The sequence below is a fragment of the Salmo salar genome, chromosome 07 (genome assembly GCF_965601325.2).
Source record: "Salmo salar chromosome 07, fSalSal1, whole genome shotgun sequence".
Taxonomy (NCBI): domain Eukaryota; kingdom Metazoa; phylum Chordata; class Actinopteri; order Salmoniformes; family Salmonidae; genus Salmo; species Salmo salar.
In genome coordinates, this window is record NC_138297.1 from 51,719,186 (window position 1) to 51,779,215 (window position 60,030).

Below are 60,030 nucleotides of genomic sequence, written 5' to 3' on the forward strand. Positions count from 1 at the left end.
CAGAGGATGCGTAAAGGAAGGAAAGTAGGGTCGAGGGAAGCAGAATGAGGAGACAGGAGGGAGAAGGATTTAGCAGAAGGGAGAGATGATAGAATAGAAGAGGAGAGAGTAGTGGGAGAGAGAGAGCGAAGATTGTGATGACACATGACCATCTGGGCAGGGGCTGAGTGGGTGGGGTTGGAGGAGAGAGAGACAGAAAAGTAGTGATCATTAATAGTGAACTGGAGGGGGGTTGCGACGAGATTAGTAGGTGAACAGCCTCTAGTAAAGATGAGGTCAAGCATATTGCCTGCCTTGTGAGTGGGAGAGGTCTGGGGAAGGGTGAGGTCAAAAGAGGCAAGGAGGAGAAAGTAAGACGTTGAAAGAAATGAATCGAAGGCAGATGTTGGGAGATTGAAGTGGTCCAGTGCGATGAGCGGTGAGCCATCGTCAGGAAATGAGTTTATCAAGGTGTCAATCTCATTGAGGAACTCTCCAAGGGCACCTGGTGGGCGATAGATGACATGAAAAATTACACTTGAGTGGACAAGTGATAGTGACAGCATGGAATTCAAATGAGGAGATGGACAGATGGGTGAGGGAGAGAAGAGGAAATCTCCACCTAGGACAACTGAGTAGCCCTGTGCCACCACCGCGATGACCAGTTGCTCTCGGACTAGGAGAGAACACGGAGTCAAATGAAAAGAGAGCAGCTGTGTGATCCATGTCTCCGTCCAGGGGCAAAAAGTCTAGAGACTGAAGGGCAGCATAGGCTGAGATGAACTCGGCGTTTTTGACCGCAGATCGGCAGTTCCAAACATTGCAAGAGACCAGGAATTCCACATAGGGTACACTAAATTAGAAGGGTTGTAGCCAAGGGGTGGGGAGCGTGTGTAAAGCCTACAGGAAGAGGAGTGGACAGGTAATGAAAACACACACATAGTTGACAAAGCTACAAAAGAGCAAAATTAGATCATCTGTAAATAGCTAGGTAAACTATTAACCATGTATTACAGATAAGTCGCTTGAAAGGAAGAAAAGCTGCAGTAATTTAACTTCCCACTAGTGCCTAAAATGCACTAGCGGGAAGTCTAAAGTAAAATAAAGTTTTGTATGGGTCTTTATATTTTGTATGCCTCAGTGTAATGTGAATGGCATAAACAAACATAAAAAATGTAGGTTATGCCAATGTGTAAATCACGACAAACTACGGCCTCCCTTGGTCAGTCTGACCAGACACAGGAGAAGGTGAAGCTTCTCATCTCTTTCTGATGAGGATAATATGTACACTGGACAGAGATGTTTTGATCTCTCAGTAAGGGTACCAGATAGCTTAACTTCCTTTTGATCCACAACATGGATAAAAACAGGCTAAAGAGGGGTGGTTTCATTAGTCTCCTTGTTAATGAAAGCTACCAAGTAGCAGTGTTTTCTGCGGTGATGTCCTTTACTAAACCCCCCTTTTGGCATTTTGATGCATCTATAGTCAGCGTTGGCTAACAGCTCCACATTGGCCTATTGATGCAACATGTCATTAAAGCTTTGTCATTTCCTGTGCGTCTGACAGTTCCTGGCATTCACTCAGCAGAGCTGCTGTTAGAAGAGGACTTGGAGGAGAGACGACTGGCCTAACGACAACAAACCATCTGCTACATCAGCTACAATTTAGGGGAAATTGCCAAGAATAAACTCATTGTGCCCTCAGATTGTTAATATTAACGAGGTAGACGCTGGGGGATTTGGAGCATTTATCTAAACGATAAAGATACAATAGGGACGTGGCATGCTATGACACCTGATGCTGTTCTCTCTAATAGGATGAGAAACAATCCAACAAGCAGCCGTCTGTTTCCGATCTGGTGATTTCAATAAATTATCTCATAAAATATCATTCCAAATGCATCCATATATAAACATTGCTGCTTTCAATACAGTAAATCTGTGTTATGCCAAAACAGAGATTAAAATGCAATGCACACTGATTAAGTAAAGTCCAGGACCTATTACTGATTACCTGTCTCATTCTTACTGACAGTTGTGGCTGCTTTGTGTGATGTATTGTTGTCTCTACCTTCTTGCCCTTTGTGCTATTGTCTGTGCCCAATAATGTTTGTACCATGTTTTGTGCTGCTGCCATGTTGTGTTGCTACCATGCTGTGTTGTCATGTGTTGCTGCCATGCTATATTGTTGTCTTAGGTCTCTCTTTATGTAGTGTTGTCTCTCTTGTCGTGATGTGTGTTTTGTACTATATCTTTATTGAATTTCTTTTTAATCCCAGCCCCCGTCCCCGCAGGAGGCCTTTTGCCTTTTGGTAGGCAGTCATTGTAAATAATAATTTGTTCTTAACTGACTTGCCTAGTTAAATAAAGGTTAAATAAAAAAATAATATAAAAGTAAAAATAAAAGTGATATACATTTCCTTGGTGGCAGCACTATTATATATTACTGTATATAAGAGGCAAAAGCTAGTAATGACACTTCAACACAAAGCTCTCTATATTGTGTTAAAAAAAGTATTATTCTGGATGTACTCTGTGGTGGACGGCTGTTTGATTGACCAGTGAAACGGGTACAGAGGGTGAAAGGTGAACTGATAAATGACATTGGATCAGTGACAGACACCTGGCAGCCTGCCCTATTTTCTCAATTAGAAGAACCATTGTCAAAAAAGGACTCTACAGTGACATCATTATAAATGTGTATATTCTAACTTGTTTTATTATTGGAAGACATGGGCATCACTTTATTTTTGTCCCCCACGATGAGGAGGGGAGGGGACTGTGTGTCTGTCTACGTCTTTTTTTTTTTTTTATGTGTACGTATATGATGATTGCGCTGTGTCATTGTTGGTTTGGTCTGTATGGAAAATGTCAAATAAAATGTTTGAAAGAAAGAACCATTACAGGTAAAAAGGTTGATGAAGGTTGATTCCAGACTGTTATATAAAGCCATCCCACTAAAACCCAACCGGCGTTTTATAGATGGCACTTGGGATTGGCAATGCTCAATGATCAGAGTTACGACCATCTGTCACGGTTGTCGTAAGAACGGGACCAAGGTGCAGCGTACGTAGAGTTCCACATCTTTAATATCAAGTGAAACTTCAGAAAAACAAAACAATAAACGAACAACAAAACGTCACTATGTGGTGCACATGCACAAACACAAAATAATATCCCACAAAGCAGGTGGGAAAAGGGAACCCTTAAGTATGATCCCCAATTAGAGACAACGAACATCAGCTGCCTCTAATTGGGAACCATACCAAGAGCACCAAGATAGAAATATATAACCTAGAGCACCCCCTAGTCACGCCCTGACCTACAACACCATAGAGAACCAAGGGCTCTCCATGGTCAAGGCGTGACACCATCTTATATAACATGGTGTTTTGCACGGTGGTCATGACAACACAAAAGTAACAGAAGCAGGTATTTCGTTTCATTGCTGTTATTGCATTAATTATTAATATTGCAATAATGTGATATAATTCTGTATCTTGACATGTACCTTGAAGGCGGCTTAGTATTTTTCCTGACTGTTTCCCTACTTTATTATTATCCCAGGTTTCAGTGCAATATGAATGATCTAATCCACAAGGGTAGATATACAGTGCCTTCAGAAAGTATTCACACCCCTCAACTTTTTCAACACATTTTAATGTTACAGCCTGAATTTAAAATTGATCAAATTTAGATTTTTTTGGGGTCATTGGCCTACACACAATACCCATAATGTCAAAGTGTTTTAAGACATTTTTACAAATTAATAAAAAATGAAAAGCTGAAATGTATTGAGTCAATAATTATTCAACTCCTTTGTTATGGCAAGCCTAATTAGGTTTGGGAGTAAAAATGTACTTAACAAGTCACATAATAAGTTGTATGGTCCCTCAGTCGAGCAGTGAATTTCAAACAAAGTTTCAACCACAAAGACCAGGGAGGTTTTCCAATGCCTCGCAAAGAAGGGCACCTATTCGTAGATAGATCAACATAAGAAAAGCAGATATTGGATATCCTTTTGAGCATGGTGAAGTTATTCAATACACTTTGGATGATGTATCAATATACCCAGTCACTACAAAGATACAGGCGTCCTACCTAACTCAGTTGCCGGAGAGGAATGAAACCACTCAGGGATTTCACCATGAGGCCAATGGTAACTTTGAAACAGTTACAGAGTTTAATGGCTGTGATTGGAGAAAACTGAAGATGTATCAACAACATTGTAGTTACTCCACAATACTAACCTAATTAACAGAGTGAAAAGAAGGAAGCCTGTACAGAATAAAAATATTCCAAAACATGCATCCTGTATGCAACAAGGCACTAAAGTAATACTGCAATTTACTTTTTTGTCCTGAATACAAAGTGTATAAAACATTTATGGAATTGACCACAGGCAAAATCCTAGAGAAAAACCTGGTTCAGTCTGCTTTCCACCAGACACTGGGAGATGAATTCCCCTTTCAGCAGGACAATAACCTAAAACACAAGGCCAAATCTACACTGGAGTTGATTACCAAGAAGACAGGGAATGTTCCCAAGTGGTGGAGTTACAGTTTTGACTTAAATCTACTCGAAAATCTATGGCAAGACCTGAAAATGGTTGTCTAGCAATGATCAACAACCAATTTGACAGATCTTGAAGAATTTTTAAAAGAATAATGGACAAATGTTGTGCAATCCAGGTGTGGAAACCTCTTAGAGACTTACCCAGGAAGACACACAGCTGTAATCGCTGCCAAAGGTGATTCTACAAAGTTTTGACTCAGGGGTGTGAATACTTATGTAAATGAGCTATTTCTGCATTTAATTTTCCCCAAAAATGTTTTCACTTTGTAATTATGGGGTATTATGTGTAGATGGGTGAGAACAAACATAGATAATTAATCCATTTTAAAAACAACAAAATGTGGCCCTAGCCATCACCCTCCGATCCAACAGGTCCCAGATGTGCTCAATGGGATTGAGATCCGGGCTCTTCGCTGGCCATGGCAAAACACTGACATTCCTGTCTTGCAGGAAATCATGCACAGAAGGAGCAGTATGGCTGGTGGCATCGTTATGCTGGAGGGTCATGTCAGGATGAGTCTGCAGGAAGGGTACCACATGAGGGAGGAGGATGTCTTCCCTGTAACGCACAACATTGAGATTGCCTGCAATGACAACAAGCTCAGTCCGATGATGCTGTGACACACCGCCCCAGACCATGACGGACCCTCCACCTCCAAATCGATCCCGCTCTAGAGTACAGGCCTTGGTGTAACGCTCATTCCTTCAACGATAAATGCGAATCCAACCATCCCCCCTGGTGAGACAAAACCGCGACTCGTCAGTGAAGATCACTTTTGCCAGTCCTGTCTGGTCCAGCGACAGTGGGTTTGTACCGTTGTTGCTGGTGATGTCTGGTGAGGACCTGCCTTACAACAGGCCTTACAACAAGCCCTCAGTCCAGCCTCTCTCAGCCTATTGCGGACAGTCTAAGCACTGATGGAGGGATTGTGCGTTCCTGGTGTAACTCGGGCAGTTGTTGTTGCCATCCTGTACCTGTCCCGCAGGTGTGATGTTTGGATGTACCGATTCTGTGCAGGTGTTACACGTGGTCTGCCACTGCGAGGACGATCAGCTGTCCGTCCTGTCTCCCTGTAGCTCTGTCTTAGGCGTCTCACAGTACGGTCATTGCAATGTATTGTCGTGGCCACATCTGCAGTCCTCATGCCTCCTTGCAGCATGCCTAAGGCACGTTCACACAGATGAGCAGGGACCCTGGGTATCTTTCTCTTGGTGTTTTTCAGAGTCAGTAGAAAGGCCTCTTTAGTTTCTTAAGTTTTCATAACTGTGACCTTAATTGCCAACCGTCTGTAAGCTGTTAGTGTCTTAACGACCGTTCCACAGGTGCATGTTCATGAAATGTTTATGGTTCATTGAACAAGAATGGGAAACAGTGTTTAAACCCTTTACAATGAAGGTCTGTGAAGTTATTTGGATTTTTACGAATTATCTTTGAAAGACAGGGTCCTGAAAAAAGGAAATTTATTTTTTTGCTGAGTTTATAATATTCAGACTGGCTGATACAGGCTCATCAGTAGGAGAGACAGACACACTGCTGTTATCTGCTAAGAGATTTCCCCTGATTGCAGCTCATCTAGAACACACAGTATTGATTTCCTATTAACTCTATTCTCATATCCGTGGAAAGAGACTGCTAGGCCTGATGATAAGGTGGTGAAAGGTAGGGGTTAAGGAGGCGGACCGAAGTTATTAACTTCTTATTTTACCTGTATTCATTACATTATCTTGTTTTTGGACAGGAATTGCTTCAATCTTGTATTTGTAATAAGCTTTGACAAAGATTTTATTGTACATTTTGTATTTCTGAATTTCCATTTGAAATCCAGTGGATGAAAAACCAGAAACAAACTGAACAGAGGGGGCCTATGGAGCTGTCAGTGTCAACCATGGCTGTTGAAACCCTTTTCTTCCACCAGCTACTGCAATCACAGGGAGGAAAGAAGAAAGGTTGTGACGAAAACGTATTGATATAAGTGGCCCAAAATAGACATTTTACCCCGCGGACAACAGCACACTGAAATCAACTTTCATTACACTTCCCACCGCACTGATTTGCTTTGACACGAGCATCCAGTCCCATGAATAACCACGACATGTTAATTCATGTTTACTCCGGCGATGGGGATTCTGAACTACACGTCTTCAGAATGAGAGCTGCTCAAGTTTCAGCAGGGTGCCACGTATGGGCATTTGGAGACAGCAAAGGAAACTGGCAGAACATTTTATAGTTGATTATGCGCGGTTGTTATTATCATATTCTCCTGAGTTGTGTACATGGGGATATGGTCTGGGATCAAATGGTATCCTGTGGTTAACAGGGCCTCCATCAGAGAACCCAAACTAATTACCAGAAATAATTAAGAACATTTTATATAGAAAAAAAAACAAATCTCTTCCTACAATTGATCAAGCTAGCTGCAGTATAGGTCATAACGTGCTACTGTCATAACTCCAAAGACATGAATCAACTCTTGTTCTCTCTAGACAGTGTTTGGCCGTGACGCACACAGGCTTCTCTCTAGAGACCTCATCAGCCAAGGGAAAGACACAACGCCACCTGGCTGGTGTTCTGTGTACCCGTGTGCCTGAGCTATCCTGTTCCCCTGTCTCACAGTCACTGCTTCACTAAAGCCTGTCTGAGAATGTGTCTGAGAATAGTAATTAAAGGTTGTGGGAGGGCTTCTCTCTTTCTGTCGTTTAAATTGGAAACCTGAGCCGTCACGGCCATCACTGCGTTATAACCGGCACAACAGGTGCAGTTTGGTGGTACACTCCTGTCACCGGCTCTGAGTCCCAGCAAGTGATAATAACAGGATGGAGCTGGGATCAGAGCCCTCCACTTGTTGGGTTGATTTACATGCTGTGCAGAGATGGCGAGGCGGCGTGAATCACCGGGAGAGACAGTGAGAGGACACGGTGGGAGGACATGAGCGTGACTCTTAATGCAGCTGTTCATCAAGCCCATCGACTCACAGAGAGTTACAGCTTACCTCCCGGCAGCTCACTTATCCACAAATGTCCGTAGCAACAGCTGTGCCGGGAAAATGTCTCAGCATCCCGAAAACACCACAAGCACGCAGAAGAACTCACGCTGGCACTACTAGGACACGAAAGATACCAATGTATCCACACACTACTTACTGGGCTTAGCTAACAATGAATAGTAGATGGATAGCAATTATTCACTAAAGGAAAACTATTTCTCTTTACCATGACGCATAACACCAACAATCCATTAATTGACGAGGCAGCCAGGTCAGTGGGCTGTGTTAGCCCTGACTTGTTCGGCTAACCCCTGCGCTAGCCTAGCAGACAGCTGAATACAGACAGCCGGTATTGTAGAGGAGCTGTGTTTTCTATGAATGAGCTGCCAGACTCCCACTCCTCTAAAGCGATGAGTCATCCATTGGCCCTTTGTCTTACAGTATGTCAGTGGGCTCAGCTGACGGTCCGCTCTTAGGTATAACGGAATGGGTTTATATTTAGCGTACCCACACATGCCAGGGCGCGCGTGCACGCGACACACACACACACACACACACACACACGTTTGACTCCGTTCCATCGATTCCATTCCAGCCATTATAATGAGCCCGTCCTCCTATAGCCCCTCCCATCAGCCTTTCCTGCTACAAACAAATACATGTCTACGAAAGTAGAAACAACAATACAATAATGCAACAAGACAAAGTGCACTACATCCTCTGAGGTTTTAGGGCTCTGCCTTAATGAATGAGCTTAACTAAAAAAACGCTCTACTCAGAATCTCTGGAACAGAATCTACTGCGCATCTGTTTATTTTGCCACTCAAGTACCCCTCATTTGTGCACTTAAACTGAGACTCACAGGGCGCTAAGTACTGTGTTAAAGCAGTTAGAGATGTCGCATAAAGTTCACAGGGAATACCCATCATAGACTGGGTACACACACGAGATCACCCCTATCATCATGCACATTATAAAGCCTCACTGTCTGCTTGATTGAATGATAGCAGTACATTATTTCCCCCACCTGCAATACAAAGCCAGCTAACTCGCCACTTGAATGTCCTCTGAAAGGCCTATGATGAGTTGGGGAAGTGGTCCTAATGGTATGCATGCTGGAGGAGTGACACAGGCTCTTTAAATGGCCAGAGGGATCAGGGCCTGTAAACTCAGTAGAGACTGGGGAGGAGTGGAGATGAATGTCCCTGTCAGAGGGGATAAATCTTCTTCATACCGCTGGCTGGTAGCAGGTCCCACCTCAATTTGGAGCTGGGTAGAGATAAGCCCTAATGACACTGTCTCCCGGGCAGACTAATTTATCCACAGGCTGGAGAAAAGCAGCTCTGATATCTTCCCTCTGGCGGACGCTGTTTGTGTCACTGCAGTATCTCTGTCTGTGTGTGTATAATGTACAATAAACCTAACATCCAGATAACAAACCAACCCCATATATCTACCTCACAAGTCTCCTGATTAGTCACAATAATCTAGCAAATACAATTAGCCAGATGAGATTGTTACTTCAGTGCCTCGCTGTGGTTCTCCTAATAGCAACTAGTGGGCTCAAATCAAGCCTGTATTGAGGATTCCATACACAGAGGAATTCAAATCAAGCCTATATTGAGGATTCCATACACAGAGGAATTCAAATCAAGCCTATATTGAGGATTCCATACACAGAGGAATTCAAATCAAGCCTATATTGAGGATTCCATACACAGAGGAATTCAAATCAAGCCTATATTGAGGATTCCATACACAGAGGAATTCAAATCAAGCCTATATTGAGGATTCCATACACAGAGGAATTCAAATCAAGCCTGTATTGAGGATTTCATACACAGAGGAATTCAAATCAACCTAATGATTACTTCAAATACAGGTTATTTGATTTGGGTTCAACTCGAGGAAATGTCTCTCCAAATCCACTGTAAAGAGTGGCTACATAATGGATTCAGCCCACTGTTCAGTGGTTGTTGGGTCTCCATAGAGATGAAAAGACAGACTTATAAATGCCAATTGATAGAGGGCATAGCCCAGACACCTGCTGTGATCACAAGATGTTTGAAGTTTCTGTCCTTTACCTGCGTTTCAATCTCTGTCCATTCTAAATCGAAGAGGCTCCTTACTCTTATAATTACTATAGGCCCACTGATGTGTCCTTTAGTATACCAGGGACAGTATGTACCACATTCCCCTTGAAATAACGGTTGAGTCACAGATGCAATAACACCTCGGCTGTGTGAGTGACACAGCACATTATACTTTGGGACTGAAATGCGGTGGGTAGCCCTGACTTTCTCAGACACCTTTCCTCACACAAACAGACAATAGTCTCTTCTACTGCGCTTAGTGGTTGTTATTCACACTTAGCTTGACAGAAACATCGGCACAGATTGCAAAGTTCTATGTTATTATAAGTTGTTTAACCAACTAAAAGTTGCGCTTTTGTAAACAAAAGGCTTCATCAGATATTTAGCGCTCGCTCCCGAACCCCAGCAGATTGGAAGTGTTATTTCTCTATCAGTAATTACTCACAGGCTATCTAATCATGACTCCATTCAACCAATTAAAGGCCACTTTCCACTACTGAAAATGGTCATCATTTAAAGGCAGCATGCAAAACCTGCAACACATAGGCCCCTAATGAACCTACAGGTGGAGGCCTACAGTACAGTGGCATATGGCATCAGCACAGCATGCTGTCCTTCCAACCACCCACCAACCTTCTCTTTCTAAGTCTAATCATGGATCCACATCTACGTCTAACAAACAGATTTCCTGTTCATAACTAGTATCAACTAAGTGATTCTCTGTGCGATTCTCTGTGCACCTTATGACAAGGGCAGTGTGTGTGTTGTATATGAGTGTGTTGTGTGGTGTTGTGTGTGTATGTGAGAGAGTGACAGCTGTCAGTCACTGTGTGCCCAGAGTGTCCTTTGGCCTCCACTGGGCCATAATGAGCAGGTGACCCTGCAGCTGCTGTCACTCCTCACACTCACACACACACACACACACACACACACACACACACACACACACACACACACACACACACACACACACACACACACACACACACACACACACACACACACACACACACACACACACACACACACACGCGCGCAGGGATGCATGCTCGCACACACGCACATACAGATCTAGCCTCTAATCACACAAACAGGGTCACGTTTCAACAGTGCATGTGCCTCCCAACACACTAACAGGAACATTTTAGGGTTTGAAATGCTAATTGATGCAGATTAGCTCTGGTTAGAGCTATATTGTTTTCAAGATGCTCTTGAACAAGCATGCAAACTTTTGATTGGGAACCATGTGTCATTCTGTCAGTTGATGTGAGATTGTTGAGCTAGGGTATAAGACAGTACATTTCCTTTCACATTATCCGTAGTGGGCGAAGATAAATGACTATAGTGTACACATAACTAGCAGTTACAGCTTGTCAGTTGAACCCAATAACTATATGCATAATCCTTTAACCTAAACAAAGCACCTATAAATTATCATAAAACATGACAAAATTCAGCGACAATGGATTTTCATTCCATGAATTCAATGCTCACACACATCCCCACATGGACTTGCTTGCTGACGCAGTGACTAACTCAAACTGAATCTAGTAAGTAGATCAACTGCCTCAGAACTGATCCTGTCTGAGATGTAGTCAATCCAGACGTTTCTACACTTCCATCAATATCAACTTCCAGCCCTTTCAGCCGAGTGGGGAGGGAGTTGGCCTACTAAACAGTCTCCATGGACACCTGTTGGCATATAGCAACGCCTGGAAGGCTTTCATTTGTTCTTATGGTTACAAGCAGCTCTCGGCAATAGTGAGGCCAGCCTAAACGACAATCAAAACTGGATGGCATAAATATATTGTCCCCAATTGCATTCCCTATTATGACACAGCTTTCATTTCAGTTCATTGATTTGTTGTTGCCAAGTGACAATTTGATTGTTTTTCAGAACAGTTCAGAAGTTGAGGGGAGAATTTCCAGTACAACAGGTAATTGTGAAGCACAGAGATAAGGGTTCACAAGTGTAGAGGAAAATGGGAGGGGAGGAAACCTCTTATGGATGAGGTATGCACAGTACTCATTTTGTCAATGAGTGCCAAGTTATGCATGCTATAGATGGTGTAAAGAAAAGGTACAGTCACACGTTCAACTGTAACCTGGTCACTTAGTGCCCTCTAGTGATTGTCCAGACTACTGTCTCCAGTAAGTACAAAACAGCCCCCATACCACCCAACTCCAGCTAAATAACTTCTCAGTAGTGCAAGTACATCTCATAATGTTTGTTGATACTCTTTAGCACTAAAATTGGTTGAGTAAATTATACCGCCTCATATAATGGATTGATATGTATTATCTCCAGGCTGCATCACATCCGGGTGTGATTGGGAGTCCCATTGGGTGGCACACAATTGTCCCAGCGTCGTCCGGGTTTGGACGGGGTAGGCCATCATTGTAAATAAGAATTTGTTCTTAACTGACTTGCCTAGTTAAATAAAAGGTTAAATACAAAAATACAGTACATCATTGCCATTGACTACCATAGATGCATCCATTATGTCTCCTGTTGATTGAAGGTGGATGGCCCGAGATGCCTGACTGTAAACAGCCATCAATAGAATGACATCTATCACTCAGAGGGGCAGTTAAGATAGTGGGCTCCACAGAAATAGAATTCTGGATTATGGGTACACTCAATATGGCCACCAGTCCACCCAACAGCCACCCATTGACTTGGATGGGGATTCCCCTTATCGGAATTTGAACCCATAGTTAACTCCTTCTGGCCAAGTCAATACAACTGCATTCCCCACCCTGAGCATGGCAGAGACTAAATTAGCTCTTTACAGTTCCATCTGAGCCACGTTTCAACCCTCAGAAACGGACCAAGACAAACAAATAAACATTCATGAGGTGTATGTTAATGTGTAAAAAAAACATTTTGCAATGTAGTACATTATCCTTTGGCGAGATGGCTTGCATATGACTGTTTCAGTAACCCTCACAGTAGAAAGAGAGGAATTTAACTGACCAGCTACAAAGACTGCTTAGGTATAATAACAACCTAAACAGCACCCAACATTCACACATTTTATTAGAATGATCACTCAAAACTGTATTAACAGCATTCAAACAATTAGCTTGATCTGTGAATACGATATCAGTAATCATATACCTCGTGAACCATATGAAAATGTTTACATCAGACAACTACAGTCACCAAAGAAAATGACAGCCTGTGCAAAATCTCTAAATACATTATGTAGGCTGATCAGTTATAGACCTGCTAAGCTAACGTTATACTGTAGAAACCCCCAAACAAACAAACAAGCAGGCCTATACCCAATCCTCAGGAAATATGATAAAGCAGAAGCAGTTGGTTGTACCTAAAACGGTCCAAAGACAGCTAGGCTAATCTGATCATGTTGGGGTCGTTGCTGTGTGACTAACGTAACTTCTTCGCCCCGCGGGTCGCCTTGGCCACCTTGGAGCCCCTCTGGTGGTCGCTGACGCGGTTCCGCAGCACGTTCACGTCGTACTTCTGCCTCTTCAGCTTCTCGGCCAGGTCAAACTGCTCAGCGTGCAGCTGGCGCAGCCACTGCCAGAGCTCGCGGGACTTCTCCACCAGCCTCTCCTGGTTGAGGTGGTCGATGTTGAGGGGCTTGCGGCGTTCCAATAGAGCCTTGGTCTTCTTCTCGCGCCCCGTCAGCTTCCTGCCCTTCTTCACGTCCCCCTTCTGTATGTAGCCGCCGAACGCCTTGTTGGAGAAGACGTTCTTCTTCCTGGCATCCTCCTCGGCGCGGAGTTTGGCCTCCTCTTCCCGGCGGGTCCGCTCCTCAGCAAGACGGGCCTGGCGCTCAATGTTCTGCTCGGCCCGCACACGCTGCTGCTCAGCACGGTCGGCACGGCGGCGCTCGATGCGGCTGCGGAGGGCCACCAACTCTTCCTCCTCTTTCTGGCGGCTGGAGAAGTGCATCTCGATCAGGCTCTGCAGGTCATTGAAGTCCTTCTCCAGCCTCTTGCGGTGGAGGTCATCAAAGTCTAACTTCTCGCCGTCGGGTAGCTTGGGAGGAGCGATGTTGGTAATGTACTTGGTCCGTGGCTTGGTCTCCCCCTCGCTCCCCTCAACGTGTTCCCTCTCCTCATCTTCCTCATCCTCCTTCTGCTCTTCTTCAGCCTCCTCTTCCACCTCAGGTGCCTCCTCTACTTCTTCCTCCTCATCATCCTCGTATTCCTCCACAATATCCTCTGTGTCAGACATGATGTTAAGCCTGCCTCTGAGACAGTCAAGAAGTCAAGGAAGAAAGACCAGCGGAGACACACACAATACACACACAGAGACCAACTTGTGTCCTAACAGTCAAGAGGAGAAGTGAAGTGAACTTTCGGGCGTGGCTGCTTGGGCTCTTTTAAGCTTTACCCTGATCATGTGTCCAAACCCCACTGTCTAGCAGAGATGTTCAGACAGATGGAATGGAGTCTATTTTCTCCTTCAACAAGTCTGCCCCCTCCCCTGAACCCCGACCTCAGACTCTCCCCATCATTCCTTTCTAAGGACAATCGGAGTGCCCTATTTCAGACGCACAACAGATGCACTCAGGTGCCACTCAAACCTGTGCTCTCCTTCAAGCCCACAATTGAATGTATGCATCACAGTCACAGCATGATTTTTGTCGGCATCAAGTGAAGTTCTTACTCATATACTATGGGGTTATTTATGCACTTGGTCATCAAGAGGAAGAAAAAGAGAGACAGAGTATATGGTAAGTACACCTGTAAAAAAAAGTCATAGTGATCAAATAATCAAAGGGATGAAGTTTCCTAATTTCAGTTTAGAAGAATGAAGAGTAATAGTTTAATAGTGGAATGGTCACTATATCAATAAATATACAATGAATGGTCACTATATCTATAAATACATAATGAATGGTCACTATATCTATAAATACATAATGAATGGTCACTATATCTATAAATACATAATGAATGGTCACTATATCTATAAATACATAATGAATGGTCACTATATCAATAAATATATAAATGAATGGTCTCTTATATTCCACATGCAGAGTGATATATCAAGCACATATATGGGTCATGCACCAAAGATAGACCATTGAAAAGGCTTGTTGCCAGTTAAAGTAGCACTTCATTGTTAGAATGTGAACATCAGACAACGGAATTGCGGTCACCTCACTTATGCCATTACGTCATAACCACCTCATCTTGACTGAAGTACATTCATCTAGAGCCTTGTTTTTCCACTGTGACTTACAGAGCTTACCAGTGAGCACATCCAAGAGCAAAGCATGTCATTACAATATATAAAACACCCTTTGCAAGTGTAACAGTGTAGTGTAACCTACACTGTTACACAAGAACACCAAAGCTGTGTATAATCTTTTCAATAGTTGTCCTTCCTACAACTACTTTAAATATGTTCACTTTGCTAATTGACACCTCAAATTAGTATCTCCGTCTTTGTACATCAATTTTCCCTAAATAACAAAGAAACTATGAAGAAAAGCTTGACCACTGTTCCATTTTCATGTTGCACTTTGTGGGAAAAACAATACAAAAAATAAAACCTCTTCCTGTTTACTAGCCAAAGACTACCCTACCATAGTAAATACTATTTGAGCACAAGCTTTCAACTGATCATCCTTGAGTGCTGACAAAAAACACCTGTCAAGAAAAGAAGGGCCCTAAAAATACAACTTCCAACAAGAACAATTTCTGAACACTGCCTCGTCTCCACTTCGGAATCTAATTAAAACATTCTTGCAATGGAAGACGCCAGCTTTCAGGGTCAAGCGGATTGCTTTTTTAATGTTTACCTCTTGGGTACTGATGGCAACAATAGAATACATAGTGTTCAGCACTTAAATATCCAGCCCTTGAATTAGGAGTGCAAAAGCACAAATGTGGTTTTAGTATGGGATAATTGACAGGGATAGACAGGTGCTGTGCGTTGTCCACGGGTGTCCCCTATGAACAGAGAATTCCAATAAACCACTGTGCCGTGGAAGATTGATCCTCTTAGTGAATATGTAGCCTTTTCCTCAAAAGGCAACAGCAAAATGGCAGAGTACAGGCCTTGGACTAAGGGCTAGATTTGGGGACAGAGAATAGAAGGATTTTGAAAGTGTCCCTGCACTCCACAGCCTAAGACTCACCCCTGAAGATTGCAAGCCAGTACCCACAACTAAGAGTCACAGTACTGTTAAGGCCAGTGCAGAGCCTCATATTAAAATAGTAATTGCATCAGAACACGCATTCTGTGCAACACAGATGTCAGTTTAAATGGGTTGAGAGAACATTTCAAACGTTTGTGGACTAAAGCTCTTCAATTTCTAGGGGAATGCCCGCAGTCCTCCATACCTAACTATTTTCCAATTGACAAATTTCAGTGAACAAAAGAGGACCCCTCCATCCCAAAGAAAAGAAATTACCAAACTTCAACCCTGCTGATTGGTCAATTATAAGTAGCAGGTGGTGGTCTGGTTTAAAATGAAGCCTTTTGGTCACTGATGGCAATGGACAACTGTGTCTATCAATAGGAGCAAGGAGAAGCACAATTGACCAGGACTAGACTATAAATAGCCACACTACTGCCTCCCCTCTCTTTAGTACTAAGACTAGTGAAATGTGTCTTTTAATTTACAGTATTGTTGTGTTACAATATTATTTCTATTAAAATTAGGAGCTTACCTGTCTTTAAAACAGATTATTGTCCTCTCTTTTGTAAGGCATTCCAGAGTAGTTTTTTGTTAGCCTCTAATTAAATCATATTTTGAGATAAAAAAATAAGTGTTTTTTGAGCTTGTGTTTTTAATAGATCCCATTTAAGATAGTTGTATTGATCTGTCAGACCTAAGCCTGTAATGTTGCCACAGGCACATACAGTATATAGTATACTATACACACTTCCAACAGGTCAACCCAAAAAATCCTTTGCACTAGAAATGAAGGAAACGGTGCCCTCAAATGGTCAAACCATGTAGCTATTTTATACAAAAGTAATTGCTACATTCCAACACAATACTGTATGACATAATAGGGCTACACAAATACAGTGATATTTAAACTTGCTTGAGGAATTTTTATCATTCAAATGATTAATGCTGTATACTCTTATGCCTAATACAATCTCGTATGTCGAGGTACAGTTTTACCATTACAAACTCTTTAACAAAACTGTGTGTCTGAACACTTTTACATAAACAGTCAAGACCATAACAAAAATGTATAAATCCCCATAGAAATCATCTTCACACTTGTGTACAGTAGTGTGCTGTGGAATTCTAAACAGTTTAGATGCTAGTTAGAACATGTAAACATAAAAAAGGCAAGAGCACAAAAACAAAACATGCTCCTGTTTCTAACATCAAGAAACCCCTCGTGTTATCCAATCAACACAATCCTTATCAAACTGCACCTTTCTGTTTCTCGACCTCAACGGACTCACAAGCTGGAGAATCCTGCAGTTCTTTACGGCTTACCCTTCCTGGGTTTTGGATTGCCTCTCCACTACAACAAAACTGGGCCATGGCTCTGCAAAGAACACATAGTGCCTTCAGAAAGTATTCATACCCCTTGACTTAGTCACATTTTATTTGTGTCACAGCCTGAATTCAAAATTGATTAAATATACACTACCGTTCAAAAGTTTTTGGTCCATTAAAATAACATAAAATTGATCAGAAATACAGTGTAGACATTGTTAATGTTGTGAATGACTATTGTAGCTGGAAACGGCTGATTTTTAATGGAAGATCTACATAGGCGTACAGAGGCCCACTTTCAGCAACCATCACTCCTGTGTTCCAATGGCACGATGTGTTAGCTAATCCAAGTTTATTAGAAAACCCTTTTGCAGTTATGTTAGCACAGCTGAAAACGGTTGTTCTGATTAAGGAAGCAATAAAACTGGTCTTCTTTAGACTAGTTGAGTATCTGGAGCATCAGCATTTGTGAGTTCGACTACAGGCTCAAAATGGCCAGAAACAAATAACTTTGTTCTGAAACTCGTCAGTCGATTCTTGTTCTGAGAAACGAAGGCTATTCCATGTGAGAAATTGCCAAGAAACTGAAGATCTCGTACAACGCTGTGTACTACTCCCTTTACAGAACAGCGCAAACTGACTCTAACCAGAATAGAAAGAGGAGTGGGAGGCCCCGGTGCGCAACTGAGCAAGAGGACAAGTACATTAGAGTGTCTAGTTAGAAAAACAGACACCTCACAAGTCCTCAACTGGCAGCTTCATTAAATAGTACCCGCAAAACACCAGTGAAGAGGTGACTCCGGGATGCTGGCCTTCTGGGCAGAGTTCCTCTGTCCAGTGTCTGTGTTTTTTTTGTCCATCTTAATCTTTTATTTTTATTGGCCAGTCTGAGATATGGCTTTTTCTTTGCAACTCTGCCTAGAAGGCCAGCATCTTCGCCTCTTCACTGGTGTTTTGCGGGTACTATTTAATGAAGCTGCCAGTTGAGGACTTGTGAGGCGTTGCTTTTCTTGACCCCAAACTTTTGAACGGTAGTGTATATCCTTTTTTCACCCATCTACACACCCCATTATGACAAAGTGAAAAAATATTTTTTGACGTTTTTGCAACTGTAATTAAAATTAAATACAGAAATAAGGCATTGATGTAAGTATTCACACCACTGAGTCTTTCTGGGTTCATTTGCCCATAATTATTTAAGCTCTGTCAAATTGGCTGTTGATGACTGCTAGACAACCATTTTCAGGTCTTGCTATAGATTTTCAAATATATTTAAGTCAAAACTAACTCGGCCATTCGGGAACATTCACCGTCTTCCTGATAATCAACTCCAGTGTAGATTTGTGTTTTAGGTTATTGTCCTGCTGAAAGGTGAATTCATCTCCCAGTGTCTGGTGGAAAGCAGACTGAACCAGGTTTTCCTTTAGGATTGTGCCTGTGCTTAGCTCTATTCTGTTTCTTTTTTATCCTGAAAAACTCTCCAGTCCTTTACATCTACAAGCATACCCATAACATGATGCAGCCACCACTATGCTTGAAAATATGGAAAGTGACACTCAGTAATGTGTTGTATTGGATTTACCCCAAACACAACACTTTGCATTCAGGACAAAAATGTAATTGCTTTGCACATTTTTTTACAGTACTACTTTAGTGCCTTGTTGCAAACAGGATGAATGTTTTGGAATATTTGTATTATGTACAGGCTTTCTTCTTTTCACTCTGTGAATTAGGTTAGTATTGTGGATTAACTACAATGTTGTTAACCATCCTCAATTTTGTCCTATCACAGCCATTTAACTCTGTAACTATTTTAAAGTCACCACTGGCCTCACTGTGAAATCCCTGAGCAGTGTCCTTCCTCTACAACGACTGAGTTAGGAAGCACGCTTGTACCTTTGTAGCGACTGGGTGTATTGATACACCATCCAAAGTGTAATTAATAACCAGCTCAAAGGGATATTCAATTTCTGCTTTTTTATCTAAATTGAATCCAGTTTGAATTCAGGCTGTAACAACAAAATGTGGAACAAGTCAAGAGGTGTGAATACTTTCTGAAGGCACTGTAAATATCATTTTAGACAAAGCAGCAGCATATAATGATACTTGTCAATAAAGGTGTGTACACTGTTTGTCCTAAAGCTGTACAATGATACCTCTCTCTCAGGGGTCCTCTGGAAAATAACAGCCAGAGAGATACAGTTACAACACAGAGGAAGAGGAGGAGGATGGGGAAGAAAACCCACAAGGTTACTGGTACAATGGAGCGCTGATCAACTGCAAATAGGAAAAACAGAACCTTTACTTTCCAACAATCTACCCTTTCTTAAATATTATAAGTAACAATAGTGGAACATAACTCTGTGTTGAAAACAGAGCTGAAAATATATACTGAGTGTACAAAACATTAGGAACACCTACTCATTCCATGTCAGACTAACCAGGTGAAAGCTATGATCCCTTATTGATGTCACTTGTTAAATCCACTTAAATCAGTGTAGATGAAGGAAAGGAGACAGGTTAAAGACGTATTTTTAAGCCTTGAGACAATTGGGACATGGATTGTGTATGTCTGCCATTCAGAGGGTGAATGGGCAACACAAAATATGTAAGTGCCTTTAAAACGGAATACGGTGGTAGGTGCCAGGCGCACCGGATTGAGTGTGTCAAGAACTGCAACGTTGCTGGGTTTTTCACACTCAACAGTTTCCCATGTGCACTAAGAATGGTCCACCACCCAAAGGACATCCAGCCAACTTGACACAACTGTGGGAAGCATTGGACTCAACATGGGCCAGCATCCGTGTGGAACGCTTTCGACACCTTGTAGAGTCCATGCCCCGACGAACTGAGGCTGTTCTGAGGGCAAAAGGGGGTGCAACTCAATATTAGGGAGGTGTTCCTAATGTTTTGTACAGTCAGTGTACGTTCAAGTTCTGCCGAATGTGTGCTTCAAATAAATGAATTAAATGTCAAAACGGCTAAGTTACATACGTCATTACCTTCATGCACATACAGGAAACCAGATGCTGCTCCGTATGGGTTGGACACCTCACAGCTGTACAGACCACTGAAGTCAGGGCCCACCCTCACTAACTCCAACAAGCCCACACGAACACTTAGATTTGATCTATTCAGTCTAAGACAAATGTAGACACATAGCAAAACATAGATGTTGACACTGATGCTTAGAAAATGGGTTGAGGGGAAACAAAATACTGTGACCAACTGACCTCTTCCATGTGAACTCTGTTGGAGGGGGGTTGGCGTCTACTAAACACTGAAACGCCGGTGCCTGGGGTGGCCTCTCATGAATGATGATTTTGACCGAATTTGGAGGATCTATAGAATAGTCAAAAAGTTGTACCACATTATGTATGTGCTGTTACTGTTGTGTCTAATATGGAGTAGAAACACTGTGGCTGTTGTCATTGAGAATACTCACAGTGTATATCTATCTCGTAGGGAACGACCTTCTGCTGGCTCAGAGTGGTGTGGTTCACCAGGCACTGAACCTCCTGTTGGTGCATGACTCTGGAGGGCTCTCCCTTCAGGTGGCCCCTCACCGTGGCGGTGCCGTCTGGGTTCAGTGTAGTGTTGGTTGAGGTTGTCAGACTCAGTGGTTGTCTTGCACTGGCCGTGCTCCACCGTATATCAGCAGGGGGCTTGGCGTTAGCCGCTGTGCACGTGGCCAAGATGCTCTCCTGCCCCTCAGCAACCACAGGTGGAGTCTCCACAGCAACCGAAATCACCGGAGGAACTATTGGGAAAAAACACAAACACATTGACTTAATATGAATGTATGTCTTTATATACATTAAAACCTAACCCTTGGAAAGCAGGTAAAGGAACACCCTTAACATAATTGTATCAAACGATTCATTCCATTGGGGAAATACATCATAAATAACCTCTTACTTTGGACATTGAGGTGGATCTCTGCCTTGTATGGCCCACTGGGGAACACAGTGAAGATACAGGTGTAGACACCCTCATCAGTCAGGGACACATCCCACAGTCGGATAGAGCCCACCAGCGCAGTGGTGTTCCCAATGAAGCCCACCCTGTCCCCCCGCTCCTTGACATGTGATGGACCATAGCTAGGGGTGATGAGGAAGAAGTTGTGGTTGGCACGGTAACCCCTGGTACTCTTCTGCCATGAGATCTGGATGAGCTCCTCGTCTGTCTCTATGAGCTCACAGGTCAAGTCTGCGTGTTGTCCCTGAGTCACTGTTGGGCGGCCATTGTAAGAGATGACTCTGATACCTAAAGGAATATTAGCAGGATGCATAAGACAGCAAATTCTCAGACTCTTCTTGATATTGTGGAGAACAAATGTTATGGGTTTGCTTTGCATCGCTCCTACACTCACCAACTCCAGTCTGAGTCAGCATGAGAAAGAGGTCCACCAGAACCCAGAAATATGTTTGATTCTTCATTGGTATGCGATCTCGTGTATGACAACTTCAAGTAAACTTTCTAATCTGGGGGGAAACACAGTTTAGACCTATGCATAAGCAAAATTAGAATGAAACGAGCCTGAAATGTAGACCAAGAGGCAAGATTACAACACCAGTAACCTAAACATGGGCACAGGGACGGAATGGGACAAGAAACCACACCTACACATTTTTTTCCCTTGAAGCCCCGTTATTATCTAGATACTGAGAATGATAACATGCTGACTAACACTTCAATGTTAAACTGATTATGGCAATAGGCCGAGTTTATCATTAGTCATGTAAACACATTACTCTGATTATCTTAAATCAGCATTGGGTCATAATCGAAGTAAGCACACGTCTAGATTTCTGAGCAATCTTTCTAATTACTCGAACATGTAAACACCTTAAAAAACTGAGTTCCAGCAGTGTATTGGATCTGCACATGTGCTAGCACCAGCAGCACCAGCTAACCTCTGTTACACGAGTCAAGTCAGTTCTGAAAAACTTAAAGTATGCATCGTACAAATTGTTTCACATTCAAACTTTATGTCCAAACTCAGAATGAAATAACCTTCCCAAAAAGAACATGGTCGCTGTGATAGAATCTTTATTTTGATTGCAGATGATTTTCAGCATTTATCAAAGCCCCATCAGGCAGCCTGATTTCAGATGTGTCCATGTAAACAGGATTATTCGGGAAATCGTTCTTCTTGCAAAGCATGTAAACATTTTAATCGAACTAATATATTAATCTGCACACAAAAGCAAGTTCGCCAGGCCTACTGGGCTAAAAATGGGGTGGGTAGGTTGACCTCAGGTCTCCCCACAGGAAGCCCGAGGTAGGGGGAGCGGGGGAGTCAAATAGCGCACCTTTAACTTTGTACAGTACTAATACAATTAGTAAAATCAGTCACACTACGAAATGCTACCAAATAAACCATAATTCATTCATAATAATGTGAATATATAGTTTCACAGACATATTGTTGCATTTTTTTCTGGTTTGTGTGAAATCGTTAAGAATAATATAAAACCAGTCTGCACACCACCAAGGTGAACTGGTTTAGTCTTGACTCTTGGTTGACAGTGTTGGGGGATGGGTAATGTATTGATTCTGGAGTGCCAAATCAACACAAATGGATAAGAAAAGGTCTTAGCCATTAGGTGCCCAGTTTAGGAAAAAGAGGAAAGAAGAGGAGAAACACGCAAAAGATAAAAGGTATGCAGCTATGTCATCTCTTTCTGAGTATAATATTATGCATGTAATGAAATAGGCTAGTATAATACTTGTTTGTTAGCCTATGTTGCTTGCTATGCTATTACACATAGGGCGACAATATTCTGTTTTCTGTCCAACTAGCTTACATAACATTGGATATAATTTCACACAGTTTCATTATGATAATGTGTGTAGCCTGCAGCAAAACGATTACAACCTAACTAGCACATTATTGATTTGGTTAACTTTCATTGGGGTGACAAAGGTTTTCTGTGATTGTATTATTAACTAGGTCCTGAGCTCAGTAAGGGGAATTTCCAATGCTGTAGGCTAACTTAAACGACATCTATATTGTGCTGATATTTTGTATCTTTTGTGATATATTGAGTCTTTTGGGGTGTCTTATGCCTAGTATTAGCCAAGGAGGTCATATGATTAATTTGGTTCTTATTTTGAAAGTTTTATAAATTGTGCATAATGACATGTATATTTAATTGTGCAACAAATGTATTCAGAGTGTCTGACCCATATACTGTATTTCAATGCAAATTCGGGGGCACTTCTGAAATATTTTGGAGCACCCTCTGGCACTGGCCAGGATGAGGAGCCATTACCTCCTCAGCCACACAGGTGTCGTCACAAATGTTGTCTGAGCCTGAGGATGAGGATGAAGACCCATTTGCTTCCACTTCTCCCCAGCAGGTTTCTTCAGGTGTGTTTGTGCGCACATGTGTGTGTGGGTACACGCACGTGTTTATGTGTGCATCCCTGCATAACAAACAACATAAAACTTTGCAAAAGGGAAATGATTTAAGTTTCCATATTGTAGGTAACAATGACGATTTTATTATTACTGGGTATGTATGTGGGATGTTCCACCACTATAAATGCTGTGAATAATAACGTGTGTAAACGAATGCCCATGTGCTCTCCATCAGAAATGCCTGTAGAAGCATCCCCACAAAATCCTGCTACTGAGGATGAACCACTGTCTACAGACCCTGCTGACTGGCCTTCAGTTCTGACTGACAGAATTCTAACAACTAGTTTGCAGAGGACCAAGTGAGGTACCATCTAACTTTGTTTTCCCAAGGAATGAGAGTGATGGAAGAAGTTGCCACCATCAGTATTTCAGGAAGACCTTGGTGAGTGGTGAAAATAAATCCCTAGAAGTTGGTTGGTGTATTCTGAAAGAAACAACAGCCTCTTCTGCTGCAATCTCTTTTCTAAGAAGAAAATGTATTTAGCAAACTCAAGACTGACAGACTGATAACATGCAAGTTATTTGCTGACTTCACACGACAGCAGTCCAGAAGACCAAAACTGCATGAAAACATGGAAAGAACTGGCAATAAGGATCAAAAAAGGGGAAACAATTGATAAGCATGAGATGGCACTTATGGAGGCTGAGAGGATAAGATGGAGAGAGGTGTTGATACTGTACGTCTGGCTGCTATTTCCATCAAATGGAAATGTCCTCAGAGGTTGAACTGATGGCACAATTTGATCCAGTCATGAAAGAGCACCTTAACCGTGTCCAAAAAGGGACCCCGAGTCACACCACCAGCTACCTTGGCCACCAAATACAGAATGAACTCATTGATTTGTTGAGCAGCAAGGTCATTTCAATAATGGTGAGTGGCATCAAGCTGGCAAAATTATTCTCTATCATTCTAGATTGCACCTCAGATGTCAGCCACACTGAACAGTTGTCAGTTGTGATTAGAATTGTGTCACTGAAGGAGGAGCCCCACATAAAGGAACATTCTATGAGGTTTTGAGGCAGAGGAGTCCAGGGCCAACATTTGCCATCCCTGATTCTCAAAAGATTAGAGGAGCTAAAAATTCCTTTTGAGGACTGCAGAGGACAGTCTTATGATAACGGGGCCAACATGAGAGGCAAAAACAAAGTTGTCCATGCCAGACTCCTGGAAATGAATCCAAGAACTCTATTTGTGCCATGTGGGGCTCACATTGAACCTGGTTGTGGCTGATGCTGCTAAAAGTTCTGTCGATGCCACAGGTTACTTTGACATCTTACACAAACTGTACACCTTGTTCTCAGCCTCCACACAGCGATGGGCCATCCTGAAAAAAACATGTGGACATCACTTTGAAGATGTGGACTGAGACAAAGTGGGAGAGGAAAGTTAAGTGTCGAGCCACTGAGGTATCAGGCAGCAGTGGTGAGAGAGGCACTGATTGAGGTGAGGGATCAAACCAAAGACCCTGTGATGAAGATTGATGCCCAGTCCTTGTCAGAGGAGGTGGGATCATACCACTTCAGCATCTGTACAGTGGTATGACATCTTGAGCCAGATCCAACACGTGAGAAAGCTGATGTAGTCACTGACTGCATGTGGATGTTGCAGTCAGTCTTCTCAGAAAGACAGAGAGCAACTACAGGGCAACAGGCTTTATGACTGCACAAACATCAGCCAATGATATTTGCGAGGGTATGAATGTTCTACAATAAAAAAGGCTGAGGTCCACAAAGGAGCACTTTTCATACGAATCATTTGATGAGCCTTTGAGTGATGCCCTGAAGAAGCTGGAGGTGACATTTTTCAATGTCGTTGCTGATGCTGCAACCTCAGCCCTTCAGGAAAGGTTTTCCACATTGGAAAATGTGGGAGAGAAGTTTGGAGTGCTGTCAACATCCAAAGTCTCTCCAATGAGGAGCTGACAGAACAATGTGAGGCCCTTAGTATGACACTGCACTATAAAGAACACTTAGACTTTGATGGCAGAGAGCTTGCACAGGAACTGAAAACTTGCCCGACTTGCCATCGAAGACCATGACCCTGCTTGAGCTGCTGATATTTATACACGAAAGGGAGCTCTCAGAAATGTATCAGAATTTGTCTTACTCTTCCAGTGACCGTAGCTGAAGCAGAGAGGAACTTTTCAAAGCTGAAGCTCATCAAATCCTACCTGAGGTCCATCATGTCACAGGAACACCTTAGTGGCCTTGCTGTTATCAGTACCAACCATGCAATTGCTGTGCAGATTTCTTATGATGATGTAATTGACGACTTTGCATCAAGGAAGGCAAGAAAGGTCAGGGTTTATGGCAGTAAATGGCAGTTATGCTATTTAGTTTGTGTGTTTCTTGTTTGAAGTGCAATAGTGTAATAATCAGGTTCTCTTCTTTATAAGTGTGTTATTCTATATGTGTATTTGTGTGATATAGGATTTGTGCAATTTAGTTGTGTGTTTTTTGTTAGCAATAGGGTAAGAGTGAAATAATTTGATTCTCTTTTTATTTGTATTTATATACTACAATTTGGATCTATTTTTCTTTGTTACTTTTTCAGTGTTATTTTTGTATATATACACTTTAATATTTATATAGTTTTAAATGTTATGATTATTTGTGTTGTTCCAAATGTCTAAATAAAAATGACAGTTAGTGCCGAATGGTTCATTTCTGGGGACGACGACGACGACCTGGGGGTGCGACGCATCTCCTTCGCATAGAGCTGATCAAGCTGTTGATTGTGGCCTGTGGAATGTGTTCCTGATCCTCTTCAATGGTTGATATTGCCGGGAACTGGAAACCGCTGTTGTATGCGTCAATCCAGCGCATCCCAAACATTCTCAATGAGTGACATGTCTAGTTAGTATGCGGGCCATGGAAGAACTGGGAAATGTTCTGCTTCCAGGAATCGTGTACAGATCCTTGCGACATGGGGCCGTGCATTATTATGCTAAAACATGAAGTGATGGAGGCGGATGAATGGCACAAACATGGGATTGAGGATCTCGTCACGGTATCTCTGTGCATTCAAATTGCCATAGATAAAATACAATTGTGTTCGTTGTCCGAAGTTTATGCCTGCCCATACCATAACCCCACCGCCACCATTGGGCACGCTGTTCGCAACGTTGACACCAGCAAACCGCTCGCCCACACGACGAGATTCATCCATGAAGAGCACACTTCCCCAGCGTGTCAGTCACCATTGAAGGGGAGCATTTGCCCACTGATGTCGGTTATGACGCCGAACTGCAGTCAGGTCAAGATCCTGGTGGAAATTCCTGCAGTCAGCATTCCAATTTCACGCTCCCTTAAAACTTGAGACATCTTTGGCATTGCGTTGTGTGACAAAACTGCGCATTTTAGAGTGGCCTTTTATTGTCCCCAGCACAAGGCGTACCTGTGTAATGATCATGCTGTTTAATCAGATTCTTGATATGCCACACCTGTCAGGTGGATGGATTATCTTGGAAAATTTGAAATGCTCACCAACCAGGACGTAAACGAATTTGTGCACACCTTTTGAGAGAAATGTTCTTTTTGTGCGTATGAACAATTTCTGGGATCTTTTATTTCAGCTCATGAAACATGGGACCAACACTTTACATGTTGCATTTATATTTTTGTTCAGTATAGTTGATGATCCCTGTGCTAAAGTGTTCGGCACAACACCGGCGGCCAAACTTTTGAACTCGACAACATGGCCATCTAAAAATCCCCACCCCCACCTGAAATCCCCGATCAAGTTGTAGGCGATGTAATGGCAATGTTAGCTAGCTAACCTGATGCTACAAATTAAGATATTCTACATGTATGTTCCACGTTCTATACATTTCGAGTAAGTATCTCGAAATGTTTAAGTTAGTATTGAAGTTTATTTGGGGGGGCTTGGAGATCAGCAAGGCCATCTCCCCACTAGCCAATAACCTACTGTTCATTTGAATCATATCTTTATACATAACGTTGCCCGTTTGTATCAGTTGCAAAAATATTGGCAACTTTGTATTTGTAGTCAACTTTGTTTTGAAGTTATCGGCGGTCACGGAGAGAGAGAAATCCTGTCATTCTATTTTTAGGCCAAAAAAAGCGTCTAAGGATGCACTTACCGTTACCCTTTCTACATGTGGTCTGTGCCAGGCGTTAGAATGAGCGTTTTCAAGTGCAATTGGTTTTGGGAAACAGCTCGGAGATTTAACGATGCTCCTACAAAGGTTCTAAGGATAAACTTGATCCTTTTGGGAAACCCTTCTACGTTCCAAACACATAAAAGACCCCTCAAATTAACTTCTTATGATGAGTTGACACTTGCAGAGCGAGGGAAGAATGAATGGACCGCCCTTGCACGGAAATGTGCCACAAGTTCGTCCCACGGTTGTTTTCAGTCATCATGGAACTACTTGGAGCTGTGGTGTGTGCTTTATATGCGCTACAGTCATTTATGATTGCATTTCATATCTTGGCTAGAAGACAACGCATGCTAGCCATCCGACAATATCTGGTAAATCGAACATTACTATGTATAAGTGTGATGTCGGGGAAAGTTGTATGCGCTAGATAAAGTTTCCAAAAGCTAACCAAACACAACTACTTTTGTGATACGTGTTTGTGCCATCATGTGCATTACTAGCACAATTTCTAACTTATTTACATTCGTTTTTACTTACACTTGTACGTTGACTTCTCCATATTGATGTGGGTTTTATGTTTTGGATGATTTAGCAGGTGTACAATCATCGCGAATTGAATGATGGGGCGTTTCAGCCCCCAGAGTGGACAGGATGCAGTCCAAACACTTAAGACACACCCTTTCCCCTCAGCCCTCAAATTAAGTGGACACTTCGCAAGGATTCTGTTTTCAGTCTCCCGTAGCTTGTTAGCGGACGTACAATCGTCGCGAATATAATTATGGGGAGTTCTAGAATCCAGTGCTCGCAAAGACTACTAAAAACGAGGGTTGCGGGGCTTAACGTTGCAAACTTCCAATGCTTGGCTAATCATTTGGACAACTCGCGATGGGGATTCCCCCAAGGGCATAAGGCGAGGTTAAATTGGAAACCGAAGAATTCATCCACAGTTGCTTTGTTTCGTCCACTAAAAAACGTGTTCATACAGTGACCTCTTCTGGACAGAAATATATTTTAGTCCTAGACCATATCTATATTGTTGTTTTTTTTTAATGTTTTATTTCACAGACCATGTTTAATTAATTCAGTCATAATGTAAACTATTTGCGCCATGAATTACATTTTGCTAACATTTAAATTCATGGGCCAAATAATTAACAATATGACTGAATTTATTAAACATGTCAAATTCAAATAATTTGCATAAGTTTCCGAGATACGTGATACATTTTGTTGCTACAAAATAAAAATGAATTGTGCAGAAGTTTAAAAACAGATTATCGTCTCTTCCTCTCTCCCTGCAATTGTCGTAAATGCATTGCAAAGCCATAAACTGTCGTGCTACTGCCCCTGATTTTCGGTGTTTGAAACCCCCGTTCGGTCTTTTCGTACGGCACTAAAGCTGAAGACGGTATGTTCCCCCTTGAGCTCAGTTACAAATGCAAAAATATGATCTATTAATTATTTTTTTGAAGGTAATCATTGTGATTTAATTGTTTCAGAAACATGCCGGCCAAAGGTCCTCTGCAATCGGTCCAGGTTTTCGGACGCAAAGTGAGTAAACTATCTGAATTTATTCCACGTGTGTTGTTGAGCCAAGGAACTAACGCTATCCGGTTAGGTGACGTTAGCTAGCTCAACCATGTTAGCCAGACAGGCCAGAAATGTGTATTTGTCCCCCCCAAAAACTATCCATTACATTTGGAAATGTAAGTGACCGTCGATTTGACAACTTTATTGTTAAACGTCCACATGTGCCTTGATTGCAGCCAGTGGCATATTGATATGAATGGCTACAAATGTTGCGGCCTGCTAGCGACGTTAATCAATTAGCTAATGTTATGCCGGAAAGCATGTTGTCCAGCTACATCAACGCCAATTGATTGGTGTAGTGAGGTAACAAACGTTAGTTCGCTGATTTATTATTCCACAATACTGCATTTGTTAACTAGATGCGTGCTTTTTTTGTTGACTACATCGTTTTTAACTAATCGTTGTACTGTAACTAGCTAGTTGCCATGACTTGGTCCACTCATCCCTAATGATGTACCTTAGTGTTTGGTTAAGACATTGGCTGGCTAACTAGTGTTGATTATAATAGTACTGTTGATCAGCAATCACCTGAATGGCAATTTTTTTTTGTGTGTGGTGGTGGGGGGGAAATATAGCAAAGAAATGTTTAACGTTATGGACCGTCTGTTTAGCCACCCCTGCTTCCTAGAAAAGTGCACATGTAAGTAGCTAAAACCTAGCAAATGGAAGTGAACATTACAGTATCTCTTTGCAGAAAACAGCCACCGCTGTTGCTCACTGCAAGAGGGGAAATGGCCTCATCAAGGTGAACGGCAGACCCCTCGAGATGATTGAGCCAGCCACTCTCCAGTACAAGGTGAGTCCTTAAAGACACTGAAATGTACTGTTGTCCAAAATAAGGGATTTATTTTTTTGCTTTGGGAACAGGGGAGGGTAGTGCGTTACATTTGCTCTCTCTTCTGCTAGTATCTTCCTTATAAACAATGGCTTGACTTTTGATGTTACCCTAACGTTTAGAAACATTTGTAAAGGTATGGTGTGGCTGTTATTACGCTTTAGCTACTGTGGGCTTATGATATGAAGGTGTGCCAACTGACTCGGACAGGTGAATTTGAGGTGAGGAACACTGTCGGGCCTACCAGAGTTACCCCTATAATTTAATAATGAATTATATATATTTTTTAATCTAATTTGAAAATGAAGGAATAAGCCTTTGCGTCTATCTGTAGATGGTCTTCTTTCATAAAGAAATACGTGTTGGTGTCAGATATGCTGGTGGCATGCTATCTCTGGGATTAGTCCTATATGACACCTGTGCTCAAATCTGACAACTGAACTATGAAAGTAACCTTAAAACACTACACATTTATTTTTATTTTTAAGTTTTGCATACGCTACACATTGAAGCACAAGGAATGGTGTTTTTGTAATTTGTACGCAGTTTTCTCATTTGGCCAATATCCCTCGTTTATTGAAGGCGCTGGCCGTGCCAGGTCAAATGTGACTGCATTTGGATGTCCGGTAAATTAACATCTTCCCTGGTATGTTGTCCGGCTACACATTTTCTCAAAGGAAACTCTGAAATGCCCTATTGGTTTTAAGATTTTAGAATATTCACATAAGTCTGTACCCTATTGGATGGAAACGTAGCTAGTGCGCTAGTCCAGTATCACTGTGATTACACCTGCACATCATGGTTCACCAGCAGCCCCAAAATCTAAAGAAAATCTAAAGAAGCAAGCTACTCTTCTGGGAGTTGAGCATTTTGTCCTCTGTAATTTTACATTGGCTACGCCTACAAGGTAGGGAGGGATGTTTTTTCTATTTGTTGAGATTGGCAATCTTTATTGAGGTGTTGAAAGTTACCCATGATATTGAAGTGCCCAAAGTCGGTATGCTTTGTATATTGGTTGTGTGGCGCATTGGCACAGAAACCTGTTAGTAGAAAATGTGTAGCATATACAGTGCCTTCGGAAGGTATCCAGACCCCTTTGTTACGTTACAGCCTTATTCTAAAATTGGTTGAATTGTTTTTTTGCCCGCATCAATCTACACACTACGCTATAATGACAAAGCAAAAACAGTTTGCTTTTAGAAACGTTTGCTAATTTATAAAATAAAAACAGTAAATTACCCTTAAGTATTCAGACCCTTTACTCTGTCATTTGTTGAAGCACCTTTGGCAGCATTTACAGCATTGTCTTGGGTTTGACGCTACAGGCTTGGCACACCTGTATTTGGGAAGTTTCTTCCATTCTCTGCAGATCCTCTCAAGCTCTGTCAGGTTAGATGGGGAGCGTTGCTGCACAGCTATATTCGGGTCTCTCCAGAGATGATCAATCGGGTTCAAGTCCGGGCTCTATCTGGGCCACTCAAGGACATTCAGAGACTTGTCCCGAAGCCACTCCTGCATTGTCTTGGCTGTGTGCTTAGGGTCGTTGTCTTGTTGGAAGGTGAACCCTCGCCCCAGTCTGAGGTCCTGAGCCGTCTTTGCCTCTGACTAGTCTCTCAGTCCCTGCCGCTGGAAAACATCCCCACGGCATGATGCTGCCACCATGCTTCACCGTAGGGATGGTGCCAGGTTTCCTCCAGATGTGATGCTTGGCATTCAGGCCAAAGAGTTCAATCATGGTTTCATCAGACCAGAGGATCTTTCTCGTGGTCTGAGTCTTCAGATGCCCTTTTTGCAAACTCCAAGCGCGCTGTCATGTGCCTTTTTCTGAAGTGGCTTCCGTCTTGCCACTCTACCATAAAGGCCTGATTGGTGGAGCGCTGCAGAGATGGTTGTCCTTCTGGAAGGTTCTCCTATCTCCACAGAGGAACTTTGGATCTCTCAGTGACTTGGGTTCTTGGTCACCTCCCTGATCAAGGCCCTTTCCCCCAATTGCTCCGTTTGGCTGGGCAGCCAGCTCTAGAAAGTCTTGGTGGTTCCAAACTTCTTCCATTTAATGATGGAGGCCACTGTGTTCTTTGCTATCTTCAATGCTGAAGAAATTTGCTTTGTCATGATGGGATCGTGTCTAGATTGCTGAGAATTTTAATCAGTTTTAGAATAAGGCTGTAACAACAATGTGGAAAAGGTCAAGGGGTCTGAATACTTTCCGAAGGCAATGTATTTTATATAATTATAAATATGGCTTCAAAATGTTACATCTGATTACCCCTAGCTGATTGTCTCTGATCGTTGTGTAATGAAACAGGCAGGGAGAGTGAGCTTGTCTGTGGTAGTCGGTGAACCCCTGACCTTCTGGCATCGACTGTGCCACAAAAGCATGGTGAAGTGGCAGTGTGATATCCACGCTTATAAACAGGGTTGCTTTTGTTATTTGTTGTGAGCATTTGAGTTCATTCTGATGGGGTTCCATTTATTTCACTGTACAAGTGGGGGGGGGAAACATTTGTTGAGGAGGGTTGTGCATTTTGGCACCTTGAGTTGGAGCAGCCCCACTCTGGTTAATTTCAATCTGTCTCTTGGGAAACAGTTGCTAACTATTTCATGTATGTGTAACGTGGCTTGTTACAGAGCTGCTGTTCGTTTACTAAGCCCAAAATCAACATAGGTCTTCATTCAGCTAAATGTCTGGTTGTGTCTGCAGGATATATAGACCTTGTGTGCGTCCTTGACAACGTTTCTCTGTTGTAGCTGCTGGAGCCAGTGCTGCTGCTGGGCAAGGAGCGTTTTGCTGGAGTTGACATCCGAGTCCGAGTGAAGGGTGGTGGACATGTCGCACAGATCTACGGTGACTTGTTTTTACAACTGGAAGCTGCTCTACTTCCGTTTAACCATATCATCTCAGTAGAAACTGATGTCTTGATTTGAAATAACTGTACTTGACAGAACATGGCTGTTTGTCTTACCCTGTGCCATCTTCTCCTTGCAGCTATCCGTCAGTCCATCTCCAAAGCCCTGGTCGCATACTACCAGAAATGTAAGTGTCAATTTTACTGTAAAAACAAATAAAGCAATATCTTGTTTTCAATGGAATATTACTTCTGCTGATAAAATATTTGAGTTACTTTGGATAATTTTTTGCAGGAAGCTATGTTGGGTTTCTCCCTTTTGGATGATGGCGGGTGCATGATTGCTGCGTTTCCATTTGGTCAAGACAATGGTTCACAATAACCAATCCGACCTGTTTCTTTCCCTCCAGATGTCGATGAGTCCTCAAAGAAGGAGATCAAGGACATCTTGATCCAGTACGACAGGACCCTGCTGGTTGCCGACCCTCGTCGCTGCGAGTCCAAGAAGTTCGGTGGACCAGGAGCCCGTGCCCGCTACCAGAAGTCTTACCGTTAACCTCTCTGTACACTTTCATGTAATAAAGTTGAGGAAGAATATTTCTGCCCTGTTTCTTTAAACTTGCTTGATGAAAATTTTCATTAATAACCATCAAGCACTACTTTAAGTGTTTTAAGGTAGACTGCGATAGGACGTAGATGCAGAAAGTAAACTGCATATGGGGTAAACTAAGAGTGTTGAAGCATGAGGCTCAACTTCTCAGCTGTATTGGTCCTGTGGCAACCACGCTGTGAACGGCATGAAGCGAACCTGTGCAGATGGTGACCTATGAGTGCAATCTTGCATCTCGCTCCTCAATATCTGCGGTGCTACTCGTGGCAATGGCATTTGTCTACCTTTTAATAGTTAAGCGCTATCCTCTGTGTTTCACCCTAATACATTCAATTAATTGCTAGACTAGACCTGGGTGGTTTTAAACTGGCTGAGGTGAATAAGCATTATAGCAGGTGTATGTTATGCTTGCTTCAGATTTTCTCCTTAACATCTTTACAGAACACCATTACATTTCAGATAATTTGGCTTTACAGCCCTAGATTGTTGCTCCTCATTGAGTACCTGAGCTGTACATGTGTTTGCTACAACTGTTTTTGAATAGTATTTCAGAACTACAGCCACCAGATAAACCCAATGAATGAACTTCAGCATCACTAGTGGTCTCTTCCCACATCTGCCATGGAGCACCATGAGCATCACTATGCAAGCGCCTTCCTGTCATCACACATGACTACTTAGTGGCCCGTGAGTGATCCTTTCAGCTTAGGGCCATTTCACATTTATCTGTTTATGCATTGTGTATTTCAGTCAAGTCACACTCAATTTTTAGTGGAATTGTACCTTTCAATGTCAGAGCATTATACCGGTGAAAACCATGAGTGTTCAGCTGTTGCCAAATCAAAGTGGACATATACTGAACAAAAATATAAACGCAACATGTAAAGTGTTGGTTTCATGAGCTGAAATAAGATCCTAGAAATGTTCCATACCCACAAACCAAATCTCATTTTGTGCACAAATTTGTTTACATCCCTGTTAGTGAGCATTTCTCCTTTGCCAAGATAATCCATCCACCTGACAGGTGTGGCATTTCAAGAAACTGATTCAACGGCATCAATCAAATTTATTAATTAAAGCCCTTACATCAGCTGATGTCACAAAGTGCTGTATAGAAACCCAGCCTAAAACCCCAAACGGCAAGTAATGCAGGTGTAGAAGCACGGTGGCTAGGAAAAACTCCCTAGAAAGGCCTCAGGCCTAGAGAGAAACCAGGCTATGAGAGGTGGCCATTCCTCTTCTGGCTATGCTGGAATGATCATTACACAGATGCAACTTGGGCTGGGGACGAAAGGTCACTATAAAATGCACAGTTTTGTCACAAGACAATGATACAGATGTCTCAAGTTTTGAGGGAGCGTGCAATTGGCATGCTGACTGCAGGAATGTCCACCAGGACAATTGCTAGAGAATTGAATGTTAATTTATCTAACATAAGCTGCCTCCAATGTCATTTTAGAGAATTTGGCAGTATGTCCAACTGGCCTCAACCGCAGACCACATCCTGCTGCTTCACCTGCGGGATTGTCTTGAGACCAGCCACCTGGACAGCTGATGAAACTGAGGTGTATTTCTGACTAATAAAGCCCTTTTGTGGGTGGGCCTATGTCCATCCATGTCTGCGCCCTGCCCAGTCATGTGAAATCCATAGATTAGGGCCTAATTCATTTATTTAAATTGACTGATTTACTTATATGAACTGTAACTCAGTAAAATCATTGGAATTGTTGCATGTTGTGTTTATATTTTTCTTCAGTGTACTTTTATTGTAAACAAGCTTATTGTAGGCTCCTGAGTGGCACAGTGGTCTAAGACACTGCATCTCAGTGTTAGAGGCATCACTACAGACCCTGGTTTGAGTCCAGGCTGAATCACAACCAGCCATGATTGGGAGTCCCATAGGGTGGCGCACAATTGGCCCAGTGTCATCCAGGGTAGGTCGTCATTGTAAACAGGAATTTGTTCTTAACTGACTTGCCAAGTTAAATACATTAATTTTGAATGGACTAAGTTGTCTTGTCCTTTGTTCAGGGCCCAGTCTGTTTTTCATTTTAGGACTAGGTGGAGGAGAGAAGAAAAATGTCCTACCTCCAGTAATATTAATGTTCTCTCTCCTGTTTCCAACATGTTTCTAGATTTGATACTAGTTTTTATTGAACTTGTGGAATGGATTGGACAGATGCAGATTTCTTGATACCTAACCTCAATTTCTCGGATTTCAACTGCTCCCTTTTCACCAGCAGAGAGTGCTGTGTGACAAAGTACGAATCCAATGGCACAAACACGTTTACAGCTCAAATCCGAGGCAAAGCTTTGCCTGTTCCACACAGCACAAGGTTATTCTGTTCATTAAACTCAATTTCTCTGATCATCTATTCACTCACAACTTCATTTCCTCAGCATGAGGCCCTCACGGGGAAACTGTCAGCTATCCGTCAGGAGTTTTAGTGATGGAAAAATGTATCAATCAATAGATCAGAGTATTGTTGCTCCTAAAAGTCAGTTAAATTGTCTTATTTTATATAGTCTCTACTACGGTCAACAGATAGACAGACATGGGTTGACCATGGAGTTCTCTGTCTGGTGATGAACAACGACCACCGCAGCCACAAACATTGTGCCTGTGCAGATAAAAATACTCACTTTTGGAAGGAGCAGCTTACTGCATGTGGGATTGTTTGATTCCTGCGCCCAGGGTGTCATTAGGGCCAGGTTTTGTTCATGAACACATTTGCAGGAGAAGCTGTAACATCTGTGGCTGGTTGACTATGAAGCACAACAGAGCAAAAGGCATATGGTCTTGGTCTCGTTTTTCCTCATTTACAAATAGCTGGTAAACATATACCGAAGGTGTAGGCCCACCTCTCTGTTTTATGATACATCCTGTGCAGTCTTTTACCTGAACTGTAAATTATGTTTGTTCTGCTGCTGCCTCCATCTAAAGTGTGTACCAACCAGTGCAGATGCCCAGGTGAGCAGTGTTGAGCTGAGCCCCAGCTGTGCTCTCTCTGTCTAGGCAATGGGCAGGCCTATTTACTGCACTCTAACAATCAACCCAGCAGGGAGGCCCACTGCCACTGTTGTTTACTATCTGCTCCTGGATCCCTGGCCCTAACCTCTCCTCTACGGCCCTATCTGGCCCTGGTCGTTGACATCAGAACAGAGAGAACCCGCGGTAATATACAGTAGCTGTATACTCCTTTTGGGATGGGATTGGGATGCAATGGGAATTTTAGAATATATACTTTGAGAATTGTAGAATTTGGTCCTGTGTGGCTCAGTTGGTAGAGCATGGTGTTTGCAACACCATGGTTGTGGGTTTGATTCCCACGGGGGACCAGTACAGAAAAAATGTATGCATTCACTACTGTAAGTCGCTCTGGATAAGAGCATCTGCTAAATGACTAAAATGTAATTATATTTAATCATTCAACTTGTTAGGTAAAACCTTTGGCGTGTCCAAATGATGTAATTTATGATGAGTCCTTGTTGAGGGACAGTGTGGACCACATGGGGGTACTAAACACTTGTACTCACACTGGTGCACCTGGCTTTCCTCTGTTCACACCTCATTCTGCCTCCACTAATCACACAAACAATAGAGGTGTTGGTCCAGGATGCATTTTGTCATCACACTAACCCCCCCCCCCCCCCCCCACACACACACTTTCTCTATCAGCAGCCTACTTTGAAGAGAGAGGATAGTCATTAGCATTTCTCCCCTCTTTCCTTTTCCCCCTTCCCCCTTAGGGTTCTTTGCCCTGGGTGAGTATATAACAATTGACCGAGCAGGGTGTCAGAGAGCCAGGGATCAGAGGACAGTAGCATGCACAAACAGATGCTGGGTTGGCTGGAGAGTAAATGTAGCTTAGCCAAGCGACACGCCACTGTTTGGGCTTGGGAGTGTTAATGAGGGACTGTGCCACGCTCCCTCCTTAGCTCCTGTCGCTCTCTCCCTAGCCCCTATCAGTCTGTCGCTGACGGGGAGGGAGAGCAGTAGCAGGGAGCGGCAGGTAGCCTAGCGGTTAAGAGCATTGGGCCAGTAATCGAAAGGCTGCTGGTTTGAATTCCCGAGCTGACTAGGTGAAAAATCCCTTGGGCAAGGCACTTAACCATAATTGCTCCTGTAAGTTGCTCTGGATAAATGACTAAAATGTGTAAGAGGAGACGGGGACGCTTTATTCAACCAGGGTACAGCAGCACTGAACACTTATTTTCTGGGTGCAACAGAGAAAGCAGATGTCTTTTCTATTAGAGCAGGCTATTGTGATTCGGTAAGCCGTGTCGGATCATACCTGTGTGGAGCTTCCTGAAACACAGGCATGGAAAATGTTCACAGGCATGGAATATTTTCACAATGATTTGCCTTTTATTTTTTACAGGCCAAGTAGAGCAGAGTAGTAGTCATTTTCTATTTTGTGCTACAAAAATAAGCACTTGGCTGAAATGGCAGTAACCACTTGTGGTTGAATAGCATTTGCCCCCACAGACCTGCCTGAGCCCTGGCCTCCATCAGGAAAAAGCTATGTTTTCTATTGTAGCTCCTTTCATATGGTTCCCTACTCCACTCGCCTTCACCCAGAATCGCCAAACAGTCATTTTTAGTGGGCTTTTGAACAATAGAGCCAGAACAGAATGTTGAGCCGATGATTGATTCATCTCGACTGTTTTGTTCCAGACACAGAGGCCTGCCCTCCCATGCTCACACCAGCACGTCAGAGTGTTTTTGGGTCTGAAACCAGCCAGAATCAGGCCCGGAGTTATTGACCCTGAGCAATTAGTCACACTTTGGCTCGCCAGCATTGACTCATTCCCAATGTATTTACCCCTAGACTTGAACTAAAGTGGAATTAGTCCCACTGCGCTCACACCGCTCAGCCTTTGTCTCCCATTAACGGCCCTCTCTATCGCTCGCTCTCTCTCTCTCTCTCTCTCTCTCTCTCTCTCTCAAACACACACACGGTCTGGGCAGTGTCGTGGCACTGAACGTGGCCTTGGAGTGGAGCCCCATGTGAAATGAGATGGGGGGTCAGGTTGTGTTCCCCAGAGTGCGAGCCCCTGACACCCGACCCAGGCTGAGGGTCACAGGGTGCCCCGTACACCCAGGGTGACCCACAACCCCTGGGCTGGCGGGACAGAGAGGCCTGGACCTGTGATGATCCCCTAAAGCACCAGGGCTCTTGGGGGGTCAGACAGCCTGCTCAGGCCCTCTGTAGACATAACACACTGACTGGACTACACTCCACACAGACAGAAGACCCTGCCACCAGCACCACACTAAGACAAGTGCTTTAAGCACAGAGAAACTGGAAAACACTGATCTGAAAGAATTTCTGTTTATAACGCAAACATGATGACAGTAGCATGCTCACATAATGATTGAGGATAATGGGAACACATGGGAGAAACTGACAAATCATCAGAATGGTATTTAGGGTTAACTGCAGAAAGTCCTCATGGTGTGCTGTTGTGCCTACAGTACTGTACACAGTGTGGTCCCTGCAGGTCCTGAGGCTCTGTGTCTGTCAGGCTCTGGGCAGATAAGGGACATGCTTAATTAAACGCCCTAAAGGCTGTTGAAAGGCACCGGATGATGCCAGCACGAGAGGACTTGACACCCAAGTGTTCCTCTTTCGCTGAGGTGGTTGTTCAACCAGGAAAGAGGGGGGGCTAGGCGTGACGGGGCCCAGTTACAGCACCATGCCTGCCAGAGTCATCACAGAGCTGGGGATGGAGGGAAGAGGGGTAGGTGGAGGAGGAGGGGGAGAGGTTTGTGGTGTAAAAAGTAATGGCTTATCCAGATACTCTGCCAGCTCCCAGCCTCCCTCTCTCTCTCTCACCCGGTCTCTCTCTCTCCCCCCTCTCTCTCTCTCTCTCACCCGGTCTCTCTCTCTCCCCCCTCTCTCTCTCTCTCTCACCCGGTCTCTCTCTCTCCCCCCTCTCTCTCTCTCACCCTGTCTCTCTCTCCCCCCTCCCCTCTCTCTCTCCCCCTCTCTCTGCCCCCCCCCCTCTCTCTTTCCCCCTCTACCTCTCTCTCCGTCTCTCTCTCTCTCTCCCCCCTCTCTCTGTCTTCCCCCTCTCTGTCTCTCTCTCTCACTCTGGCCTCGGTGTCCATGGCTCCAAGGCTAGAAGAGAGCCCTGCGCCCCAGAGACCAATGGCCCCTCCTCTTCTCCCCTCCTGCACACACACATAGACATACACATTCCTGGAGAAAGGGATGGGAGCGTGACAATCGGGAAACAACGGCTGTTAGTTACAGAAAATGCATTACACCGTGGGCAGGAGGAAAGGAGCGGAGGAGAGGAAGTGCTGGGATTAGGCAGAGTTTGGAGACGGAGAGCGGGCCCATTTTTCCTGTCCAGTAAACTGCTCAGATTTATAAGACCTCTGGGGACGCTGATACCCCATCCTTGTCCCATCAGCTCTGACTGCTACTGATTTAAAAATAAGCCTAAATCGGAGCATGGCAGTTGTTGGGAGGTCAGAACTGTCGTTCACAGGAAAAATAAAGAACACTTCAATTTCCATCAGGTTGTAAAGGTGCTTTAATAACAATTGTTTGAATATGACAATTCAGACCCTCTACTAAAAACCAACTAATCTCTATGCCTATGTGGCATCAATATGAGTCAGAAACACTTATTCTGGTGTAAAACTTGACTACAGTGTGTAAATAGGATACGTTTAGTGTGTCACAACAAGGAAATTAAGGTTGAGTTTGGATTACAATTATGTTAACAAATCATGCCCCCTTTTACCAAGCTCCACGTGCAAATGGCCCCTCTGCCCACTTCGCTTCATTTCATTGAATGGGGTTACGTTGTTTCATTGCCCCCAACGCGTTGAAAAGATCACAGATATTTTAGCCTGAAAAGCCCTATACGGATTGACCATGCAATGAATGCTTCCATCAGGATGCACAGCCAACTAGTTTGCATGCCCTTTCCGAAGGACCCTATAATGCGGAATAGGTGGTTGGAGTCCGTTGGTCCCCAGTGGGGGCGAGTATACCGGTAGCAAGACAGCTGGTTATGTATCTGGTTGTGTATATTTTGATAATCGTTATCACTATCATCGCTAGCATAGCTGACTAACGTTAGCCTACCTCAATACAACTCAGATTTGGCTTGGAAACACGATAACATTTCAAAAGACAGTAAATAATTAGTAGGAAAACCTTTTGACATGATTGTGATTGCACCAGATTGACTTTAGATGTAGTATAACTTTAGCCAGCTAACTAAGATTGAAGTGACCACCGTATTTTAGCATGCTAACATTAGCATTGCTAGCTATTTTTTGACAAACTTTGCTAGTAACAGTAATGACAACATTGCCATCTTTCTAAAGTAAATTTGACAACATCATAATATGGCAAAGTTGTTTCCTACAAATTATGTTCATACTTTAGCAATGTCATCGTATTTCCATGCATATCTAAGTTAGTGTAATTTAGATGAAACAGTCACATTAGCCTCCGAGATGCAACCCGAGGTGCAACCCATGTCTAGGGGAAAAAATACATATTGTGGTACTAGACAACTCATTTCTGACTACAGCAGTGTACAAACTAGCAGCAACAAACTCAAACCAACCCAGGGATATAGCAAAACATGTCACAGTTGGTTGCATAGTGTAATAGCGTCATCGGCCTGAATTTAATACAAGCCTGAGCCAGTCAGTCTACATCTGTAAAACATAGAATTACCTTCACATCTGAAGTTAAATAGAAAGGTGAGTGCAGGGATCAGGTTGGTTCCACCAAGCTAATCATAACCACCATTGATGATGTAATCAGTGTGTTTGTGTTTGATCGATCAGTATCTTTTGATAAGGGGTCAGGCGTTGATCTACGCTGCTCTGCCTACCAATGGGACGCTGGCAAAGAACTCACCTCCAACCTCACTTCTTGTCTGCTCACCAATGGTCGTACATGGGGAGAACAGAATTAGGTAGGTTTTGACTGACCTGTTCAAACTTCAACATAGATTATGTCTGTGTATCAGATATCACCTATCCCTAACTACCATTGGTAACAGTGATTGTGTGTATGTGTTCACAGATACATGAGATGCTGGCACTTAACACATGAGGTGATTACTAATAATACAGTACAGCACAACTGTCCAGTAATAGCAACACCCTTTTCATTCCATGGGTCACTGATGAACTCTGCCTCAACTATGTCTATTTCTACAGATGGACTGGAGATGCTTTTGCCAGACGGCAGCCTCCGTCGTTTGATGGGGAGACCATAATTGGGTAGGTTTTATCTGACCTGTTCAAACTTCAAAATAGTATATGTTTGTGTGTCAGATATCCCCTATCCCTAACTGCCATTGGTAATATAACAGTGACTGTGTGTGTGTGTGTGTGTGTGTGTTCACAGAGACATGTATAGAGTCAGTACATGGAGACTTGCAAGATGATGTGATGAAGTCCAGACTGACCAACGGGCTTGATACTGATGTCCCTGAATGAAGAAAGACCTGGCATTTACATTTTACTAGACACAACTTTTACTTGTGTTGTCTTTTTTTATTATTGATTTGAATGGTATCAGTCAATATGGGGTGGGAGAAAACCTGTGTATTCTGCACCAGGATCAGGAAACTCCTATAGTATACGGGACACCGCACAGGAAGGCATGACCACTCTGACATGTTTGCCAAGGCAGCCCCATTACCACCAGACAAAATGCCAACAGGCACAGTATCTGTATCAGCTGGGAATGACAATAAAAGGTGAAAGGTGCGCATTGTTGTATTAGCAGAACACTGCTTCTATGGTATTATGTAAAGGGTTGTTTATTCTACATGGACCTGTTACTACATTTGAAAGTCATCAAAACACTTAGTTTAGAATCTACATAAATTCAGCAAATCCATTTTTCTCATATTATTCTGTAGGCAACTGATTTAGTCAAAGCTTCCTTTGGCATCTCATCATACATCTGCCTGGAGTTATTGAAATCAACCTGCAGAAGGTTTGGTTTTTGTGATTGTGTTTGTGTGTGGGGGGGGGCTGTAGGAAAGTGTTTGACAGATGAGTGTGTCTTGGTGGTGGCAAGGACACACCCAAGAAACACCCACGTCAAACCACACCCCCAAGTTTTTAAGCATTTATTGAGGAGCAAGCCAAAAAACTAGGCCAAATCAGTGGATGCAGTGGATGCAGATATCCTTCAGTGATTTTTTTTAACTTGTCCTGTTGTAATATCGAAAGTATAAAGAAAGTAAAGTACACACACTAAAGGGTAAAAAAAAATGTTTTGCGCAAATGTGTGTTTTTAAGACAACTGCAGACTTCAAGGAGTTGGTCCAATGGGAAGTCACGATGTCAACTGCCTCCCCCTTGCTCGAGAAACAATAGAGGAGCAATAGAGAACAAAATAGGAAAGCCCCTCCCCCAGGTAACTGGAGTGACACTTTAAGCTATTCAAACCATAACCCAATATAAGAGTCCTTCAGTGGTTTGTTCTCCTTTGCTAGTATCATGGGCTTGTCTTCACTAGCTACCCCATATGAACTATTGTTCACATCGGTGATCATGGAACTAGCTCTCCAGGTAATAGTCTGTGAGAACAGCAGTATCAGAACTTTAAAAGCATCAGAGTCCTCCTGGCATTCATCCAGAACACCCAAATGACCACCAGTTCTCTGCTCTTATATTTACATGTTAGTCATTTAGCAGACGCTCGTATCCTGAGGGACTTAGTTAGCTAGCTATCTTAAGATGAATGCACTATCAGCAAAGTCAGAGCTAGTAAAGGGTTGGGGAGTCAAGTGTGAGTGTTAGTTCATGAAAGTGTTTTAAAAATATATATTCAGTCTTTTCTATATGAAGTGAACTCATCTCTTTCACCATCTCCCTCTGGCCCTCATAGCAATAAATAACACCACTTTCTCTGTTTCCCTCTCTCCCTTCATCCCAGAACAGCTACTGTTCAACTGATGTATGTCTTTTACAGTGACAGGCCCTCAACCACCGGATGTAGTATCTCCTGTGATCACCCCAGGTCTCGGAAGACCTCTTCAACTACAACAGGAAGCAGTCATACGACCAGGTCACGACCCCTCTTATAACACCATGAGTCAAGCGGAGCCCACCCCGTGAGCCGGCAGTGGAAGGTTCCGGTCTCACTGAGGAGCAAGGTGTGGAAGGATCGTCAGGGGAGGAGAGGGAGACCTAGTCAGTGCGTCAGAATGAGGAAAAGAAAGAGAGGGGGAAAGAAAGAGAGAGAGAGAGAGAGGAGGAGGAGAGGAAACATCTGTTAGATAGTAGCCGTGTAACATCATTACACACAAGGCCCACCGGCTCACCTAACACGGCCACAGCTGGGTCTAATACAGCCTCCATCCATAGGGGAAACTACTGTGTGACCCGCCATAAGTCAGAACTATGTACACATCCAGCCAGGAGGCACCAGGGAGGGGATGATGGTGATGCCTAAGCCCACAATCGAGACTCACTGGGGAAGTGTATGTGCCAGAGCCCCAAGCTTCTGGCCTGAACACGGGGCTGACATTATGGGAGCAATTCTAATACTTTTGTTTGACAGCACTTCATTCTTTGCATTTTTTGGTTTTTGGACGACAGGAGAGAGGCAGTGACTGAGGAGTGAGAGAGGAGTGTGAGAGATAGATACTGAGAAAGAGAAAGAGAGAGAGTAGTCTGCCGCATGTGTTGGATGTTAATAAGACTGATTAATTTAACTGGGTTTTATTTTAACAAGCGAGTTTAACACTCTCATTAAACTCTTCTGTAGAGAATTGGTGAATGTATAACGTTTCTGTGTGATGTTGATGTATTTCTCACTGGCCTCACTACACGCCGGGTAATTCTAGAACTATCTGCTCCTTTACAGCAATAGGCATCCTTTTTAACAAATGAGCCAGGTTTCTTCTGTTGGATTTATGCTTTGCCAAACTCTGATATTTTTCCCTGTGCCAGCTGTTTTCTTAGCTGAGGTAAATCTCAATAAATCAATAGGAGTTAATCTGTTTAAAAGTCCACTTAATCTCTATTGGTTCCAGAGCATGAATCAAGTCCTCAATGAAGAATCAACAGAGAAGTGACATTCAGATAGCAGGCTCAGTGTTCCTGAGCAATGATATGGGAAACAGAGAAGTCCCATATTTTAAAGGGGTATGGTATAGTGCTGGACCCAATATCCCAGGTATGCGTCTTTTTTTTCAGGAGGTCGTTTCAACTCCGACATAAAACCATTCTTCCTCTAGCACTGTCTCTATTAGGCAGATGGTCTATGTCTCTGTATGGTAAGCTGATCGGAATGCTATGTTATTTGACATGTAACCCTAGCTTCACCGCCACAGTGAACGAGGACGTTTCGAGGTGAAATAGTGCAGGAGATGGGTGCAAATCATTTCCATGATCGCTCGTGTGTCATGCAGGGTAAGGCCTTGGAATTCTGTGCATTCTGGACTCTATGATTCATACTGAAACATTTCACCTTCCGTACATTGGCAAAATGTCACATAACCTGTCGCTGGGGATGAGGTAAGACCAGTCCGAGTTCAAAATGGACTCCTTCAGATGTCTCTTCTATATTGCAACATATTCAAAGAGTGTCTTCGTACTGTAGAGAAAGGTCAAAGGTGCTGATTTCACCTTGTGTGCGTCAATCACTCCTCTATACTGTATTTCAGGGGCAGAGGGAGGGATTGGAGGAGGGTGGGACTGTGGCCCAGTGGGGTGTATGTATATAGGCTGGTCTAGCTGAAATCTAATGAGGAGCAGGAGCGAGCGAGAGAGGAGGAGGAGAGGACCTGCCCACAGGTTCTCGGGGCTTGAACCCAGCACGACCCCAGTGTATTGACACAGGTTGCCCTCCTGCCCCTTTAACCCCCTCCCCCCACACACACACACTCCCCCACCTCCTTACAAATCTTTGAGAATTATTACATAGGGTCCCTCAATGATCGAGCCAAATTGTTACCCTGTTTCAGCATAAGGAGACCGTTATGATTCAATCCAGTTGTATCCTAATTAAATGATCAAATAAGATATGTTTCATTTTCATTCATCATGTTAGTTTTGTTTTGTCAAATCAATGGGGTAATATTACAAAGAGAATGAAGGTAGACATAGAAGATGGTTGAGTGTTTGATATAGACTACTGTTCAGAAGTTTGGGGTCACTTAGAAATGTCCTTTTTTTTGTCCATTAAAATAACATCAAATTGATCAGAAGTACAGGGTAGACCTTGTTAATGTTGTAAATGACTATTGTAGCTGGAAATGGCAGATTTTAAATGGAATATCTAAATGGGCGTACAGAGGCCTATTATCAGCAACCATCACTCCTGTGTTCCAATGGCACGTTGTGTTAGCTAATCCAAGTTTATAATTTTAAAAGGCTAATTGATCATTAGAAAACCCTTTTGCAATTATGTTTGCACAGCTGAAAACTGTTGTTCTGATTAAAGAAGCAATAAAACTGGCCTTCTTTAGACTAGTTGAGTATCTGGAGCATCAGCATCAGCAGGGTTCAATTACAGGCTCAAAATGGCTAGAAACAAAGAACTTTGTTCTGAAACTCATCAGTCTATTCTTGTTCTGAGAAATGAAGGCAATTCCATGCGAGAAATTGCCAAGAAACTGAAGATCTCGTACAACGCTGTGTACTACTCCCTTCAATGAACAGCGCAAACTGGCCCTAACCAGAATAGAAAGATGAGTGGGAGGCCCCGGTGCACAACTGAGCAAGAGGACAAGTACATTAGAGTGTCTAGTTTGAGAAACAGATGCCTCAAAAGTCCTCAACTGGCAGCTTCATTAAATAGTACCCGCAAAACACCAGTCTCAACGTCAACAGTGAAGTGGAATCTCTGGGATGCTGGTATACTAGGTGGAGTTGCAAAGAAAAAGCCTTATCTCAGACTGGCCAATAAAAAGAAAATACTAAGATGGGCAAAAGAACACAGACACTGGACAGAGGAACTCTGCCTAGAAGGAGGAACTCTGCCCCAAACTTTTAAACGGTAGTGTAGGTTGTCTGAGATCGTATTCTTCTACTACCATCTGATCCTCTGGCACCATGGTGGTAGCTACCCACTGGGCACAGATGTCAGTTCAACATTTAGTTTTGGTTTACATTTGGTTGGGTTATCAACTAATGTGAATTCATGGTGAAATCAACAAAAAAATGTCACCATGTCATTGGATTTAGGTAAAAAGTTGGGTGATAAAAAGGTGAAATTCCCTTACGTTGATTACTTTTTTCAAAATTCTATCAGTTTACCATTAACAGTTTACCACAGCAACGTTGATTGAACCAGTTTTTGCCCAGTGGGTAGTACGTGAGAAGAGGCTAGCTGTGTGGCAGTCAGAAACCTCTCTTCGGGAGGTTGTTATTGGGGACCACACGGTGAGATGACATCACAGGGTCTCCGTTCAATAACAACATCTACACAACCCTCTTTGAATCTGTTTGTTGTGACTCGTGTATGAGTGATGGGTCACTTGGAATAAAAGTACAATGATTGACTAGCCATGAAATTAGGTAATATTATAATTGTATGCATTTTTGAAGAATCGCAAATTCACTCCACAGGAATCTTAAGATCTTAAACCATAACCCCGTATTTTTTGAAAACTTAACTCAAGACCTGGAGTTACAATCGGCAAAGATACAATTGCACTTATCCGGTGTATTTGACAATAAAACATATTTCAATTGCCAATTCTCCATTCCTACACAGACTACATATTTCCAGTGTGGAGATGCACATTCCTCTGTGGTGTTCCTCTGAAAGGCGTAGGCACAAAACAGTGAAATACAAGCAGTCTGTCTGGGGCGTCAGTGTGTCCAAACTGAGAGCACAGCAGGGGCGCTCCAGACCTCTCCAATCCCTCCTTTGTCTCATCCTCTCCCTGACCCTCATTACTTCTTCATGTGAGAACCGTGAAGAGATGACTAAAACACAAGCATTCCCTCCAAATGAACTCCTCACTCACTAAGAACGTCAACTGACCACGGTGCTACAAATCCCTTTAGCTCTGTCTCATAAAAACAACGTCTGAACCCAGAAAATTAACTCACACAGACAGAGGAGTGTTGTCTTTCATCGCTTGCACTGGCAGTGTGTTGATGCACTATTGAAACGATGTATATTCGTAGCTTAACGTTACTGGGTTTGTGTTTTGATAATGCGGTTGGAGCCAGGGAGAGGGGCTCAGAGGAGGTTCTTCCCAGTGTGTTGGAGCCAGGGCCTGTGATGACTGGGCACGCTGATTAGCGAGTTAGTGAGGGTGGCTACAGATGGACCCTAGCTCGCGCTACGGTTTCAGTGCCCAGCTGTTGTAAACTGTGGGTGGGCATGGGGATAAAACACAGCCCAGGTTAGGCATTGTTTATGCTAGGTGTCTGTGGTTCAACATTCACCACAGGGGTGTGCAGCGCCCTTATGTCTCTGTTAGCAGTAAGATGCTAAAACCACCTACATTGAAGCTAATGTCAAAGTTACCATTCAGATTTTGCCCCTCTTAGAATAAGGTAAATATTTATCTATAAAACGTAACACAAAACAAGTAAGTTATTATGGCACACGCTTGTTGCATGCTGTTGTCCCTCGTAACTCTCGATCGTTGCGATCTTTGCCTAATCCACCTCGACAGGGTAGTCTGCTGGAGGTCTCTGGATGGAGGTTTCTGGATGGCCTCCCAGGCTGGAAGTGTGGTGTGTTGGGGGGTGGGTGGGGGGCGGGGCCGCTCCACCTGTCTCCCTGCCCCGAGCACTGAAGGTCAGCCTAGAGCCTGAGTGGTGGTCCTCCACCCCATCAACGCTAAACAGTGTGAAACAACAAATGAACTGCTGCAGCACCACCCATGTAAATGTCAGCTACAACAAGCGCTGGCTTTACAAATGACCTGCCACACACCCAGGATCCTGTTGTGTGGTCTCATATGAAAACACACTGAGTATACCAAGCATAAGGAACACCTTCCTAATACACCCCCCCCTTTTGCCCTCACAACAGCCTCAACTTGTCGGGGCATGGACTCTACAAGGTGTCGAAAGCATTCCACAGGGATGTTGGCCCATGTTGACTGCCTGCAATGCTTCCCAGTTTGTGTCGAGTTGGCTGGATGTCCTTTCGGTGGTGGACCATTCTTGATACATGCGTTAAACTGTTGAGCGTGAAAAACCCAGCAGCGTTGCAGTTCTTGACACAAACCGGTGCGCCTGGCACCTACTACCATTCCCCGTTCAAATCTTTTGTCTTGCCCATTCACCCTCTGAATGGCACACATACACAATCTATGTCTCTTAAAAATATTTCTTTGACCCGTCTCCTCCCCTTCATCTATATTTATTTATTTAACCTTTATTTAACTTCATCTACACTGATTGAAGTGGATTTAACAAGTGACATCAATTAGGGATCATATCTTTCACCTGGATTCACCTGGTCAGTCTATGTCATAGAAAGAGCAGGTGTTCTTAATGTTTTGTACACTCAATGTATATCCCTTTTGTCAGGAAGATGGTCATTATCATTAAGATACCTGCCTCAATAAAGCCTCTGTGAATCTATATTGCAGTCTATTATAATAACTGTGATCTTAGATGAACACACCCCAGCAAAGCAAAGTAGCATTTGTGATATTCATCATACTTTAAATAAAGATCACATCTGAAGTTTGCAGGGGTCCTGTGACTAGGTGTCACATTCCTGACAATGCCGTTACAGATGCTAAGAAACACAGCCATTGGTTGCCACATACTGACAAAAGGTATCAGACCAATGGTGCAACCAAGCATCTCATGCCCCAAAAGTGGACCATAATAGTATTTTAATTGGCATGTGGTCTCATGTTTTGGTGATGTGTGTTGTTGTATTTTGACATGATGTGATGTCAGATAAGCATCTTACCCGGGGTCCAACATGTAATGCCAGGATGTTCAAGTGACACGGTCACCTCCCTGAGAAGTTCTTGAAAGTGCATACGTGCGTGTTTTGCTTGTGTGTGTGCGTGAGCACGAGTGAGAGTATGTGTATGAATGTGTGTCTGTCAGTGTGCTCTGTGAAAATTGTGAAATCCATTGACAGGGGAGCGGAGAAGAGGGGAGTTTAATGGGCAATATTCTGATTCCGGAATCCTTGCTCTCCCCTTGCTACCGTTCCACACTTAAATCAGGGGAGCGTGACTAAACCCACCTGTAACAGGAGCCGGGCAGGTGCTCCCCCGTGGATCCAGGGCCTGCGCGTCAGCATTTCAGCACGCCCTGCAGTAAGGCCCCCCTAAAGCCCCACGGGCCCCTGGAGACTCCATGAAACCAAACAGTGAGGTCAGCATTGGGCTCAGAGAGAGAGAACACAGAGAGAGAGAACACAGAGATCCAGGGCCACCAGGGCCACGGCCAGAGAGACTGAACCTGGGATTAAGTCATTAAGGACAGCCATCACCTTAAGCCACCATTGGGGATCCTCTGTGAAGCTGCTGTAAAAAGATACTCTCTGTTCTCATGTATTGATTTTATCTCTGCAGAAAACTGGTGGTGACTTCCTTCTGTTAGCTCAGAGGCAAGCAATATTCTTGGAGGATTGCTGGGGTTTAAACAGATGTTTTGGAAGATTTCTGCAACACTGCTAAACAACATTAAAACACACTTCATGTGTGAATTTCCGTTTGATAGATGACTGCCTCGGTGGAAGAACAAAATAATAAAAGAGTTGTGAACGTGCTGAGAATGAGGCTTTACCACTGTCTCTCCTGTACTGGACCCAGTATTCACTATCATAACACTGAGAATGAGGCTTTACCACTGTCTCTCCTCTGCACCCAGTATTCACTATCATAAAACTGAGAATGAGGCTTTACCACTGTCTCTCCTGTACTGGACCCAGTATTCACTATCATAACACTGAGAATGAGGCTTTACCACTGTCTCTCCTGTACTGGACCCAGTATTCACTATCATAACACTGAGAATGAGGCTTTACCACTGTCTCTCCTGTACTGGACCCAGTATTCACTATCATAACACTGAGAATGAGGCTTTACCACTGTCTCTCCTGTACTGGACACAGTATTCACTATCATAACACTGAGAATGAGGCTTTATCACTGTCTCTCCTGTACTGGACCCAGTATTCACTATCATAACACTGAGAATGAGGCTTTACCACTGTCTCTCCTGTACTGGACCCAGTATTCACTATCATAACACTGAGAATGAGGCTTTACCACTGTCTCTCCTCTGCACCCAGTATTCACTATCATAACACTGAGAATGAGGCTTTACCACTGTCTCTCCTCTGGACCCAGTATTCACTATCATAACACTGAGAATGATGCTTCACCACTGTCTCTCCTCTGGACCCAGTATTCACTATCATAACACTGAGAATGAGGCTTTACCACTGTCTCTCCTGTACTGGACCCAGTATTCACTATCATAACACTGAGAATGATGCTTCACCACTGTCTCTCCTGTACTGGACCCAGTATTCACTATCATAACACTAAGAATGAGGCTTTACCACTGTCTCTCCTGTACTGGACACAGTATTCACTATCATAACAGTGAGAATGAGGCTTTACCACTGTCTCTCCTGTACTGGACCCAGTATTCACTATCATAACACTGAGAATGAGGCTTTACCACTGTCTCTCCTGTACTGGACCCAGTATTCACTATCATAACACTGAGAATGAGGCTTTACCACTGTCTCTCCTGTACTGGACCCAGTATTCACTATCATAACACTGAGAATGAGGCTTTACCACTGTCTCTCCTGTACTGGACCCAGTATTCACTATCATAACACTGAGAATGAGGCTTTACCACTGTCTCTCCTGTACTGGACCCAGTATTCACTATCATAACACTAAGAATGAGGCTTTACCACTGTCTCTCCTGTTCTGGACCCAGTATTCACTATCATAACACTGAGAATGAGGCTTTACCACTGTCTCTCCTGTACTGCACCCAGTATTCACTATCATAACACTGAGAATGAGGCTTTACCACTGTCTCTCCTGTACTGCACCCAGTCCCAGTATACAATACTGAGAATGATGCTTTACCACTGTCTCTCCTGTACTGGACACAGTATTCACTATCATAAAACTGAGAATGATGCTTTACCACTGTCTCTCCTGTACTGGACCCAGTATTCACTATCATAACACTGAGAATGAGGCTTTACCACTGTCTCTCCTCTGGACCCAGTATTCACTGTCATAACACTGAGAATGAGGCTTTACCACTGTCTCTCCTCTGGACCCAGTATTCACTATCATAACACTGAGAATGAGGCTTTACCACTGTCTCTCCTCTGGACCCAGTATTCACTGTCATAACACTGAGAATGAGGCTTTACCACTGTCTCTCCTCTGGACCCAGTCCCAGTTTTCACTATCATAACACTGAGAATGAGGCTTTTCCATTGTCTCTCCTCTGGACCCAGTCCCAGTATTCACTATCATAACACTGAGAATAAGGCTTTTCCATTGTCTCTCCTCTGGACCCAGTCCCAGTATTCACTATCATAACACTGAGAATGAGGCTTTTCCATTGTCTCTCCTCTGCACCCTGTACTGGACCCAGTCCCAGTATTCACTATCATAGCAGTCGTATTATCACCTGTCCATATAATTCTTTATAGTCCATTTTCCTACACACCCTCCTACACTTAAATTGTACACAGGTATGTAACACTATACAGTATCTAATAACCTCCACCACAGTAACACTAGAGCTTTTACAGTATTAAAACAGGTGGGGGTGACATCCAAGATGAGCGGAATGTGTTTGTGTGTGTATGCATGGGTGTGTGTGTGTCTCTAGGACACCTAAGAGATGGGATACTGATCCATCCTATCCTACTCTTGTATGTTTTCAGATTTGTTCACAAGAGGTGCTTCCTGCAGCACGTGGAGAACCTGTCTGCCGATAACAACACTCACCATCCAGGAGAACCTGTCTGCCAACAACAACACCCACCATCCAGGAGAACCTGTCTGCCAACAACAACACTCACCATCCAGGAGAACCTGTCTGCCAACAACAACACCCACCATCCAGGAGAACCTGTCTGCCAACAACAACACTCACCATCCAGGAGAACCTGTCTGCCAACAACAACACTCACCATCCAGGAGAACCTGTCTGCCAACAACAACACCCACCATCCAGGAGAACCTGTCTGCCAACAACAACACTCACCATCCAGGAGAACCTGTCTGCCAACAACAACACTCACCATCCAGGAGAACCTGTCTGCCAACAACAACACTCACCATCCAGGAGAACCTGTCTGCCAACAACAACACCCACCATCCAGGAGAACCTTTCTGCCAACAACAACACCCACCATCCAGGAGAACCTGTCTGCCAACAACAACACTCACCATCCAGGAGAACCTGTCTGCCAACAACAACACCCACCGTCCAGGAGAACCTGTCTGCCAACAACAACACCCACCATCCAGGAGAACCTGTCTGCCAACAACAACACCCACCATCCAGGAGAACCTGTCTGCCAACAACAACACTCACCATCCAGGAGAACCTGTCTGCCAACAACAACACTCACCATCCAGGAGAACCTGTCTGCCAACAACAACACTCACCATCCAGGAGAACCTGTCTGCCAACAACAACACTCACCATCCAGGAGAACCTGTCTGCCAACAACAACACTCACCATCCAGGAGAACCTGTCTGCCAACAACAACACTCACCATCCAGGAGAACCTGTCTGCCAACAACAACACCCACCATCCAGGAGAACCTGTCTGCCAACAACAACACCCACCATCCAGGAGAACCTGTCTGCCAACAACAACACCCACCGTCCAGGAGAACCTGTCTGCCAACAACAACACCCACCATCCAGGAGAACCTGTCTGCCAACAACAACACCCACCATCCAGGAGAACCTGTCTGCCAACAACAACACCCACCATCCAGGAGAACCTGTCTGCCAACAACAACACTCACCGTCCAGGAGAACCTGTCTGCCAACAACAACACTCACCATCCAGGAGAACCTGTCTGCCAACAACAACACCCACCGTCCAGGAGAACCTGTCTGCCAACAACAACACCCACCATCCAGGAGAACCTGTCTGCCAACAACAACACCCACCATCCAGGAGAACCTGTCTGCCAACAACAACACCCACCATCCAGGAGAACCTGTCTGCCAACAACAACACTCACCATCCAGGAGAACCTGTCTGCCAACAACAACACCCACCATCCAGGAGAACCTGTCTGCCAACAACAACACTCACCATCCAGGAGAACCTGTCTGCCAACAACAACACCCACCATCCAGGAGAACCTGTCTGCCAACAACAACACTCACCATCCAGGAGAACCTGTACGTCAACAACAACACCCACCATCCAGGAGAACCTGTCTGCCAACAACAACACTCACCATCCAGGAGAACCTGTCTGCCAACAACAACACTCACCATCCAGGAGAACCTGTCTGCCAACAACAACACTCACCATCCAGGAGAACCTGTACGTCAACAACAACACTCACCATCAGGGAGGAATGGCTACCATGCCTGCTGCAGTTGGCCCTGGCTACAGCACAGCATACCTCCCACAGACACACACGCGGTCAGACAGATGGACGGACGGACAGACGGACACACTAGGCCCTTCCAGAGCAACCTGTTGAGTGTAATTCATGTGAGTGTCAAATGTGGGAATCCAGGGATACTCTTACTATTGGTGGACCACACATCTGGATGGGCTGCGCTTTAGCACTTAGCCATTTATCACCATTATATGGATCAATTGTAACTCAGATTACATTTATAGCCATCACAAGGTAGAGCAGACCCGCATACCAGACATTTTAGACAGGGATTTAGAGGGATGAACATCTTAGTGCAGGGTCATTTATACTTATAGACGAGTTGGTTGTTTAGCAACAAAACCGTCATGTGCGCAAGCAACATAACTATAGGGCAAAACAGACGGCGTTGGCTTAGAATGTTGACAGCATGTAAACAAGATTTAGTCTCTTTATTGAAAACATAAATACATATGCACAATGAGCACTTGTCTCTCAAATGCATCGTTCCTGTTGTTGGTTAGATAGCTAACACATTTTTGCAATAATAGCATTGACATGAAGTCAGTCAAAACACCTCAAAACAAGACATGGTATCAAGAACAAGATGAAATGAGCCACTTACAATTCCCCACATGGCAGTTTTTTGTCATTGCTACTAGCAGTCTGGCCATCTAGAATCATAACAACACACAGACTTCTGCCCCATTGAGGCGTATGCATTGTTTTTGTGACGTTGTCAGCTAACCCATCTATTGGGAACTGGTCACATGTCATAGAGAGACAAATAAATCTATAAATCATGGTAAAAGTGAATAATTAACTTCCTCGTTTGATCTTCATGTCAAGCTTTACACCATTTTAAAATGTTGGTAATGGAGGCTCAAAATCAGAATTGAAAAAATGTTTAAAGAAGAGAATTTGGTCAAACTGAAAGATGTAATCTTCAAAGCCAGAATGCTTAGTTTGCCTTTGGGACACTGTAGAAGTTAGTCGACCCAAAATTAATGGAGTACCCTGAATGGAGTACCCTGAATGGAGTACCCTGAATGGAGTACCCTGAATGGAGTACCCTGAGTGGAGTACCCTGAATGGAGTACCCTGAGTGGAGTACCCTGAGTGGAGTACCCTGAATGGACTACCCTGAATGGAGTACCCTGAGTGGAGTACCCTGAATGGACTACCCTGAGTGGAGTACCTGGAGTGGAGTACCCTGAGTGGAGTATCCTGAGTGAGGTACCCTGAATGGAGTACCCTGAATGGAGTACCCTGAGTGGAGTACCCTGAGTGGAGTATCCTGAGTGAGGTACCCTGAGTGAAAATATAAAAAAAGGGTTTTCTGTTTCAAAGACTTCCAACACTGCTTTAGGAGATATTACTTTGTTCTTTACTAACAGTGGCTTTATGGCTATCATATTCTAGCATCCATTCAACTAAAGACTCCTTGCCCTAGTAGCTGTTGTTTTAATGACATGGACCCGATATAACTAATAACAAAAGACAGCGGTAGCCCTCTCCTCAGTCTTTAACACTGACATTTGTCAATATCCTATTAGTTTCTCTTGGAGCCTGTAAGTTTATTCTACAAAGCCTGTTATTGCTTTATATCCCATGCCTACATTCGGGCTGATTTTCATTGTAACCAAAACGGTATACTGGCTTACTGACTGCTAGAAAAACTAATATTGGGGGCCATTGTCTTGGTGGTTGCTATGCCAACCGTCACACGTTCTCTGGTGATTGGATTTATTTCGGTCTTATCGCTGGCTACATCACTAAATCCCCCGGCAGAGTGATATTAATGATAGCAATGTCTCACCAGATCATTTACAGCCGTTTACATTGAAGCACACCGCTACAAAGCACCCAAGTGTCATTAAAGTGCTCTGCTGATGCCCTTTGTTTTGATTACAAACCAATTCTCTCAGCCATGTGTGGTTTGAGAAAAATGTCTCTCATAAACTTTCTCAGTACTGTAGTAGTTTTATGTGTTTTACACATATCGTCTCAACTGTAAGAGAGGCCAGGGTGGGGGTAGGGGGTTAACGTCTTGCCCCTCTGTCCAGATAAGGCGTCTCGTCTGGGGGTCAAGACCAGCACCCAATGACCACCCCTCTAAGTCCCCATGAGTGACCGTGTCTGGATACACACAAGCCACTGGCTAACACCCACAATCCATCACTCTGCTGAACGAGGACAGAATCAATCACCAAGGAATGTGATTTGTCCAGACTAAATCAGAATTGTCTGTCAAGTGACAAGCTGTTGAGTCCTGTCCACACTGTCAAAGGAGACATAACCTGTGATGTGGATTGTCAAAAGACATGTAACACGTCCTCCTCTCGTCCTCCGTCCAGTAGCCTGTTCTGTTCCGTTGCTTGTTATTGTTAGCCTCCATCTTCAGGGAACAACTCTATGAGCCAGTCTGTCAGTAACACACCGTTTGTGTGGGTCCGTGATGATCGGTCCGTGGCCAGGTTGCAACACTCTCATGATACAGCCTTGTAGTGTAATGCTGTGACTGTGAGGGTCATAGAGAGTTAGCTAGCAGCGTGTGGAGCCTGCGCCAGTCCTCTCTCCCTCGCTAATTGATGCACTTCAGCCGCTGGGCTCTTTGAACTGAATCCCCCTCGTCCACCCGGGAGAATGCAGATGGCATCATTATTTCCCCCTCTGCTTTGAAACTCAAGCCCCCGATGATTTGCCAGAGCTCTTGGCGCTGCCACGGCCGCCAGTGAGAGGACCCGTCTGTTTGCTTTGCATTAAGAAACAGTGTGCCCTGGCCCCGCGTCGCTGGCTGCGCCACTGTTGTTGCTTTCAAAGTACACTTGACACGGGTCTGTGTTTGAGGGAGCCAGGCACCGGGGCTTAGGATTGTTGTTGGGAAGAGATGCTATCATCAGTAGCCACAGACGGGGCAGTAGCCCTGAGAGTCCCTGGGGGATGCTGCATCATAGCTGGGTTGGGTCAGGGAGGAGAGCCCATGTTTGTGTAGTGCTTTAGCCCCTGTGTGATAGCAGAGATGACTGGCGGTTCTCCAGCTCTGGCTCCACTCTCTCCTATGAGCTGGGCAGGGCAGCTGTTAGACCGTGATCCTCCCTATTCCCCTCCATTCAGACAAAGAACAAGCATTAGGCTTTAAGACGATTCCCCACACAACTGCAGCCTGGTAATCTGTGCAGACAGTATCTGAGAGGACCGGTTCCCCTCCTGAGCCTCGTAAGGGGATAGATGGGCAGGGGTTTTAACTGTGGCGAAATGGCTTGAAGCCATTTAGAAGAGGAGAGAGCGGACTTCTACAAACATGACCTTCTGTCAATGTGAAGTGCTACAACCAACGTGTCTCCGGTTTCTGTCTCCCCTCGCAACGTGAGGACAACGTATTTTAATGACAATACCTCACGGGACAGGCTTGTGATACCGTTGATTATGGATATGAATTATGAAACTAGGAATCTGTAAACGGTCAATGGATGAAGAGGATGGAAGGTGTATTTAAACATTATAGCATCTAACTTCTACCTCACACATCCTGGTTTACATAATGTGTCCTCATTGTGAAATGAGGCCTCTTTCCCAAACATTAACGAGCCTAGTCACCAAGCCAATGGGACTGATGACCTGGAGGTCAAAGGTTCATGACCCCAGGTGAGGCACTGTCATTGTGTCCATGACCAGGCTACTTAACCTCTCATTGGCTAAGTCAAATCCCAGGTGTGACCGTGTGAGACTGCTGGGTAATATACGGCGTGTCAGTCACGCTGGGTTCTGGCTTCCTCTAAAACAGCCCAATGATTGTGTAGTCTGTCTGAGCCAGGTGGTCCGGTCAAGCAGGGAGACAGGGGTCGGCGAGGGATGAAGTCCCCAAAGTTCATGTTCATTTTCATCTGTTTATGATGTTTATGACCCCTGTGTCAGCACCCCTCTGGATCTCCCCTTCTCACTAACTAACTGACACTCAGAGAACATACAGACCATGTGGAAACATCTTGTTTATGCCCTGACCAGCATGGACATAAAGAGAGGGAGAGAGAGAGGGAGTGGGGAGGGAGGGTAGGGCCAATACAGAGAGAGAATGGGAGAGAGAGAGAGACAGGGAAAGAGAAGGGAGAGAGGGAGAGCGAGAGAGAGCAGATTGGACCAATGCAGAAAAAGAGAGAGAGCGGATTGGACCAACGCAGAGTGTAAACGTCCCACCTCAATCATTAGTTGAGCTCTCTGCAGATTTCTCGTAAATTTCCACATTAGCTGGAATGTGCTAACAGGCCCAGCTCTGGGTATTGTCATGTGTATTTATATCCTCCTGTAAGGCAATCTTCTCCATGTCTTTGGTGAGGGGGCTAATACTGGGCTTATTGACCATGTTGCGTATGGAGGAAGAGGACAGCAGCACGAGGTTACTGTTAACAGTTCAACAAATACACTAGAATATTCCAGTAATGTGACCTGGTGAAAGGGATTCATGCCTTGACGGTTGAAAGTTTCACATCACGTTGTAGAAAGTGTGAGTGCGTCCCTTAAGTATCAGTCATGTTTTCCTGTTATATGATATTCTCTCTCAGTACTCTGGGCATGTAGTGGGGGCTTTACTGACATGTCGAGGAAGAGGCCTGTCGATGTACCTGGTCAATTATTAACCTCTGAAGAAGATGGAGTCTCTGAATGCCATGCAAGGTGAGCATTTCCCTGTACACAATACACCGCATTGTAGGTTAAAGTTCATAGGTCAGAGAGGTTAAAGATCATAGGTCAGAGAGGGGCCCTGAAGCCAAGTAAATCACATCTCCAAACACTGACAGACCAGGAGTAAGGTGACGTTGCCCATAGACACTGATCTTGGGTCAGTTTTGCATTTCCCCCACTATGGGTTAAGGTTAGGATTGGGGGAGGGGTAGTTGATCCTAGATCTGTATCTAGAGGAAACTTCACTCCGGAGCGACTAACCAACAGTCAACTCTGAACTCACTACATTATCTCTGTTATGTCGAGTGATGCAGCACTATGCTCAGTCACAGGGCAGTTATTGGATTTTTACTCCAGAAATAGTCATTTGACTGATTGAGGTTTAACTACAGGAGCTAAACCACCTAAAATGTCACAATGTCATCAGTTCAGAAACATAGCTTTTCACATAATTTTCCTCTGATGGCACCTGGACTCTTGTGCCAATGTGTCATGGCACTATAATTAGATTTTTTTCAGGTCAATTCACATCCTTATCATGTCAGCATATTCCATATTCACATGCCCAATTGGTCTCCAGTGTTCTGTGTTTTTAAATGTTGAGTTCACACTGAAGATTTGTCGACTTGATCGCCCCTGTTGCTTCTCTGGGTCTTGAGATTCCTGCAGTCCCTCTCGACTCCTCTCTGTATCCGTCCCCCTTCACCAGGAAAGCTAGACCCTCCCTGCGCTTTGGGTTTCTTGGCAGGGTATCCCGTGATTCTCCCTGACAGCTGAAACGTCACCCCCTTGACACTGGCGGCGATTTATGGGCATTTGCAGGATACACAGTAGCCCTGGGGAGAGCAGGACACCGGGGTGACACCATAGTGCCAGGCCTGAGAGGATCAAGTCCCTATCTACACCATCAACATCATCTAGCAGAGAACTCTGTCTGACACCATTTTGTCTGGGATAGCCAATCAGATGAGACTATGGAGAGAACTCAGACCTTTATGGAGGCTAAGGAAGTATCTCCTGTCCTCTCCAGCCACCAAGCACATCTGTCCCATCCTGACTGTTGCACAACTAACTGAACCTTCATTACAGCACTGAAACAGGTCTGTGTCCCAGTATCCCCATTGCATACTGCAGTGTGTGAACTAATATCTTAGATGTCTCACCTAGCTATCTTAAGATGAATGCACTAACTGTAAGTCGTTCTGGATAAAAACATTTGCTAAATGACCAAAATGTCAATGTGAAGTCATCTACAGGGTCT

General features: G+C 43.8%; 2 protein-coding genes and 1 pseudogene across 4 annotated transcripts; 1 reads left to right on the top strand and 2 right to left on the bottom strand.

Moving 5' to 3' along the window:
• Positions 1–12,653: 12,653 nt before the first annotated feature.
• LOC106609410 (troponin T, cardiac muscle isoforms pseudogene) lies at positions 12,654–13,981 on the bottom strand (annotated as a pseudogene).
• A 2,589-nt stretch (positions 13,982–16,570) lies between these two features.
• Positions 16,571–28,287, bottom strand: LOC106609409 (nectin-1). Of its 2 annotated transcripts, none has more exons than XM_014208203.3 (8): positions 28,174–28,287; positions 21,458–21,569; positions 21,004–21,351; positions 20,531–20,845; positions 20,319–20,427; positions 20,088–20,224; positions 19,242–19,362; positions 16,571–17,134 (listed from the first exon to the last, which is right to left on the bottom strand). In XM_014208203.3, the coding sequence occupies exons 2-8, from the start codon at positions 21,522–21,524 to the stop codon at positions 17,008–17,010; spliced, it is 1,224 nt and encodes a 407-aa protein (XP_014063678.2). In that variant the 5' UTR covers positions 21,525–21,569; positions 28,174–28,287; the 3' UTR covers positions 16,571–17,007. The 2 variants fall into 2 exon arrangements, with proteins under 2 accessions (XP_014063678.2, XP_014063679.2); XM_014208204.3 differs by lacking the exon at positions 28,174–28,287 and adding an exon at positions 27,616–27,705.
• Positions 28,288–28,934: 647 nt separating this feature from the next.
• On the top strand, positions 28,935–33,504 carry rs16 (40S ribosomal protein S16). Of its 2 annotated transcripts, XM_014208159.3 has the most exons (6): positions 28,935–29,044; positions 29,136–29,187; positions 29,921–30,022; positions 32,810–32,906; positions 33,048–33,095; positions 33,318–33,504. In XM_014208159.3, exons 2-6 carry the CDS (start codon positions 29,140–29,142, stop codon positions 33,461–33,463), a joined length of 441 nt encoding a protein of 146 aa, XP_014063634.1. In that variant the 5' UTR covers positions 28,935–29,044; positions 29,136–29,139; the 3' UTR covers positions 33,464–33,504.
• Positions 33,505–60,030: the final 26,526 nt, after the last annotated feature.

Bases quoted from the DNA above. Each gene is read 5' to 3' on its own strand.
- LOC106609409 (XM_014208203.3), bottom strand. From the start codon at position 21,524: ATGAAGAATCAAACATATTTCTGGGTTCTGGTGGACCTCTTTCTCATG. The intron at 21,352-21,457 runs GTGAGTGTAGGA...ATATTCCTTTAG, and splicing joins GCTGACTCAGACTGGAGTTG to GTATCAGAGTCATCTCTTAC. The intron at 20,846-21,003 runs GTAAGAGGTTAT...TTTTCCCAATAG, and splicing joins GATCCACCTCAATGTCCAAA to TTCCTCCGGTGATTTCGGTT.
- rs16 (XM_014208159.3), top strand. From the start codon at position 29,140: ATGCCGGCCAAAGGTCCTCTGCAATCGGTCCAGGTTTTCGGACGCAAA. The intron at 32,907-33,047 runs GTGACTTGTTTT...TTCTCCTTGCAG, and splicing joins ACATGTCGCACAGATCTACG to CTATCCGTCAGTCCATCTCC. The intron at 33,096-33,317 runs GTAAGTGTCAAT...CTTTCCCTCCAG, and splicing joins GGTCGCATACTACCAGAAAT to ATGTCGATGAGTCCTCAAAG.